Source organism: Petromyzon marinus, chromosome 33 (assembly GCF_048934315.1).
Source record: "Petromyzon marinus isolate PM22_M1 ecotype Great Lakes invasive population chromosome 33, UKy_Petmar_22M1.pri1.0, whole genome shotgun sequence".
Lineage (NCBI taxonomy): Eukaryota > Metazoa > Chordata > Hyperoartia > Petromyzontiformes > Petromyzontidae > Petromyzon > Petromyzon marinus.
This window is the reverse complement of record NC_133699.1, coordinates 13,075,055-13,147,143: the sequence shown is the minus strand read 5'-3', so window position 1 is coordinate 13,147,143 and position 72,089 is coordinate 13,075,055. Positions and strand designations below refer to the sequence as shown.

General features: G+C 46.4%; 1 protein-coding gene across 1 annotated transcript; it reads right to left on the bottom strand.

Annotated features, from left to right (window-relative positions):
• Positions 1 to 31,095: 31,095 nt before the first annotated feature.
• On the bottom strand, positions 31,096 to 67,420 carry LOC116948497 (equilibrative nucleoside transporter 1-like). Its single transcript, XM_076071398.1, has 12 exons — positions 66,882 to 67,420; positions 64,885 to 64,966; positions 62,789 to 62,994; positions 61,101 to 61,243; positions 59,110 to 59,244; positions 58,575 to 58,957; positions 56,243 to 56,296; positions 54,222 to 54,437; positions 52,354 to 52,459; positions 51,357 to 51,442; positions 41,622 to 41,821; positions 31,096 to 32,967 (listed from the first exon to the last, which is right to left on the bottom strand). The coding sequence occupies exons 1-12, from the start codon at positions 66,968 to 66,970 to the stop codon at positions 32,856 to 32,858; spliced, it is 1,812 nt and encodes a 603-aa protein (XP_075927513.1). The 5' UTR covers positions 66,971 to 67,420; the 3' UTR covers positions 31,096 to 32,855.
• Positions 67,421 to 72,089: the final 4,669 nt, after the last annotated feature.

The following is a 72,089-nucleotide window of genomic DNA, read 5'->3' as shown; positions in this document are numbered from 1 at the left end:
GGATCCAGGCACGAAAGCTTCAAATCTAAATTTCAATGGTACAGTATATTTATTCTAGTAGTGGTATTCCAAACTCCCAGGGTGGTGTATTATCATCTTGTGCTAATTCCAAGCTTTGCCAGTGGTGCGTTTCATGCTCATTTCCTTTGTCAGGGCGTTTGCTGTTTGCCCCCTCACAGCTTAAATGGAGGCGACCAGCGCTTGGCTTTCTTCACTCCAACGCTGTCCGCTGGACAGGTTGGTCCCTTCACCTGATGAAGGCCGCTTGTGTTGTGGCCGAAACGTCGTGATTTTTGTTTTAATTTTTTACCTACGTGACTTTACCGAATAGAACCAAAGAGTAAAGAATACGTATTTAAATCTGTGTATATTACCAGCCGTGACATATGGATCAGTAAATGAGGACATTAACAGAGAAAACTTGAACTCAAGCTTAGAGTTGCACAAAGGAGCAAGGAAAGGGGATGCTTGTGATTATTACACTGAGAGATAGTAAGAGGAACAAATGGATAAGAGAGCATGCGTAAGTTAGAGACAATGAATTGGGTGTTAATAAAAGTGAGTTGGCATGACCAGGATACCTCCCTAGAAGGGATGCTGGCCACTGGTCGAGAGTAACATCATAAGTGGCAGCCAAAGGAGGTACATTACGTCCACTGCGGAGATGGATCGAGAAATCATCTCGTGTGCTGCAGAAGATACGGTGGCGAGATGTTGACTACCTCGCCTGGTATGCAGGAGGTCGTTGGTTTGATTCCGACCCTGACGCCTGCTGTACATTTGGAGTTTGCGTGTTCTCCCCGTGGTCGTGTGGATTTTTCTTCAGGTCCTCCGGTTTTTTCCCTCCACATTAAGAAACACACTTTTAGACTATTTGGCTGCTATACGTTTCCATAGCTCAAAGAAGCCACTTCTGTACAGAAGCCCCTTCTCTGAGCTGTCATTTCTGGCCAGATCGCTTCTGCAAAAGAGCTGCATAGCTCAGAGGGGCCTTATCTGGTAAAATAAAAATGGTTTAGTTTTAAATAAGCAGTTTAGTTTAGCTCGGTGGGGAGCATGAGGGATGTCAATCGCTTGGGGATACCTCCATTCAGCAGTTGATATATCTTAGCTGACGATTATGCCGATGAAATATGCGTTTAAATGTAAGTAGGGTATGTCTCTGCATGTCAGCCACAACACCAGCCGGCATCACGAGTTCTTTTTTTTGTCCGTGAATACATCTGCGACCACATGTTTTTCTTACTAATAAAGTCATAGTCATGCTGTCCGGGGTGAGAGCGGGGAAGTGTGGAAATGAAAGAAGGATTTGCGTTTCCACAATCATAATATTAATATTAGTTGTAATAAAAAACGTGCATTCATAAATACAGCTGTGACTCTAATGTTTTTAAAGTCACGTCGGCCACTATGTCCGATTTCAATGGAGAAAAAAGCTGTTTGGTTTTATCTAAATATTTCTTTGCTAGGGTTTGGGCTAAATGAGGCGTGTGATTGGTGCCAGCAAAGCCCTGCCTAACGTCGAGATGTCACGCTCCATAAACAACGCAGCGTGGGGGGGGGGCTGTTACGGCGCGGGGTCGATGGAAATCCACACACACAGTGGGGGTGCACACACTCCGCCAATGGCCAGAGGCAAGAACAGCACGGCATGGAATGGCACGAGCCACTGTTATATATATATATGATTATGATGGTGATAATAACCCATTCTCCAGGAAAAGTTCATTGAGTTTTCGAGGTTCCTTTTACGGAAGGCCCGTGCCGACGATTAGATCTGCATGCTGGAGGAAACCAGAGGGTCCAGATAAATCCCCCAAAAGGCAAGGACATGAAACTAAAAATCCGTACTTTTTGTACTAACATCAGCTTGGGAATCTCAAGCATATCACATCACCTGTTTAGTCCACTATCCCCACCTCGGAAATGTCGGGCAGCATGCAGGAAAAATTAACACGCTATACCTGTACTAAACCTGTACTGTACATCTACTATACCTGTGCTATATTTGTACTGTATGTTTTTTTTTACCTGTGCTGTAACTTTGCAATACCTATGCTATACATGTGATATACATATGCTGTACCTGTACTGTACACGTTCTATTCCTGTGCTAGACCTATGCAATACCCGTGCTGTAGGCCATCCTACCATCAACCTGACCGTGTAACAGCAGACACGTGGTTTGTTATTCTTTCAATTTACCTGCGACCAATTCACCAGGAATTCGCCCGATCTCATCAACAATCTCGGAAGCTAAGCAGGTTTTGAGCCTGAACAGGGCTTTGATGAGTGATAACCATGCACAAGTAGCTGTTAGAGGCTGCAGGGCTGCGCGGTGGACACTGTGGGCACTTCAGCAAGTTCCATTGTTGTGCTGCCCTTCTATGCCCTCCACCTTCACCATCCCACACGAACTGGCGTACGTTCAAATATAACCCTTGTAACCCGAATGGACGTAGGGAAGGCCTTCATCCAGCAGCGCACTGGCAAGAGGGCTGTGCAAGTCCACGTTGACCCATTAGCAATATTTCAATGGCACGGGGATGTTAACAAATGGTCTTACTGTGACCAAGAGTAGCCCGGTGGCTAATGCGAGCTCTCACCTCTGAGCCGGTTTGCGTGGGGGTTTGATGGCTTGAACCTGGCGCAGTCGCGCCGCGGGGCGTTATCAAAGTGGCACGAGTTGAAGAAAATTGTGCCGACATGACAGATTCGCCCTCGAGGGCTTGACGCCATCAAACGAGTACAGCTGGTGCCTCATTACAGCCGTTGCTTTGGACTTGGGAGCTTAAATTATTGAGGGGGCTGATACTCCCCCATTAAACATTGGGGGCCTGGCACCCTCTTGGTCTCTATTATTCTTTCCTTGGTGGCGCGAGAACAAAAATATGTTACAGTTCAAGGAAAACATGAAATCAGATTTATTTATTTTTGCAACTTGATTGGAGACTTCTCTCACTTGCCCCACACACGCGTCTTGGATTCTCATCCCTCTCCGTCTTCTGTCTGCGCTCCTTTCTCTGCTTTGACAGCCACTTTAAATCGTCAATCGTGCTCATTAATGGCATGTCCTTCCCAAGTCTACTACTACTCTTATTATGCTGTAAAAATAATTCCGGAAAATTTTTAATGCGGGATGTGTGAACACACAGATGAAGTTTCCAGCAGCTCCCGGTGATGGGGGTAGGATGGAGGGGGGTGGAGTTGGGGCGGGGGGCACATGTGCTCAACGCTTTAAATACACGTCTGGGATTGGGGGGGGGTAACGAACATTAGTAAAATAAAGAATATGTGCATTGGAAAGAGTGGTGGGGAGCACACTCAATGGACTGGTTTGGAACAGCCTGTTTGTTTATTGTTTCTTTTGGCGGAGCGTGGCAAATTCATAATTGTGAGGTGTACTCACGCTTGCAAAAAGTCAGAGCGCATACGGGCGTGCAGTGCAGCACATGAGCGAGATAACTAAGGAACACTCGAAAATTTTAAAAAACAAAATGTACCATATAGTGCAATCGTAGGTTTGCATGTCTCTATCTATAACCAAAGAAGTGCGCCTATATTGGCACAAACACTGTGATCATGTCACCGATACTTAGTGGCGAATGAGGGTTATTGCTGTTTATCCCCTTCACAGAAAGGCGGTTTAGCAGCGAGTGGAGACCATTGGGAAAAGTTCTGCCAGTGAAGTATCTTATACGGCTGACGCGAGGAGTACTGAGGCCAGCATAACACCCAGCCACCTTTGTTTCCCTAGCGCTAATGTTGCCTACATCACACCAGATACTCTATTAATGCTGAGAAAATCTAGTTGTTGCCCAGGATAGCTTCAAAACGACTTTTCAACTTTTTTAAAGCTATAAAACTATTTTTTTTTATTTTACCAGGTAAAGTCAACTGAACTATACAGCTCTTTAGCAGAACCAAACAGACCACAAATGATAGCTGAACGAAATGGCTGATCATGAGGAAATGTATAGCAGCTAAATCACTATACACATGTTGATAATTATACATGTGTAGTGACATAGAATCGGTCACATTGCAGCATAGCGCTTGCTGCTGGCAGGGAAGGGGATCTGTAGCTTACAGCAGCCCTGACTGACAGCAGGCCACGTGGTAGACCAGAGAGGGATCTAGGGGAAGGGTCACGGAAGGGACACACCGAGAACCCGCTAGTAGGTTCCACAAGGGGGCGTGGCCAGGGTGGAGCAAGGCCACGCTGACAGTATAAGAGGGGCCCCGGGGGGGGACCTCGAGGCTGTCGTTTGGAGTGAGATCTCCGTCGTGCTGCTGCTGGAGTCTTCACCGTCGTCTCCGTCTTCACCATCTCGGCGTCGCCAGTCAGGCAGTCTACCGACTGTCCTGACTGGGAACTGTGGTTACTAAGTGTTACTGTCAGGCCGTGTTCATAAACAGAGTGCCTCCTATTCCTAGTGTCTCTGAGTCAGACATCAGCAGTGTTAAATAAATTTAGTTGTCATGTCCAAGTTGGCCAAGAGGAAGATTCCGCCGATTGTGTCCTCGGGTGACGAGGATGATGGGGACGTGATCCCCCCGACAGCCCTGGAATCGAGGACTCCAGAGATAAGTCCTGAAGCGGCGATCCCTGAGGAGCAGCAGGGAGGGACGTCGACGCCTCGCTGCCGGCGGTCGGAGAGGGGTGGCGCGAGCTCTACGCATGTCTCGCGGGCTTGCTCTCCAGCTCAGGTCTGCAACACCTGCCGAGGATTTTGCAGCACGGGCAGGCAGCTTGACCGTCGCCGCCGTGCAAGCACGGGAAACGGCAAAGCTCCAGTCTTTGCTGCCGAGGCCATGTTGTCTCAATCCGGTGAATAATGCGTGTGTTGCCGCAAATGGCGAGAGTTTGGGTATTATAGGCCAGATATTGGCGAAAGTACGTATTTGGGACATTGGATTGACGGGGCCAGTGTTAGTTTCTAAGACAGTAGTTGTGCCCTGTCTCTTGGGCACCGATATCCTCGGAAGGATGCCCCTTAAAATCCTCATGGATCAAGGGTGTATTGAACTGCCGTCGGGGCGGCGGTTGGCATTTTTGAAGTTCCCGACTCGATTGAAGAGGCCCGACACCACGGTTCAGGCCCTAGTGAAGGAGATCGTCACGGTTCCTCCAGGTGCTCAGATGTTGGTGCCCTTGCGGCTGCAGAAGCAGCTTGATCGCGCAAACACCGTTGGAGGGGTCCTTTTAACCCCTTCAAACTGGGTGATTCGGGGTCTCGCGTTGGTGGGGGCCCAAACGATATTAAGGGGGGACCAGGAGCCCTTTCTGCAAGTATTGAACATCGGGCTGGGCGCCGCAGTGGTCCAGGCGGGCACGGTATTGGCCCACGCGACGGCCGCGTGTTGTGGGGAGGCCAGCAAAATGGCCACAGAGGTCGTTGCCACGGTGGAGTCAGATGGACGCGCTGTATAAAAAAAATTCTAAGTTGCCCGGTGAGCAGCGGGGCGAGTTGCGTGCATTGCTCCGGGAATTTGCTGATATTTTTAGTCAGGGGAAATATGATATTGGCTGCACGTCACTATTGCAGCACGGGTAATGCCGCTCCTATACGTCAAAATTCGTATAGGCTCAGTCGCAAAGAAAAGGACCACATTCACCAGGTGGTCGACAAAATATTGGCTGCCGACATGGTTAAAAAGCGGGATAAGAGTTTCAATTTTTGCGTGGATTTTCGTCAATTAAATAAAGTCTCCGTGGTGGACACATACCCGCTCCCACGGATGAACGATTCCTTGGACACCCTGTCAGGTGCGTGATTTCTCTCCACCTTCGACTTGCTGTCAGGGTTTTATCAATTGCCCTTGGATGAAGGATCCAAACCTAAACCGCGATACGAATACCCCAGGGGTTGTTCCAATTTAACTGTCTTCCGATGGGTCTTCACTCTGCTCCAGCCACATTTCAGCGGCTTATGGAGCTAGTCTTAGCAGGTCTTCAATGGAATTCGTGCCTCATTAATTTGGATGACGTAATTGTGTTCGGGCGCACTTTCCATTAGCACCTGCAGTGGCAGCCGTCGGTGTTTGTCAGGGTGTGGGCGGTCAATAATAAATTCAAGCCACAGAAGTGTCATCTTTTGCAGACGTCGGTTCGCTATTTGGGCCACATTGTCAGCGAGTCTGGGATAGCCACGAATCCCAACAAAACTGCATGTGTGCGTACATGGCCGACCACCACATCGGTGGGTGATGTCCGCAGTTTTGTCGGGTTCGTGTCATACCCAAATTTGCGACGATTGCTAAATCAGTCCACGCGCTCACCACAAAGGGCCAGAGATGTTGATGGGGGGAGGAGGAGGAGGCCGCGTTTGCCATGCTGCGCGATGGCCTCGCCATTGCGTCTCCCCACGGGTACCCCGATTTCTCTCTGCCCTTTGTGTTGGATACAGACGCCAGTGATATCGGAATCGGCGTTGTACTGTCTCAGGTTGTGAATGGTGTGGAGAGGGTTGTGGCTTATGGCAGGCGTGTGCTGTCCCCCGCAGAGTAGCGTTATTGTGTGACACACCGAGAGTTGTTGGCCATAGTGCACTTTGTACAGCAGTACAGGCCGTACCTTTACGGAAGACAATTTGTTATGCACATGGACCACGCGGCCCTTCAATATGCTTTGCGTGTTGACCAGCCGTCCAGCCAACTTTCCCGCTAGTTAGAAATTTTGCAGGACTACTCCCTCATGGTCACCTATAGGAAGGGTGCACGTCATTGCAATGGGGCCACCTCCAAGTAGAGAATGCCTCCTTGTTAAAATTACGGCGTCATGTTGGAACTAGAGGTAGCAAAAAGGTACCAGTGGGAATGTCTCTCATAGCCATAATGAGGTGGGTTGAGGAATTGCAACATTACTGCATCGTTCTGCCAACTGCTCTGCAGTTTGAAGTTACACGGGCTGTCCATGTAAAGTTAATGCACCTTGTGGTGCAGAAAACTTTGTTGACCTTGAAGCGTGACTTCCTTTGGCCCGGGATGTTGGAGGGTGTGTACCACATGGTCAAGAGTTGTGGTGAGTGTGCTCGCCGAAAGCCCCACTGAGGCAGGCCTGGCCACCGTTGCAATCCATCGTGGTGTCTCGTATTAATGAGCTCGTTTCTCTTGACATCCTCAGCCTGTATCCCGCCACTCAAAGGGGAAACAAATTCCTTCTTGTCAGGGTGGAGTACCTGTCCCGGTGGCCGGTGGCATGGCCTCTGCCGGATAAGTTGGCCACGTCCATCACGGACGTATTTCTACATGAGTACGTTTTGGAGAAAGGGGCCCCAGAACATCTCCTTACAGACCAGGGTCGAAATTTTTCATCAAAATCGTCACAGGAGGTGTGCGACTCCCCGGACACTAAAAAGATCCGGACATCGCCCTAACATCCCCAGACTGACGGGATGGTAGAGACCTTGCACAGGACTCTTACATCCATGCTGTGCCAACAAGTTAACGAGGCACATTGCGACTTGGTGTTCTGTCCGCGTATAGGATGGCCCATCACGCCTCAACAGGGTTCTCCCCCTTTTTTCTCATGTATGGGAGTGAATGTGACCCCCCCCCGCCCCATGGAGGCTCAGTTATGCATGGACCTGGGCAAAAAGAAGGACGCTCTGCCCATGCCCATGCAGCTTATGATCAGATGGCTGACGGAAGTGCTGGAGGCGTCTCAGGGAAATTCGGCCAAAAGGCGAGACGCCAATGAAAAGCTTGTGGGGCTCCGTGAATCCGGAAACCCATGGACCCTTGGGGACAAGGCGTGGTTACATTGCCCCCAGGTGCCCCTGGGGAAAAGGCGTGGTTACATTGCCCCCAGGTGCCCCTGGGGACAAGGCGTGGTTACATTGCCCCCAGGTGCCCCTGGGGACAAGGCGTGGTTACATTGCCCCCAGGTGCCCCTGGGGACAAGGCGTGGCTGCATTGCCCCCAGGTGCCCCTGGGGACAAGGCGTGGCTGCATTGCCCCAGGTGCCCCTGGGGACAAGGCGTGGTTACATTGCCCCCAGGTGCCCCTGGGCACGTCCCCTAAAATGCACCGGCCATGGCAGGGCCCGGTTGAGGTGATTGAGGTCAGGAGGCCGTAGTGCGTCCGTATCCAGGTCGGTTGCAGGCGCTGGTTTGGGCAGCCGTCATGGTTGAAACACTATTTTCCACCTTGTGATGCCAGTTCATCTCCACCACCTGTGTGCCGGGTGTCTGATGTGTCCAGCGAGCCAGGGCAAGCGGGCACGGAGGTTGTGCCTCAGCAGGATTACATTGTTTCGCCTGTAGGATCCCAGCGCCTGACACCTGCAGACCCACCAACGGCGCCTTCTACAGACGGACCGGGGGCGACGGAACGGCCGCCATCTTCTTTTTCTCCCTCATCTTCTTCTCGGGAGAAGCCGTGCCCTTTAGGCCATTTACGCATCATCCCGGGGGTCCCCAGGAAGTCTATTCTCATCCCACCTGGGGGCCCAGCGACGTGGACCCGCTCCAAAAGTGTTATATTTCGATAACCCACCCCTCTTTTTAATCCCTGGGGTATAGGTTAATTACTGTGGGTTCTCGCCGGAAATTGTTAATTCTTCCTGTTGGTTTTATATTGTTTTTGAAGCTTCCCGCTACGAGGGTGAGTGATGTCAGCCGGGATGGTTAAAAAAAAAAAATTACGGGGGGGGGGGGGGGGGGCGTGATGTAGCCAGAATAGCGCTGGCTGCTGACAGGAAAGGGGATCTTCATTTTACAGCAGCCCTGACTGACAGCAGGCCAGGTGACAGACCAGAGAGGGATCTAGGGAAAGGGTCATGGAAGGGGCACACCAAGAACCCGCTAGTAGGTTCCAGAAGGAGGCGTGGCCGGGGGCGGAGCCAGGCCACGCTGACAGTATAAGAGGGGCCCCAGGAGGGGACCTCGAGGCTGTCGTTTGGAGCGAGATCTCCGTCGTGCTGCTGCTGGAGTCTTCACCGTCGTCTCCGTCTTCACCATCTCGGCGTCGCCAGTCAGGCAGCCTACCAACTGTCCTGACTGGGAACTGTGGTTACTAAGTGTTACTGTCAGGCCGTGTTCATAAACAGAGTGCCACTACACATGTGAAGGGGAAAACCGCAGAACGCGGAGAAAAATCGACGCGACCGCAGGAAGAGAGACACACAAACTCCAAATATACAGGCGTCAGGGTTGGCATCGAACCCACGACCTCTTGTGTTGCAAGCGAGGGAGTTAACATCTCACCACCGGGGCGCTTCCTGATGTGCATCACAGCCAAGAAATGAGCCCATGTCACTGGGATCACAGGGCAGTGTGCAAAGCACTTCATCACCACTGCCCGCACACGGTACAGCCTCGGCATGCCTCACGTGGGATAAATGAGCAAGAGCTGCTTGTGTGACGCAACGCCACAGCGCAAGTCGGGTTTTCGTTTGAATAGACCCTCGGATGAGCAGTTCGAGAGAATCGTGCAAACGTTGCTGCGATGAACCCGCAAGATGTGAAAAATGGCCTCATTATGTGTAACTGCTGCCTGCTGTCTGAATATTGGACAATTCCACACAAAGACAAACGCTAATAAAGACAAGGATCCCCCATATATAATTAACATACTGTTGGGCCAAGTGCTGTTAGCGAGCACCTATGAAGGCCGGCACGGTACACGAGGGGGTGGGTGGCCAGCTCCACGCCGGGCCGCCTTCGTCTCCCCAGTGGCGCTGTTTACACACCGCGCCAGGTACTCATTTGAGGCTGAGTCCACCTATGGGAGGCCCAGGACCAGTTCAGATAACCGTCACTGGTCTTGGCCGTGAGCGGGAATTGAACTCGGGTCCCCGGTTCATAGCGCAGCGTGCTCGCCCTTACACTACCGCTGCCCACATACACACATACACACACACATTCGCGTACAGGACGCCAGGTAACTAATTGCCCTGGCAACACTGGTGTCGACTGCGATGAAGGCAACGTTGCATTTGCCACGAATTTGAATCCAGAAATCAACCACCAACCGTGCCGTGTGTTCCAAATGGACGTTTTTTATATGATTGATCATGGGTGACACGACCATTTATTGCAGGCTTTACACCATCAACACCAATTACTGGTTATTTGATTCAGATGTTGGTAATTCCCACGTGAATGTGGCTTACGTGCGCACATTTTGACGTGCAAAATATAAAGCCACTAATTTAAGATCGTCTTTACGTTACGGGGCACACTTGTGAGCCCAATGCTATGGAGGTGGCATTGGTAGATCTTATCGAGCCATGTGACTTCAAAGCTGGCCGGTCTGTGAGCTGACGCAGAGATGGCAGTACAGCAAGTGGACGTGTGCGATCCTTGCCACGCACGAAGGCACGTCAGTTCTCTCCAGGCCCTCTGGGTTCCCTCCCACAATTACAATGTCGGTTAAAAGATTCGGACGAATATCGCGAGAATACCAAAGTGCAGTGCTCAATGTGCCAGTTGGCAGCAGCTGTTCGTCTTTTTAGAGTGAAAATAAACAAAAGGTCGCAAGCAATGGAAAATGAGTGTGTGGGAGTTCCTTATCAACAAAATCGGCCACGATCTATCCACTGCCGGAATCTGGGATGGTTGCCGATTTTCCACTAAATTGAAGCAATGGATTATATTTCCTAGAGGCGTAAATTATAGAATAACGGTCATGGTCACCGGATAGTGCATTTACAATGGGGATGTAATGTTAGATTGCAAATAGAGAGAGAGACAACATATCTGAAACCACAATAAAGTTACGGTGAGGAAAAGGGATATAAAGGGATATGCAGATGCCAAACATAATTCTGTAAAATGATAATGAAGAGAATGGGGAATCAGAGAGCACAACAACAACAAACACTGATTGAAGGTGTCACAGAACGCAATGGGGACATGAGAGTGGAGGCTTTACTTTTCGCAAATGGCGACCAGAGCACATCAATAGAGATACAATCGTAACATTAGCTCGAAAGGAATGCAATGCGGATATCTATAACAATATATCTATATATATTCTTAGTTTTTTTCGGTAAAGTCACGTAGAAGGGAAACAATAAAATAATAAAAATATAAAACAACAATATATCTATCATAGGAATCAAACTATTGTTCGGGTAAAAAAACGATTCAACACAATCATCAGACAAAGACATTCCAGATGTGATACTTGAAGAAGGGAACAGTGTCCTCACTAAACTATGAAACTAAACTATTTTATATTTCACCACGGAAGGCCCACTGAGCTATACAGCTCTTTTTCAGAAGCAACCTGGCCACAATTCATAGATCAAAGAAGTGGATAATCGCGTGGACATTTATAGCAGCCAAATACTCTAAACTCTTGTTTCTAAATATGAGAGGGAAAACCCGGAAGGACCCGGAGAAAAATCTACGCGACCGCAGGGAGAACATGCAAACTCCAAATATAAAGGCGCCAGGGTCGGGATCGAACCCACGACCAGCTGTATACCAGGCAAGGGGGTTAACATCTCGTTGTCGTGGCGCAGTGTGACAAGGGGCAAAGCTGCTGGACACGACGGTTTAACTGTGGACATCATCACAGAAACAGGACCAGTTGTTGGAACAAAATCATCAGACATATTTCCTTAAACGGTCACGCATTATTAAAATACATTGACAATGGAGTGATGCAATGATCAGTCTTCTCATCAAAAAGGGCCGTTCTAACTGGTTTTTAAATAACATATATGGCCTCTCATCCATATCGCAATTCTGTAAGGGACAAATTGACACGAACGACAAATGAAGGCAGCTCTTGTCACGAATAAAGGTTAACCCTTGACGCTTTACATATCTGTCAAATGAAAGCAAATCTTTTCTACCTCTGCCGCTAAAATATAACCATCTTCGTGGCACGCTGGACGCAATTGCGTACGAGTAAAAGGTAAGTTTGCAGGCTGCGGGCTTAAATGACGTCTAATCAAGATTCACACCGATAGCGACGGATATTCACGCCAATAATTAAATTTTGGATGCCACAAATAACCAACGTTTAATTTAAGCGTATGTCGGTAAATCAGTAATTGAATTGTTTATCTTCGTAAATTAATTTTCATTCTTGGGGAAATCATTTTAACCTAAAAAAAACCTAGGACCACCTCTGTGAGTTTATGTAAAAATGTCTTTGCATTGGAAATGAAATTATTGACATCAACAAAATTGCCGTGTCAGTAATCTCATTACCGAGTTTATTCATTCGCGCATGAATGTCGAGTCCACTTAGGTGAAGATGGAATAGAAAATATATATATAAGCCACACTCTATGTTGTTCAATCCTGACACAACACTCGCCTACCTCCGCCAGCTATTTCACCTGGTGGTGTTTCTTGTAAAGGACGTTGAGGGTTCAAATCTCAGTCAATGTTCAACTCAGCTCATCCTCCCTTAGCGGTCTGTAGAATGAGTAACCACTTGTTGAAGTTAATATCGGTCCTTTTATGCAAATACTTGACCGCTTTATATAGTATATTCGAGTACAGAAGTGACTCTGCTGTCATGCCACCACCATAGTGCGTCTAAGGAATGTTAACGTTAGTGGGGGGGGGGTTTCTCATTAACAAAGCTGCACATTCATGTCACGCACTGTGAAGTGTGCAGCGGTTACCAGGTGTTAGCACACACTGACCTAAGTGGTGTTTATGATTATTTATCAGTCTTTAATGTCCACTTTCTAGACAAAGCGCACACTGTGGTATTTCCGTTCAGAAAATGCCTTGCATCTGCAGGAACTGAAGTGTTAACCTGGCTCGATATTGAGCACTTTTCACCAGAAGACAGGTCACACATCCAGTACAGCTGTTGTACCGTCCATGTTTCAGAGGGGACACGGTGCAGCCTGCAATGAATGTTATCTGTCATTCGTAAAAAATAAAAAAATAAACATCCCAGCATCATGCTCTTGTGATTGTCAGAAACACTCATAAACGGGGGGGGGGGGGGGGGGCGGATATTCTAGGGGATCTTTATTTATTCACGGTTAGAATAGACGAGGCTACACTCGGGGCCCAAGGAGAGTCCGGATGCTCACCCGAGTAATAAAACGAAGGGCACCCACAATGGGTCAACATACATCCTCTCAACATGCACATTTCAGCCGCTATATTTTTTTTAAACGAGAGTTATGTGAGCTGCCACGATGGGAGGCATGTTTTTGGCCGTATTAACATAAAACCAAAATGCGAGCGGTGAGTTATTGCACTGTGAATAACTTTGAAGTTTATTGACGCATTAAAATTCGGGGGCAGCTTTTTTGTTCGCGAAGTAACAAAAAAAGTAAAACGTGGAATGCAATATATGTCAAGTGTTGATGAAGGAGGTATTTTTTTTGGCTTTTTCTGAAACATAAGCGTCCGTATATCTTTTCGCACGCTGTGTGTCATTTATAATTCTCCAGCGCTCGTGGCAGATGAGTGACTGCCAGTGCCCCGAGCGCATTGACGGGACGGAACAACTGCACTTTCTCAATGAAGGAAAATAATCATTGTGATTGGTCACTAAAAGTAAATTCCATTTCGAGAGCTCATGCTGTTTGACATTTTATGTTACACCAAACAATACAATCAGTCAATTCCTCTTCCTGTAACCAGATGACTGCCTTTTTGTGACCACCAAATTTGAAAGTCTAAATGCCAGATTTCACATCTTGACATTGAGAATGAAAGACATTGCCCTTGTAATTGTCTCAACTGTTGGAAATTTAGATACTGTATTGTGACATTATCACGCAAAAACATTGACGAAAGGGACATTCACCAACAACGTACATCTGGCCGATGTGTCTCTCACCGCTGCAGTGAATATTAGGAGCCATCTTTGTTAGCAGCCCTTAGTTGGTGATTAAAGTTCCACAATCCTATGGTGGGGTTTGCGCAATAAATAAAAAGTGTTGTTTACTTTCCACGAAGTGGAACCTATTTTATCGATCCCAGAAGCATGATGGGCTGGATAATCAGCATGTATAATGCTCATTGGTTAAGATGAAGAAGAGGTCACGTGACCTTGCCACCACACATAACTGTCAACTCCTTCCTCTATAATCATTCAAATGCATTACAATATTTATTACAATTATGTTTCAATATGTGTGTATTATAGTATAGCCTCAAGACGTTTTAGTTTGGTTGTTTTAGATGTTTGCAAGTGGCTTTGTGTTTAAGAGTGCCTTATTTGGGTTCACGTGTGTTCTGAACCAAAATAAAATTATGATATCTTAATGATCTCTCTCACCTGATTTTAATTAAAATAATTAATGAAGGGTTTTTTTTAGGTAACCTGATCTGAGATTCTGGATTTATGATTGCTGCAATGAAAGTATTGTACCATAGGAATAGCAGCATGCATGGTGGCAAGGCGTCATTTCGCTCCCACCCCTGATGCCTGTATATTTGGAGTTTGCGTGTCTCTCACCGTTGTCGCGTGCATTTTTCTCCAGGTCCTCCGGTTTTCCCCTCCACATTTATAATCAACATGCGTTTAGAATATTTGGCTGCCCTACATTTCCACATGGTAACAAACCTCGTTGAGCTATCATCTGTGGCCAGGTAATTTCTGATAAAAACCTGGAAAGCTCACTGGGCCTTACATGGTAAAATAAAGAATAGTTCATTTTAGTAAGTATTCATTCATCCGGTTTGGTTGGGGGTAATTTTGCACGAGGATATCGAAGCATCGCAATGTGGCGTCGATATCTGGTTGGATGGTATTATTACACTCTGGTGACTCCTCACAATAGAAAAGGTCGAGCGATCGAATGCGTTAAAATCCGAGTCAGGAGTCAACTCAGCCCATCCTTCATCCGAGGGTGATGCAAAATTAGCATGGTTATGTGGCAAAAACAATCGTGGTTGTCCTCTGCGTAAACGGGTCCTTGCAAATGTCCGCGATGTTGGAATTTCAACTACTGCCTCAAGCGTCGGCGGACGTGGACGTGCTGCCCCTACGACAGTTAAAGCAGATACTCTTTCACTAGCGTACAGCGGTCAACCGTTGCTCGTGGGGTCAGAGGATCGTTTATGACTGCAACAGAAGGAGGCAGATCGTGCCGATTTCTCCTACAAATTCAATTAAGTTTAAAAAAAAAAACGACTGCAGAAATCCAGGCGGGGACAGGGGACTGGACCGCATCGCCTGCATTCAAAAGCGGGCCCCCGTCGGTGAGCACACCGACCAGCCACGTCGTCGATAGGACGCACGCCGCAGGGAGCCGTGGCGCGCTGTAGCACGCGGTACGGGTTGCAAGGGATCTCACCGGGCTCGGCAAAGGGGTCGATTAATACAACAAGCCCACAGCCGAGTGTAGCACAGCAGTTCCCGGTGTAGTATGCAAATACAGCATACAACCAGCCTGCAGGCCGGGACTCCCATCGTATTCTGACTCTGCTTGCTCTGTTACCCACCACCTCCCCATGCACTGCGATTATTTAAATTAATTTGCGGCTCTAAATTTCCACGTGATAAGCCACTTTGTTGAGCTATCATTTGTGGCCAGCTCGCTTCTAAAAAATAAGTCAATACCTCAGTGGGCTTTACCTGGTAAGATAAAAAAAATATTTTTATTTTTAGTCATTTGCTTACCTTTCCTATATTTTGCACTCTTATCGTTGTTTTGTGTTATTGTTGTTCTAACGTGTCCCCCTACTGGACATCTGTGGGGGAGAAAAAAGAGCTTTACAGCTCATCGAATTCCTCCTCCAGTTATAAATAAATATTCTGATTCTGTGCGTCGCCCCTTCCCAAGCGTTTAATCTCCCACGACGTGGCCGTCCATAACGTGCGGTGGTGTGGGGAGGGCCGAACGCGTAATTAGTGCCGAGAGCCGGTTAGGGAGCTGCCCCTTCCACTCTGGTTAGCGAGCCGTCTGATCAGGGCACCGCGCAGGTAGCGATGCCCTCTTTTGATCCCGGCCACCAGGCACTTAATTAGGTTGCTTCGCCTCCCCCCCCCCACCGCAGGCTCACCTCCTTTTATCCCCGGAAATGGCTGCGAGGGATTGAGGCGCTCGGTTCAGAAGCGGAGTTTTTTTTATTTTATGTTTAACCCTTTTCCTCCGCCAACTGGATGTGCAGTGCGAGCTCTATCCCGCTCTATCTCGCTCGCTCGCCCCCACGTCCTCCGTTTCTCGCTGCTGTGCAGCGCCGTTGAAGAGTGGCCGTCTTTCTGCTAAGTTCATACTCGGCATGCAGACACCCACGGCGTGTAGACACGTGCGCTTGGATTATTCGGCTCCTCTAAATTCCCACACGATAAGCCACCTTCGTTGAGCTACAATTTTATGGCCAGGTCGCTTCTGAAAAATAACTATGTAGCTCAGTGGGTCTTATCTGGTAAGATAGCCAAAAAGTTTGGTTTATTTTAATTATTTATTTTTAGTGTTTTGCTTACCTTTCCGAAACTTTGTACTCCTATCGGTTTTTTGTACTCTGAGTTGTTATAACTCTCTGACCCGTCGCAAATGGACACCTGTAAAAAGAGCTTCATAGCTCATCGGATTTCTCCGGGATAAATAAAGGTGGAGGTCGAGTGCCGCTTGCGGCCGTGTAGTCCACCTCCCGGCCGTGAACTCAACTCGAGACGACTGTGACTCGAAATGACAATGGTATATTCCGTAAAGCTGATAATGCAAATGTAATATTTGCATTGTCAGCTTTATTTGCGAGCAATGATTTATTCTGTACTGTGCAGTGGTTGAAATGTGCGTGTATAAGTGCTGGTATGCAACGTACTTATCCTGCAGCAGCTCATGTTCACTGCCATCTCCCCTTCAAGAATACGATGCTTGTTTTAAGTTAAAATCGTCTGAGGGGTAGTGCCGGATTGAGGTGTTCTGAGATGAGCCGGTACAGGGTACCGTTTCATGCAGGCACATTTCCACAACTGCGTTTATAGCATATTTATATGTGTAATGAGAGACTTCCGTGACACGTCATGTAGAGGGTACTTCTTTAATTTCTCACGCTGGGCACAGCACAGGCCAAAAATTATTCTGACTCCGAGTACAACACTTTGATATTAACGTCTCTACTGGCTACACACAGCCGGTCACTCGGCGTGGTCCCACCGCCCTCACTCGGCTACGCCGCTGGCTGGCGGCGATGGAAACCGCGCAGGAGATCTTCCACGTGGCCGGTCGATGGAGAGAATGTCGGCGAGCAGCAACACAGCCAGGCCCCAAGAATCCACACGCAAACCCCGAGCCCTGGGTCCGCTCCCCCTTATATCCCCCCAGGAGTGTGGCTAGGCCCCGCCTCTGGTCACGCCCTCTCGTGGAACCTTCGAGTAGGTTCCCGGAGAATCTCGGCTAACCGCACCTGTCACCTTTGCCCCAGATACTTCTCCTTCTCTGATTGGTTGTTACTTTAACTGTGCCCGTACCCGTGCTTCCTTTTCCCGGCCAGCAGGTGTCACCATGTCATTACAGATGTGTACTGAGCGACTTCAGAGACACGACGTGTAGAGGGCTCCTTATTTAGTTCTCGACATATATACAGTATATACGGGGCTATGCATAGCTGACCCATCCACACAGCCCCATTGTCGGCGTCTAGCTGTATAGCTGGTTGACTAATATAGCGATGACGACGATGGGAGCCGTACAGCGGATCGGCCATGCGGCCGGACGTTGGAGAGATGACGGTGAAGACAGCGACGGCAGGCAGGACCCGTACCCCACGACAGCCCCGAACCTTCGGTTACGTCCCCCCTATATACTCCTTGGCGTGGCTAGGCCCCGCCTCCGGCTACGCCCCCTTCTAGAAGCTTCGAGCAGGTTCCTGGAGCTTCCCGACTGACCTTCCTTTAACCTTTAGCTCAGTTAAGCCCCCCTTATAGTTGGTTATTATATAAACGCACCCATACCCGTGATTATCCTTCCTGGTCAACAGATGGCACCCTATGATAATTGGCTTTTTACCCTTTTATCTGGCAACAAAACTGACACCTTTTTTTACAAGGAGCCATGTTTACATTGACCACAATACCTGCGGTCGGAACGCAAACAAAAAACAACTCTGATAATGTATGTGGCACTGTCCTTGAAATTGATCGGGTGTGGACCAATCAATTTCAAGGACAGTGCCACATACATTATCAGTTTTGTTGCCAGATAAAAGGGTAAAAAGCCAATTATCATATTTTGTTACTGGCAAATGAGGTTTCCAAAGATGGCACCCTGTAATTACATATGTATTGCACGCAATTCAATTACCACAATGATGTTTATCCAGAAAAAATCAGAGCTTTACTGTCATTCACTCTTTGTGGACATGACATTTGTTCGTCTGTGAACTTTACATGGACGTGAGGGAAAGCAACGGACTCATAACTGGAACCTGAGGTGAACTCTGCTCACAGGGTGCTACAATTTGTACCGTTACCCCTATTGCGGGAAGAAGAATAACAGTGATTGTCCGATGCCAAAACTGTTACCCACAATGGGAATGTGGAATTTCCATCAGTCGCTCAAGACATTATTAATCAGTCTGCCTGCGTGTTGTAGATCGCTGGGGGCAATTGCGCTGCACTCCATGCTGGCGGCCCAGGTTTTAATGGCAAAACAATGGACATCATTAGTTGCTGGGGTATAAACATTGCCCCGGTGTTCGCCCCCATAGTTTAATTCATCCTTTCGCGGGCACCTCGCGTGGCGTACAAAACTGAGCGACGCGAAATGCAGTGGTGGCCGGGGCGTGCTCGCAAGCAACACTTTCGCTGAATGTATCCGAAAGCTAAATGTGGAATATTGTTGTTGTGGTTGTTGCTGCCACAGTGTCTGTGGGCGATGCATTTTTTTTCCACCCCACCACCCAAGAATCCTTTACGCGTTCGCCTCAAACTTGTTGCCCGTCCTCGTTAAGGGGTGTGTTGTTATTATAATTGACGCTGGCAGCGAGAGGCCAGATCTGAAGCGAGATAAAAGTCCCTCCGTTGGCGCCCATGAGAGCCTTCAACAGTGCATCGCGTGGCAACGGCGTGAGCGGAAACACGCTCCGCACTCTCAGCGCTAATGGGACCCTCTCGGACCGCACCACTCGGGAGTGTGCGGGTGGGGGTGCGGGGAGAGATGTGCCGCATGTTGGCAAGCGAGGGGGGGGGGAAGCAAGATCTGGAAAATCCCCCCCCTCCCCCCCACTTCTTTGTTGTGGTAGACCCCAACAGGTGCCGCGCGAGTGACTTCAAGGACGAGAGCGAGCGAAGATCGTGGATCCAAAAGAGAGAGAGAAATTATTAAAATATTCCGCCGTTCGAATGAAAGCTGATGGCACGCAATGGGTAGCTGTCTGGGCCAGTTACTCCGTTACATGAAAACTGCGGTGGAATTGTGTAAATGTGTTCCCCGTTGCAATGTAGCCCTTTAAAGGAAATCAACTCGAGGTGAAATTTCTGAAAGTGACAAAGCAAACGGTGCGATTCCGTCAGCAAGGGCTACATGAGGTTTAGTCAGCCGTGTTTTGTTGTTAAAGCCGCCTTATGACAGCTTTAACAACAAAAGTGTTCTATTTTTTTATATATTTCTTTACAGCCAAGTAATAGCTCGTGAGATTGTAATTCCTGATCTTAGCGCATTAATATGAACATGCACATCATCATGAAATGAGGATCAACTTGGTAATCTGAAACACTACTGTGTTATGCAAATTCAGCCGTGGTTATTTCTAGATTTGAAGTTTTCGTGACTGCAAGGATCCATACTCTTTGTTTCTTTCGGTAAAGTCACGTAGGTAAAAAATAAAATAGTGATTTTATTTTCATTTTATTTTTTACCTACGTGACTTTACCGAAAGAACCAAAGAGTATAAATTCATCCGTGTTTTTAATTACGGTGAGACCGGCTCCCAGCTATTAAAGGAAGGAGACATTTCCACCGATGGCCCAAGAATAACGATGGACGTGAACATCGGCCTAATGCTCAATTACTGTGGACCGTGCCTTTTTTGTGCAAAGGATTGCATCAAATAGCTAACCTCAACAGCTACAGAAGCAGCATGCCTATACCCTCAAGCGTAAAACGAGTTTTGGAAGACAATGCATTTTCACATTTTAGTTTAATTAACTCGTTAAGGGGTGGAACTTTTGCCGAGGGCACTCAGAAGATGACGAGTCCAACCCCCGGTCTGGGAGACGACTCGGAACCACCATCCGTCGAGGTTCAACACAAATCTGTCCAACTTCTTGGGATTGTCACCGTTGGCGTTGCCCTCTCGGGCATGGAATTCGTAACCATTGGCTCACGATCGTCAGTGCAGGACATCACTGCCTCGCAAATTGCTGGCTGACGCCCCTACTGATGGAAGGGCCTCCACTCGAGGAAGCTCGAGAGAGCTCCTCTGGGGGAGGGGGGGGTGGTAATTGGCCTACTCTTTCCACGCTGGGGAGACACATTCGGAAGATGTGGGCAGCAATACCCCGCACGCTACCCCACCGCGCGTGACCCGCCTGCCGATTAGGCGCACTTCGACCTTAAGATGTAATTCTTAGAATGAGGTGTCGGGACTGTCGCCATTGGGACATCAACGTGCTCAACAAAGGGAGGAGGGGGCAGGGGAATGGGGGGCGCGGGGGGTAACGAACACATTGGATTTCATTTTTTTAGCGGCGCGTTTGGCTCGTTGCCACGAGCGACGCCGTGGCCGTAAAGCGAGATGAGCGTCGTGCATTAGCGGAGCAGCGGACGAAGCGCGCCACTTTGGTGCCGTTAGAATATCAAAGTTGAGAGCGGAGCCCGGTTGGGGGATGGGGAGGGGTGGGCCGTGGGGGGCCCCGGCGAGGAGGTCCCGGCTAGGGCCTAGGGCGCGAGGCCGCGGCTCGGCGCTAACTAAATAAATAAATAAAGACGACCGGCGACGTCTTCGCGCCAGGGACTCGGCAAAGGGGAGCGGGACTGGTGAACAGCCGTGGCCGCATTTCCACTACAAACAGCACGTGCGCGCGCGCGCGCACGCAAGCACCTCCAAACGCGCACACCTGTTCCATTATTGAGGTCATTTCTGCATAATAATCTAAATCAAAAAGCATATTAATACAATACAAAAAATATACCCCCCCACCTTCCCCGTTCCACTCAACGAACCCGATGCTGGCTCCCACGACGCCCTCTGCTTTGGCCATCGCCACGTTCGCTCGAGCCACGATGTCCCTCCGCTTTCTCGCACGTGGCACCAGCTGCTGCAGCTTACCACTTCCCCCCCCCCACCCCTCCCGTCGCTGCTCCTCACCAAATTCAGCGACACTCGCTTCCATCGCAAGATACGGCTTTTCCCGCTCGTCTGTACAGATCGTCATTGAATGTCGAATTTATTCACAACCGCCGGCCTCTAAATTGCGTCGGCTCAAAGGTCAGATCGCTTGAGCCGGCACAGCTCAGATCCCGGAGTTCCGTTTCCACGCAGCCACCCGTAATTAAACACCATTATCCAAGTGTAGGGAGTCCCCCACTGACTTACGTAGAGACCCAATGACACAGATGGAAACGCGAATACTCACACTTAACTGAGATTAAACAACGCTCTCCAAGTGCAGGGAGTCCCCCACTGACTTACATAGAGACCAGTTGACTCTCAGAGAGACCCATTGACACAGATGGAGACTCGTATGTCATTGTCACACTCGTGTGCATAGCAGAGTGCATAGGGTGGCAGGGACTGAGCCAGAGCCGAGCCCTGACGCGAATTACGGTCCCTAGTGTCCAAGTCTACACATTTGTGATGTGTGAATCTCTTTTTTTACATGCCACTTGTACAAGGCGGTCCAGATGTCTTGTGACCCCCAATTACCGTATTTTCCCGCATATAACCCGCGGGGTATACCACTTTTTACAAACAAAACAAGACCCTGCGGGGTATATGGAGGTGCGGGCTATCTGAAATTTGTTTTACACAAAACGCTATTTTTGTGGGGTATATACATCTGCGAGTTATATGCGTATGCGGGCTATATGTGGGAAAATACGGTATATCCTTTGGATATTGATTCCTGTTTTAAATACACCTTCCTTTAAAAATATTAAGTTTGACATAGTTAAATTGGAGGGAGGGGGTCACAATACATCTCGACCACCCTGTACAATATGCAAGCATGTGAACAGCATCAGCTAACGTAAATTAATACAGTTTGATAGATTAGTGCTGCCCCATTGCTTGATGGAGATGGTAGTTATATTTATTTAGAATATTTGTTTTTGTTCCATGCGCATGGCATCGTGCATAGCAAATTATTAAAATGTCTATAGCAGGAACTCCAATAATCCGCGGTCATATGTTGGGTGTGGGGGTTCATATGGCGGTTCCGGAAAGGTTTGTCTTCTATTGCGCGAATAAATCCGCAAAGAAAATGCAGATTACTTGATCACTTCTGGGAGCGGCTTTGTTCCTCACGTAATCCGCGGCACACCGCGTGACCCATTACAGGAGAGGCCTCTCCAACGCGGTGCACCGTGGATTACGTTGTAGATTTCTGGATCGATGGACAGTGTCGCGGATCACGAGAGGAGTCGCAGACCGCCAATAATCCGTGAATGACCGGAGTTGGAATCGCTGCTGCTGTGCTTCCGTTAAAATTGCGAAGTGTGCAGCAGTGCAAAGTGTGCGTTGCAGTTTGGCAAGGGCTTCCGCAGTCGCATTGCAGGCTTCCTTTAGTTTTCCACTTCTGAAGAGCAATACTGAAGGCAGTTCATCAAGGCTGAAAATGGGAAGAGGTTACTGGGAGAACTCATAAAGCCCCCCCCCCCCACCAGACCTTTAACAAACACAATTGTGTGTATGCTTTCCTCCCATGTATGGTGAACTTCTTTCACATCGTACGTAGCCAACCGTGATAATCGAAGGTTCAAGGGAAGCACAATAAACGAAACATAAACAGCGGTTCTAAAGAAATGAGTTTTCAATATAGATTATTTAAAGGTGCGTAGCTCCAGTGGAATCCTAATATCGGAAAGAAGAGCGTTCCAGACGGCCACAGAAGCGCATCTGAAAGCGCGCGATGCGGTGACCGTTTTTGTTCGATGGCTAGCCCAAAGCCACTGCGAGGATGACCGGATTTCACGTGATCATGGTTTACGCTTGCGGATTCTACACCCAGCAGTTCTATATACAGTATATACCCACCGCTCCACTTGTGCCTATCTGTGGGACCTTTTTTCCAGTATCAAAATGGTGAAAAATCAGAATTGGTTTTACCCTTTATGGCGATAAAACAAGAGGTGTTAAGATGTTAAAACACCAAAATGTATACCTTTTGCAAGGCATTAAGTTTGCATGAACCACGCGTACTTGTGGTAAACATGCAAAGAAACATGATCTGATAATATATTAATTGTCCTTGAAACTGATTGGTCTACACCAGAGACAGCAGCCTTCTTTATGACCTTGTATCACCAGTATTAGACCAGAGAACGCCAAAAGACGAACAGTACAAAGACATACTCTTTGGTTCTATTGGGTAAAGTCACGTAGGTAAAAAATAAAATAACAAAAATCACGACGTTTCGGCCACAACACAAGCGGCCTTCATCAGGTGAAGGGACGAGACTGTCTGGAGGACAGCGCTGGAGTGAAAAAATCCACGCTCAGATCACGACCTTTAAGCTGTGTGAGAAGAAACAAAGCGCCTTGACAAAGGAATTAGCATATAATTTAGCATTGAAATGGCTGAGTGATTAGCTTGTGACTGGTCACAGAAATGGCTATGTTAAAGTTAAAGCATACACATCCGTAAAGGCACCCCTTGACAAATGAATTAACATAGAATTTAGCATTGAAATAGCTAAGTTAAAGTATACACATCCGCAGAGGCACCCCTTGACAAAGGAATTAGCATAGAATTTAGCATTGAAATAGCTGAGTGATCAGCTTGTAACTGGTCACAGAAATAGCTATGTTAAAGTCAGAGCATATACATTCACCGAGGCACCTAGTACAAATCAAACAGGAGAATTTAGCGAAACACAACCACGCTCAGACCGCGGACCTTTAAGCTGTGTGCGAGCAAACAAGGTGTCCTGACAAAGAAATTAGCATAAAAAATTAGCATTTGATTGGCCGATTTTAGAAAAGAGGTGGTGTACGTGCCGGTGGACTTGCCGTTTGGCGCGGGGGGGGGGGCAGTTTACTTATTGATGGTGTGAAAAGGGAATTTATAAGAGCTGCGAAAGTTTGGGGTACCACTACTTGAAAAATATACTGTACCATTGAAATTAGTTTAATGTTTAGTTCGATTTAGAACATCTTTCCAATGGTTGCTTAATTTTAAACCATCTTCTCGGTTGAAATTGTGTCTGTGTTTGTAGATCTGAATTGCCTCGTGAACAAATCTCTGATAAAAACCCGTGGGTTTGCAAAGAACCTTGGTATCGGAGAAAATTATATCGTGATCATCCACAGCGTTGTAACAGTGATCAGCCACGGCAGAAGAATTCGTTTTGCCGTGTTTCAAATCTGATTTGTGCTCGCGAATTCGGTCAGAGACATGTCGCTTTGTCTCCCCGATATAGCAATCACCGCAGATACAACTCAATTTGTAAACCCCGGGGTACTGTAAGTCAGGAATGACATCCTTCACGGATGGGATCAGATCACGAATTTTGTGTACTGTATTGAACCGGACCTGGATCTTGTGTTTGTTTAGAATTTTGGAAATCTTTTAAGTAACGCCTGCTATATATGGTAGTGTGATGGTTTTGACCGGAGTATCAAGTGGTTGTTTCTGTATGGAGGGAGAAACAGCTTCGCGGATGGTACGGTCAGAGTAACCATTCCTTTTGAGGGCCAGGTGTATATATTTTAATTCACTGGCCAGGTGGTGTTGGTCCGAAATGCAATGAGCCCTATGGTATAAAGTTTTGATGAGAGAATTCTTTTGGGCTGGGTGGTGGTGGGAATCAGGTTTCAAGTAGGAATCTGTGTGGGTGGGTTTCCTGTAGACAGAATGCCCCAATGAGCCATCAGGTCTCCTCTCAAACAGAACATCTAAGAATGGTAGCTTGCCATCTTTCTCCACTTCCATGGTGAATTTGATGGCGGGATGTCTGGAATTGATGTGGTGTAGGAAAAGATTCAGAGCTGGGAGGCCATGTGGCCAAATGACAAAAGTGTCATCCACATATCTCTTCCACAGGGAAGGTCTGAGGGTGGAAGTCTGGATGGCGTCTGATTCAAATTTCTCCATGAAAATATTGGCTATCACTGGTGACAAGGGGGATCCCATGGGAGTACCCTCATTTTGTTTGTAGAAGGAGCCATTCCAAGTAAAATAGGTATTTTGAGGCAGTGCCTAACCAGTGCAGGTGTGTCGGGGTCTAGTCCATGTTGGACCAAATTTTTAATTATTTCAATGGTATCAGGTACTGGGACCTTGGTGAACAAAGAGACCACATCGAAGCTGACAAGGATATCGTCAGGGGACAGTACAACGTCTTTGACCATAGAGACCAATTGGGCTGAGTTAAGTACTGCTGAGGCGGTCTTGCCAGTGAAAGGCAGCAAGGTATCTGACAGAAAACGGACTAGTCTATAGGTAGGGGAGTTGATCGTAGATACAATGGGTCGTAGTGGGGTGCCTTCTTTATGAATCTTGGGAAGACGATAGAATCTAGGGGGTCTTGCAGCAGAAGGTTTTAGGGAGGGACGTTTAGTTGGGTCGATAAGGGAGGTCGAACTTGTGATGATCTTGTTGGTTTTTATAGCTAGGCTATTGGTATGGTCATTTTTTATTTTTGAGTAACTTCCATCGTTGAGCAGATTCTGGATTTTGTTGTTGTATGAATCTCTATCCATAATAACAGTAGCGTTGCATTTCAATTCTATGCTAATTCCTTTGTCAAGGGGTGCCTCTGCAGATGTGTATACTTTAACTTAGCTATTTCAATGCTAAATTCTATGCTAATTCCTTTATCAAGGGGTGCCTCTGCGGATGTGTATGCTTTAACTTTTAACATAGCCATTTCTGTGACCAGTCACAAGCTAATCACTCAGCCATTTCAATGCTAAATTATATGCTAATTCCTTTGTCAAGGCGCTTTGTTTCTTCTCACACAGCTTAAAGGTCGTGATTTGAGCGTGGCTTTTTTCACTCCAGCGCTGTCCTCCAGACAGTCTCGTCCCTTCACCTGATAAAGGCCGCTTGTGTTGTGGCCGAAACGTCATGATTTTTGTTATTTTACTTTTTTTACCTACGTGACTTTACCCAATAGAACCAAAGAGTATGGATCCTTGCAGTCACGAAAGCTTTAAATCTAGAAGTACAACGACAATGCAAGCATCATAACACTTACTGCTCGAGTCGAGTAGTGATATCTTGATGCCTTGCAAAAGGTATCTAATTTGGTGTTTGAACATCTTAACACCTGTTTTATTGCCAGAGAAAGGGCAAATAAAGCCTATTCTTATTTTTCATCACGCTTGTTCCTGGTTCCTTCTAGAAGAACGCCATCGGGTTCAATATTTCTACTCCCACGATGGCGTTCCGGGTCCTTCTGCCCCCATTTCCACCCCTGCCTGTTATTAACCAACGTAACGACAAGCTCTGGGGCTGCTCCTAGCTAATTTTATTTTGACGAACAACTCGTTTAAATGAACATATAAGAAACTATATATATGTGTTTATATTCTCAACTATGTGAAGGCAGTAAATTATTGATTTAAAGCTTTCGTGACTGCAGGAATTCATATTATTGTTTTTTTCGCTAATGTTTCCCTTCTTCGTGACTTTACCGAAAGAACCAAGAATATGTGAAGGCAATCATCATGTGAAATGTGAACCTCCAGACCCAAAATACACAAAGCCCCCCCCCCCCCGACCCTGCAAAACATGGCACGGTCCAATACAAATGTCTCATTAATGGTTCGCACCTGCACGCGCGAGGCACACGCAGGTGCGAGGTCTTACACACTGAACGTGGAATGTACCATCGTCTTATAGGTGTGTGGTTCGTTTTACTCCAGGAGGGTGAAACGCGGCAACCTTTTGGGGTCTGATCTTTTCACATTGGAGATTTTTTTTTCTCCCTCGCACTCTTAGGCATCAAACAACTGCATTGAAAAAGGTTTTAGCTATTTATATCCGTATATTATATTAGCCTTTTGCCCGTCCAAGGACGGGTGTTTTGCAGTAAATCTGAAACTTGCAAGCAAAAAGCAGACCGCGACGTGATATTCATTGCATTAATGCGTGTGTCGTGACATACGACGTCACTACTGTTTCGAGACTGTACGAGCGTAGGGACATATGACGTCACTACTGTGTATGGGTGCTGTAGGCGGATGCCACGGAGATCAAGTCAGGCCGTGACACTCTGCGTGAACCCAACAGGACACGTGACCAGACAAAGGGGGGCTAGGGGCCCCAGGGGGCAGATTGGGGGTCACGTGGTTGGGGGCCCGGACCTTCCCGAAGGATCGAGAAGGGGGGCGTGGCTTGGGGCGGAGCCACGGGAGTTATAAGCGGGGTGTGAACAGAGAGCTGGGCTGTTCAACCTCGGGATGAAGACGCCATCAACGGTCCTCGAGTCTCCGATCGTCGTTCGTGACCAGGCAGCCCGTCACCTGCCTTGGTCACGCTGTGCAGCATTCCCCGAGTGTTAGTGAGGTTAGGAACGGTGGTCACCACCTTATGTATAGTGTTCACATTGGTTGTTATGTGTTAATAAATAGTCTTGCCTCCAAGTTGAGTTTGCGCCTCAATTGAACCCACTACACGTGTGCGATTTGTAAGGGCGTGGTGAAACAGACCTATTTCATTTTGAGGTTATAATCCCTTGTTCATCACGACGTCCTTTTTGCTTTGATGTCTCAACAGCGTTACGGAGATCACGTGACGTGAAGGTTCTGCCTTTGTAGTGAGGGTTGTATGTTGACGCCGAGGAGGGGGGAGGAGGCGCCTAATTCATATTAATGGTGGGGTGTCCATTTGGAGGACGTCATCTGTTAATGCTTATTAATGAGGGGGGGCTGTTCGATGTGGAGTGACGTCACCTGCTCATGATTATTAATGAAGGGGGGGGGTCCGAGGGGGGGGGGGTCCATGTGGAGGACATAACCTATTCTTTTGGTCTTTCGGTAAAGTCACGTAGATAGGTTGAAAGAAATAACAAAAAAACTACGACGACGTTTCGATCACAGCACAAGCGGTCGTCATCAGGAGGAAAAAAGAGGGGGAAAGCTGCAGCGGCAGACTGTTTTAAAGGTTTATAATGGGTGTAGCCCAAGGCTCATAAACAAAGTGGGCGGGGCTAGTTATGTTAATGTGAGAGATTAGCATGGAAAGGTAAGATCGGAGGACGACGTCCAGGACGTAACCTGTTCATGATTATTAATGAGGGGGGGTTGGTCGACATGGAGTGACGTCACGAGTGTTGCACACAGACATTATTGGCTCATTATAGTAGCTAATAATAATGGGGGGGGGGGGGGGTGTCCATTAGGAGGACATCACCTGCTCATGGTTATTAATTAGGGGGGCTGTTCGATGTAGAGTGACGTCACTTGTGCATGATTATTAGTGAGGGGGGGGGGGGGGAGAGTACTCCATATTGAGTGATTTCACCCGCTCATGATTATTAATGAGGAGGTGCGGGGGGGGGTGTGCCCATTTGGAGTGACGTCACTTGCTCATGATTATTAATTAGGGGAGGGGTGCGGCATGTGGAGTGCACGACCTTTTTCTGCATTAGTGTAAAAGGGGGGGGGGGGGGGTGGGATGAAGTCATGTGTATGCTGCAAAGGGCATATGTGGGGAAAATAACTAAACTATTTTTCTTCTTTGGTTCTTTCGGTAAAGTCACGTAGAATGAGAATAAAATAATAAAATCAAACAATAAAATTATCACGACGTTTCGGCTACAACACAAGTAGCCGTTAAGACGGCCGTTAGGACGGCTACTTGTGTTGTGGCCGAAACGTCGTGAGAATGTTATTGTTTTATTTTATTATTTTATTCTCATTCTACGTGACTTTACCGAAAGAACCAAAGAAGATGAATCCTTGCAGTGACGAAAGCTTTAAATCGAAATTTAAATCGAAGATTAAACTATTTTTTTTATTATACCAGGTAAGGCCCCACTGAGCTGTATAGCTCTATTTCAGAAGCGCCCTGGCCATCACAAATAATAGCTCGACCAAGTGGCTTGTCATCGTGTGGACATTTATTGCAGCCAAATACTCTAAACGCGTGACGTTGATTCTAAATGTGGAGGGAAAAACCGGAGGACCCGGAGACAATTCTACGCGACCACGGGGAGAGAGATAGAGAGACACCGCAACCTCCAAATGTATTTTATTTATTTATTCATTTATTTTATTTTGTATAGCCCTGTGAGCCATTCGGCTCTTGAATCGGGTGCAACCACAACAAACAAACAAAAACAAAAACACGAACAAGAAAAACATCTTAAAGTGACTTTGTGTTGACTGTGCAAACAGAAAATCCATGAAATATACAGGAAGCAAGTGGAAGGTAGGTGCCTTGTCCATCCATCATTTGCACTCCTTTGTTTAGGGAATTGTGGGTTAGGAGAGTTAATGTAAGTAGCGGGAAAGGCGGGTCTTTGATTCAATTTTTAAAATACCTACCGGGATAACTTCAAACAAGAGACAGCAGCCGTGAGCCTTTATACTGCTCTTGCTCAGACCACCAACACACCATCATTAACTTGTTCTATATCCACCTGGGTAGAAGATTGCAAAAATATGTTTCTGCATATTTGTGTGTATGTATTATGTACATACATTATATGTAAACATACAGTATAATATTAATGATATTAACTCTACATGATGGCCACAATAATCCTAATGGAAGTCGCCAATAGCTTCACATGTGGTTAAAGTGGAGAGACCCCAATTTAAAGGTCCACGGTAATACGCATCGTATATGACCATTAACATATGTTCAATCCCTTTTTTAAAATAGAAAATTAAAGGGAGTTGTCAGAACAAACTTCTTCTGTACCGGCTCAGTGGCTATACCTTAGGTACACAAGACCATTGCCAAGCAGCTTGGTGAGAAGGTGACAACAGTTGGTGCGATTATTCGCAAATGGAAGAAACACAAAAAAACTGTCAATCTCCCACGGCCTGGGGCTCCATGCAAGATCTCACCTCGTGGAGTTGCAATGATCATGAGAACGGTGGGGAATCAGCCCAGAACTACACGGGAGGATCTTGTCAATGATCTCAAGGCAGCTGGGACCATAGTCACCAAGAAAACAATTGGTAACACACTACGCCGTGAAGGACTGAAATCCTGCAGCGCCCGCAAGGTCCCCCTGCTCAAGAAAGCACATATACATGCCCGTCTGAAGTTTGCCAATGAACAACTGAATGATTCAGAGGACAACTGGGTGAAAGTGTTGTGGTCAGATGAGACCAAAATGGAGCTCTTTGGCATCAACTCAACTCGCCGTGTTTGGAGGAGGAGGAATGTTGCCTATGACCCCAAGAACACCATCCCCACGGTCAAACATGGAGGTGGACACATTATGCTTTGGGGTGTTTTTCTGCTAAGTGGACAGGACAACTGCACCGCATCAAAGGGACGATGGACGGGGCCATGTACCGTCAAATCTTTGGTGAGAACCTCCTTCCCTCAGCCAGGGCATTGAAAATGGGTCGTGGATGGGTATTCCAGCATGACAATGACCCAAAACACACGGCCAAGGCAACAAAGGAGTGGCTCAAGAAGAAGCACATTAAGGTCCTGGAGTGGCCTAGCCAGTCTCCAGACCTTAATCCCATAGAAAATCTGTGGAGGGAGCTGAAGGTTCGAGTTGCCAAACGTCAGCCTCGAAACCTTAATGACTTGGAGAAGATCTGCAAAGAGGAGTGGGACAAAATCCCTCCTGAGATGTGTGCAAACCTGGTGGCCAATAACAAGAAACGTCTGACCTCTGTGATTGCCAACAAGGGTTTTGCCACCAAGTACTAAGTCATGTTTTGCAGAGGGGTCAAATACTTATTTCCCTCATTAAAATGCAAATCAATTTATAACATTTTTGACATGCGTTTTCTGGATTTTTTTATTGTTATTCTGCCTCTCACTGTTCAAATAAACCTACCATTAAAATTATAGAATGATCATTTCTTTGTCAGTGGGCAAACGTACAAAATCAGCAGGGGATAAAATGTTTTTTTTTCCCTCTGTAGGTCATGAGAGCAAGGGGATTCACGTGTGAATAAGAGGAAAGTGCAGCTGCTCATGTTTGCTACATGTGGGTTCTTATTTTTACTGAACATCTGTGAAAACTACCGGACATCTGTGAAAGAGAGCTTTATAGCTCATCGGATTCCTCCAGTATAAATTCATGTTCTGATTCCGATTAACGTGAGACACCAACGAGGGGAAAATCGGAGGCAGCACAACAAGTAGGTGCTTGTCCTCCTCTTTATACACGTGGGGTTTTTTTTCCAGGAACTCTGGTTTCTAAATGTGGACAACCAGGAAAGTGGCTAAAACATCTCCAGCGAAACTCTCCTGCTGGTGAGGCCTTACTATATTTCAATAGTTTCGTCTGAACTAAACAATGTTTTATTTGCCCAGGTAAAGCCCCACTGAGCTATATAGCTTGTTTTCAGAAGCGACTTGGCTATCACAAATGATAAGTTAACGAAGTGGCTCATCGCGCGACAATTTTTAATAGCAGCCAAATACTCTAAACGTGTGATGTTTATTTTAAATGTGGAGGGCAAAACCGGAGGACCCGGAGAAAAAATCCACGCGACCATGGGGAGAAAGACACGCAAACTCCAAATATACAGGTGTCAGGAGTCAGGATCGAACCCACGACCTCCTTCATATCAGGCGAGGTAGTTAACATCTCGCTACCACGGCTCCCCTAAAAACCCTTCTCATAATAAAATTACATAATTTATAATTCCTTGTCAATTCACTGGTGGATGAGGACCCCCCCCGGACAATCGGTCATGGGGGTTATTTAACCATACTTCACCACCCTGGTCATTGCGGGTTGAGGAATGGAATTTAGATTACCAGGTTCACCACTCCAATTTTAAGAACCGCACTCATTGTGTGAAATACACCGTGGAGAAGGCTTTTGAAATTCGCGTTTATTCAGACAATTAAATGCAGTTAAAATCAGTATTATACAAAGCACCGTGTGCTTTGAACGGTATCTTAATGGCCTTTTAATGTAAAAGCACATTTCATATTTCACGACTTTAAAGTCTCTGTCGCCACCTACTGTTTGAATTGTGAATTGCATAATGCGACTTGGAACAGCTAACTTTGCAGGAGACAAGACCAGGGGATAAGCAATGATAGTCACGTGGCTTAAAATGATGGGGACAGCCAAAGGTACATGGGCCTATTCTTAAAAATATCACAACGTACATTTTCTCTCCAAATTTCACGGTAAGATTTTTACATAAAGGTGAGGATTGTAGCCTTATCTGGAACAACCGTTACATTGGGATTGCAATAGATTTGATCAATACTGTGCAATGTGTGTTGTTTTATTTTACCGCATGTGGTGTATGCAAGTGCGAACGTAAAGTACATGGACAATTCACACGCCATAAGTAATTGCACAAAGTAATAAACTGTAATGCAACATTCCCGCCTGTACGTGATAATGCATCCACCCACAATCTGGAAGCATTGAGGCACGCTCCGTATTACATTGTATTTCCATGTTACGTGAAATGTCTTTTTATCTATACAGTACTTATCGCATACGCGGAAATACAATATTTGATGTAAAACAAAACCACTGATGTTGCGAACAGCACTTGCAGTACAAAGTAGTTTCCTTGGACCCCAACTAACCGTGCTGGGGTCCTTAATTAAACAATCCAATGGGTTGAGTTGTGCACCATTCTGGTAAAATCTCTCAAAAATAAATGCGATGCAGGCCACTTGGACTGAGGTCACAAATACAAAGTGATGACGAAAGAAGAGACACCTCCCAACGCCAAGCCCAGTGCAATGAATGTCATCATGATCACGCCAGCTGTCTCCGCTTGATGGGCACTGACGTTTCTACGCACGCACGCACAATACACACAACAAACCCCTTTGTTAGTCTGGGTATACTGTCAGGGTAATTGTTAACAGAGCCCTTAATATGACTGGAACAGCACACAAGTGGGTGGTGGTAGAGTCATTCCTGTGCACGCAGCAGCTACTATTTGTCCAAGCATAGTTCGTTATCCTATAACGCCGAGTATTGTTTGCACAACGCGAATTGAGCAAAACGAGATGGATGCATTAGGGAACACATTTTCTTTTGTAACGCGGATGCGAATTGGATGGAACGCCATCGAGTGGACGGAGCTACGTCGTGCGAGTAAGAACAAGCGGTGGTCATACGGCTGCCTCAGCGTAGCATCGTCGCACAAGGCGGGATGCTGCTGGATGTTTTCGAGATGCTACCCACGCGTCTCAGTCTTTGTTCGACCTGCGTATGCATCTCACGTGTTATCGCGGTCTGTGCGTTTCCCCTATACTACATATTATTTATTGAAACGCATTATTTCCATAACACGACGTTCTTCAGGAACGCAACGACTACCGCATTATAGTAGAACAATCTATACTGAGAATGGCTCGTTCCGGGCACAAATGCTAAATGTTGCATGTGCACAAGCAGCAATTGGAAGGCATAATTCCTTGGTCTGTGGTGCAGTGAAGCATTAACCATTAAACCAACAACAATAGCAGCCGCCATTCGCCACCAAGTGGCAGTGATGTCACGGGGACACATATGTCAGGCCAGGTGCACTCCAAGGCCACGCGAAGTATCGAAGGCTCACCGACAGGTCACAGGACAGACCCAGGTACCACAGGTTGTGCTAAGAATACACAGTTTATGGTAAGCCGCAAATATGTAAACATGTTTCTTCATCTCTAACCCAAAGAGCCCAATTTATGTAGTTCGTTTTGGCAGCATTACGTGTAACCGTTATTTGTAGAAAGTCACTCCAAGATTTCGCAATGAAAGTACGGCCAACGCCACCCTCACAATCGCGCCTATTCTCCCAATTCCCGTGACACAACTGAGGAGTGGCCCAGTTATTATTATTATTTAAAGCTGGAGAACCCGTTGCTCTGCATTTAGTGTTAACTCCCTCACATAGTATACAGGTCGTGGGTTCGATCCCGACCCTGACGATGCCTGTCTGTTTGAAGTTTGCATTTTTTCCGTCGGGTCACGTGGATTTTTCTCCGAGTCCTCCGATTTTTCCCTCCACATTTAGAATCAAGCGTTTCGAGAATTTGGCTTCTGTAAAGTTTCTACATAAGCCACTTGATTGGGTTACCATTTGTGATAGCCAGGTCGCTTATGAAAAAGAGGTATAGAGCTTAGCGGGCCTTACCTGGTAAAATAAAATAAAAGTGTATAGTTTAAAAGACTGCTATTATTTTCATACTCATCTCACAATCCTCTTATACTCGGAACACTAAAAGTAATCAGATTTTTTTTTACGTAATAAAATGCCAATGTATGTATTGTGAGTTTTTTAAAATATTTTTTCTAAGATTGAAAACACTCTGATCAAAAAAATTACATTCATAGGAGCACAAATGGAACAGTTTGAGCAATTTTTTTAATGAACCGTGGTCAGCCTTCTGTATTCATTACTCCCACCTCTTCGGTGTCACCATATATTATTATTATTGTTGTTCTTAAATGTCTTCTAAACTTCTTCCACCGTTTTAAACCAAGTACATTTTTATTCGCAACATGGAAAATCCCCAATAAACTTTTTTTTGTTTGTAAGATCGCGTAAATATAAATGTTTCGTTAAACCCGACACAGCCAATTAGGAAGGTTTGCCACGTAAACAAAACTTGCCCATTAGTTACTAGTTCAAACACACCGGTGCGTTGGAGGGGAATCTCAATTGAGTAATTTGCAGGAAACTTCTCGGCACTGTGATGCTTGGCCAATATCTGTTATATGGTGCGGTGGGTTTTTGTTTCAGCTCTCTGTAATGTTTCACCAGCAATGGGGAAAACATTTCCGCAAACATGCCGTATGTTCGGCCATCGTGCGGAATGGCTGTAAATCACACTCTGGGGGCGCGTGGGGATCTATAGCCCACAACTTCACTGCAAAGAAAAAGATCCCCCGTTGAGCCTACGTAGACTGATGCGGCAAGCGTTGTTAGCTATTAGTTATTGAAGGCAGCACCGGTCACACTCGGCGGCGGTATGATCACCACCACGTGCATTCAAGGTTACCTTCATAGAGGGTGAAACCATTGATATGCACATTTGCATATTTTGTGTGTGTGCACAGAATTATCTGAACCGGTCCTGGGCCTCCCCTAAGTCGACTCAGCATCAAATGAGTACCTGGTGCAGTTTGTAAACATCACCACCAGGGAGACAAAGGCGACTGGGCGTGGTGCTGGCCACTCACCCTCATGTGCCGTGCCGGCCTTCATAGGTGCTCACAAACAGCACTTGCCCCAACACTCTGTTAAGGCTATACGAGGAATATTTGTCTTTGTGTGTACATGTGTAGATAAGGGATGTACACAGTGAGCATAGTTGAGAGGGTGCATTTGGGGACAAACAGGTGTGAGCATTGGGGCACGGAGTAGGCGCCGCAGAGGCGAGAGCTGGAGACGATAATTAGGGATTAGCGAGTGTGAGAGGCGTGAGGACTCGGAATGAGAATGAGAATCAGAATCAGAAAGGGGTTTTATTCGCCATGAAAGTTCGCACAGACAAGGAATTTACTTTGGCAGGAAGGTGCATACATTCAACATATAGTAAACTTAAATCTAAAATAAGTGGTATACAAGTCTAAACTATACTAAAGGTACAAAGTCTAACTAACACTAAGGGGCTAAAGTATGTAAAATTTTGAATAAATATTGAATATAAATTAGCTATAAGATACAATCTAAAAATACAAATAGGGTAACATAGTGTAAATATGGCAAGGTGTCATTTTGTACTGTAGGTAAAATGTTAAAGTAAGTGTAAGCCCTTGGCCTTGTTGAAGAGGCTAGCAGCGGATGGGAAGAAACTGTTTTTGTGGCGTGAGGTTTTGGTCCTAATGGACCGCAGCCTTCTGCCGGAGGGGAGTAGCTGGAACAGAGAGTGTCCAGGGTGGGAGGATCGGCCACAATCTTCCTCGCTCGCCTCATGGTCCTCGAGGTGTTGCAGGTCCTCGAGGGTTGGTAGATTGCAGGTAATCACCTTCTCAGCAGTGTGGTGATACGCTGCAGTCTGCTCTTGTCCTTGGCAGTGGCAGCAGTGCACCAGACGGTTATGGAGGAGGTGAGGATGGATTCAATGATTGATGTATAGAAGTGCACCATCATTTTGATTTAAAGCTTTCGTGACTACAGTAATTTATATTCTTAGCTCTTTCGGTAAAGTCACGTTGAAGGAAAACAATAAAATAACAAAATATATATAAAACGTCGTGAGAATTTTTATTGTTTTATATATATTTTGTTATTTTATTGTTTCCCTTCAACGTGACTTTACCGAAAGAGCTAAGAATATGCACCATCATTGTCTTTGGCAGGTTGAATTTCTTCAGCTGCCGTAGGAAGTACATCCTCTGTTGAGCTCTCTTGGTGAGGGAGTTGATGTTCAGTTCCCACTTGAGGTGCCGGGAGAGAATAGTGCCCAGGAAGCGGAAGGACACTACAGTTTTGACTGGGGAGTCACACAGGGTGATGGGGGTGAGTGGGGCTGTATTCTTCCTTAAGTCCACAACGATCTCAACTGTCTTTAGAGCATTTAGCTCTAAGTTGCTCTGGCTACACCAGGTCACCAGGTTGTCAGCTTCCCACCTATAGTCAGACTCGTCCCCACCAGAGATCAGCCCAATGAGGGTGGTGTCATCCACAAACTTCAAGAGTTTGACGGACAGATTATTGGAGATGCAGCTGTTGGTGTACAGGGAGAAGAGCAGTGGGGAAAGGACGCAGCCCTGAGGAGTTCCGGTGCTGATGGACCTGGAGTCAGAGACTTGTGTTCCCAGCTTAACGCACTGCTTCCTGTCAGACAGGAAGTCTGTGATCCACTTGCAGGTGGAGTCGGATACGTTCAGCTGGAAGAGCTTGTCCTGAAGCAGGGCAGGGATGATGGTGTTGAAGGCAGAACTGAAGTCCACAAACAGGATCCTGGCGCAGGATGCTGGGGAGTCCAGATGCTGTAGGGTGAAGTGGAGGGCCATGTTAACTGCGTCGTCCACAGACCTGTTGGCTCTGTAGGCAAACTGAAGGGGGTCCAGGAGAGGGTCTGTGATGGCTTTGAGGTGTGCCAGGACCAGGCGCTCAAACGACTTCATTACCACAGAGGTAAGGGCGACCGGTCTATAATCATTTAGTCCTGTTGGCCTTAGCTTTTTGGGCACAGGGATGATGGTGGAGGACTTGAGACAGGCTGGTACATGGCATGTCTCCAGGGAGGTGTTAAAGATGTTGGTGAACACCAGAGACAGCTGGTCAGCGCAGTGCCTGAGGGTGACTGGAGAGAACTCGTTCAGGTCGTTGGCCAGGCAGGAGTCGTTAGTGGTGTGGGGGGCTCTGGGCTTGTAGTTGGTGATCTGCCTGAGCCCTCTCCAGACAGAAGCAGAGTCGTTAGCAGAGAACTGGTGTTTTAGTCTCTCTGAGTATAGTCGTTTAGCCTCTCTCACCGCCTTGCTAAACCTGTTCTTCGATTCCTTGAATCTGTCTCTATCCCCACTCCTAAACGCTTCCTCCTTCTCCAACCTCAACCTTCTGAGCTTTGCTGAGAACCAGGGCTTGTTGTTGTTGAAGTTCACCCTGGTACGTGTTAGAATATAGCAGTCCTCACAGAAGCTGATGTACGACGTCACAGCCTCTGTGAGTTCATCCAGACTATTGGTAGCAGTCGTGAACATATCCCAGTCAGTACAGTCCAAGCACGCCCGCAAATCCTCCACAGCCTCACTGGTCCACTGTTTAGATGTCCTCACCGCAGGTTTACAGAGCTTTAGTTTCTGCCTGTATGCAGGAATCAGGTGGACCATGGCATGGTCTGAGTGTCCCAGTGCTGCTCGGGGGACGGCGTGGTAGGCTCTACTGACTGTAGTGTAGCAGTGATCCAGAGTGTTCCCTTCTCTGGTAGGGCATTTAATGAATTGTATGTATTTGGGGAGTTCGTGGCTGAGATTAAATTTGTTAAAGTCACCAAGTACAATAACCAGCGAATCTGGAATTGCTCGCTCCACACTCAGAATCTGGTCGGCTAGCATGCGTTGGGCCTCTTTAACCTGAGGACTCGGTGGCAAGTAAACTCCGACCAAAATCAGCGACGCGAACTCGCGAGGCGAGTAGAATGGTTTACAGTTTATAAAAAATGATTCAAGGAGCGGAGAACAATGTTGCAGAATCACTGTGACATCTACACGCCAGCCACTGTTAATGTCTTGCCGGAGAGTGCTATGTCACGATCCGATCTTACAAGATGGAATCCTGCCAGTTGTAGCGCAGTGTCCGGAATCAAATCACACAGCCATGTCTCCGTGAAGCACAAAACAGAAGATGAAAGAAAGTCTCTGTTTTTCACCATCAGAAGCTGAAGTTCGTCCATTTTGTTGCACAGTGAATGTACGTTGGAGAGGAAAAAGCTCAGAAGCACTGTTCGGATCCCGCGTCTGCGTAGCCGTACGAGAGCCCCCGACCATTTACCCCTTGGGCGGCGTTTCACTGCTGGAGCAAAGCCTAGCGTGGTTTTGACTAGAATGCCCACTAATTCTGCCGCTGGAAGCAGAAAAGTGGTAAATAAATCCACAGGCGTTGTTTCCCTGATGTCTAAAAGTTCGTCTCTTGTTAGGGAACTCCGAAAATCTTGGCAAAACACTGAATTAACAGACAAAATAAGACACAACAGGGTGCACCGACCGGCTGAGGCTACCATCATCGGCGCCATCTTCTCACCAGCATGGGTGTGCTGAACAGCAGGCCTCTCTCACCAGCACGGGTGTGCTGAACAGCAGGCCTCTCTCACCAGCACAGGTGTGCTGAACAGCAGGCCTCTCTTACCAGCACGGGTGTGCTGAACAGCAGGCCTCTCTCGCTAACACCGGTGTGCTGAACAGCAGGCCTCTCTCACCAGCACAAGTGTGCTGAACAGCAGGCTTCTCTCACCAGCACGGGTGTGCTGAACAGCAGGCCTCTCTCACCAGCACGAGTGTGCTGAACAGCAGGCCTCTCTCACCAGCATGGGTGTGCTGAACAGCAGGCCTCTCTCACCAGCACGGGTGTGCTGAACAGCAGGCCCCTCTCACCAGCATGAGTGTGCTGAACAGCAGGCCTCTCTCACCAGCACTGGTGTGCTGAACAGCAGGCCCCTCTCACCAGCACAGGTGTGCTGAACAGCAGGCCTCTCTCACCAACACGGGTATGCTGAACAGCAGGCCCCTCTCACCAGCACGGGTGTGCTGAACAGCAGGCCCCTCTCACCAGCACGGGTGTGCTGAACAGCAGGCCCCTCTCACCAGCACAGGTGTGCTGAACAGCAAGCCTCTCTCACCAGCACTGGTGTGCTGACAGCAGGCCCCTCTCACCAGCACGGGTGTGCTGAACAGCAGGCCCCTCTCACCAGCACAGGTGTGCTGAACAGCAGGCCCCTCTCACCAGCACGGGTGTGCTGAACAGCAGGCCCCTCTCACCAGCACAGGTGTGCTGAACAGCAGGCCTCTCTCACCAGCACGGGTGTGCTGAACAGCAGGCCTCTCTTACCAGCACAGGTGTGCTGAACAGCAGGCCCCTCTCACCAGCACGGGTGTGCTGAACAGCAGGCCTCTCACCAGCACGGGTGTGCTGAACAGCAGGCCTCTCTCACCAGCACGGGTGTGCTGAACAGCAGGCCTCTCTCACCAGCACAGGTGATCAAGCAAAACAAGACAAAACCGGACAAAACAGGGCGCACCAACCGGCCCAGGCTGCCATCATCGGCGGAGTGTTCGTGAGTAGAGGGAGGTGTTGTTCGGGGACCAAGAGAAGAGATGTCTCGCCACTGCCGCTCGGTCCGTCAACGGGACCTTGCCCCTCACCTCGTCGCCGGGCGGGTGTTGGCTGAACCCCCCGCCCAGGACAGACGGGTGAGTGGGTTCGAGGCAGCGTAGGTGAGAGCAGGGAGCATTGGCGAGATAGAGACGAGTAGGTGCGGGGCGGAGTAGATAAGAGCAGGTAGGAGGAGGAAGCGGCATTGTGTGATCACAGTGAGAGGCAATCATAGGTGTGCCTACAACTGGTGCGAGAGTAGGATTAATAAAATGTAAGCAGGTGATCTGTTACTCCGTGTCAGTGTGAGTAGTTTGAAACACTACACAAGTGTGCGAGATGAATCGGTGAGCTCCTCCAGCAGGCAAGATTGCACTGGGCTAGGCCCAGCAACCGCATGCCCGAACACTTTCTGTTTGGCCAGATGGAGGGGGCTAAACGGGCACGGCATGGGCTAGAGAAGAGATGAACTGATGCGGTACGGGAGGATGTGAAGCCGAGTGGACTTGCCGACAACTGGTACCAGCGGTGTTAAGATCGGCCTTTGTGGAGGAGGCTTGTGAAGGACGCTACTGGGCAGTTGGAGGCAGTCGCCCTCCAACAACAATGGAGGGCAGAGGAGCGATGCTCACAAACATTCGCCTCGGAGCGCCGGGTGGCAAAAATGCAGCAAGTTGGCACAGTAGCGGGCACAGTTGGTGCATCTGCCAGTCATCTCAGTCAACCCATGCGACCTGGGTCTGTCCCCTGACCTCCTGCCGGCGAGCCTTCGATGCTTCACATGGCCTCAAAATGCGCCTCGCCAGGCACAAGTCATGTGGTGATGTCACTACCACTAAGTGGTGAACGGCGGCTGCTGTTGTTGTTATGAGTCACAGCTGTGTATATACTGGAACTATTGTTACGTTGCATGGACAACAGCGGTACAAACCCACTTGCCCTTCCCCCTGGTGAACAGTGGCTGCCTCAGTCCCGGTGTCAAGAAACAAACGCTACATGATCCATAATAAAGGTTTTTGGGTTAGATCGCGTAAATATAAATGTGTCGTTAAAACCGCCACCACCCGACAGTAAAAGTTTTGGGTTTACTCTCCAACACGTACCGGTGTGCTGTACCAGTAATGAATTGGCATGTTTTGTTTATGTGACAAACCTTACTAATTGGCTGTGTTGGGTGGTGGCAGGTTTAACGAAATATTTATATTCACGCGATGTAAACCAAAAACCTCTTTAATGGATAATATTGGTCGCGAAAGCCTACTACTACATGTTAAACTCTACATTAATCAGGCCAAATATTGTTATCACATCCAATAGCACAATTACCAGTGCAAGTGCGCAGGAGTCGTATTGCAGTGCAGTACTCTAAACATTTTATTTATATTACCAGGTAAGGCCCACAAAGCGCTATATTTAGCTCGTTTTCAGAAGCGACCTGGCCACATATGATAGCTCAACGTAGTGGCTTATCATCATGTGGAAATATATAGCAGCTAAATACGCCAAACGCACATTTATAAATATGGAAGGGAAATCCGGAGGACCCGGAGAAAAAAATCCACGCGACCACGGGGAGAGAGAGAGACACGCAAACTCCAAATATACAGCAGGCGTCAGGGTTGGGATCAAACCCACGGCCTCCTGCGTACCAGGCGAGGGAGTTAACATCTCACCGGCAAGGCGTTCACTTACTGGGGCCCATAGCTCATGGACAGCGTGGCAAGGTAACCGTTGCTTGTGCCCATCAGCAGCATGATGATCACAAAGGCGGCGTCGTGTCTGAAGGGGGTTATGCCCAGGGGCCTGGAGGCGACGTTACAGAGGAGGAACAACGGAACGAACACCAGGCGCAGCACCACCAGCACTGGGAGCCACCAGCTTCCCGCCTTGGGCTGGGCACACACGCACAAGAGACACAACACAGACAAAGATCCCCCCGTATAGTCTTAGCAGACTGCTGGGGCAAGTGCTGTTAGCGAGTGGCACCTATGAAGGCCGACACGGTACACGAGAGGTGGGTGGCCAACACCACGCTCGATCGCCTTTGTCTCCACAGTGGCGATGTTTACACACCACACTCGGTACTCATTTGAGGCTGAGTCAACCTAGAAGATGCCCAGGACCAGTTTAGATAATCATTACTGGTGTTGTTGCCGCGAGCGGGAATCAAACTCGGGTTGCCGGGTTTGTAGCGTGGCGCGCTAACCGCTACGCACACACAATGCCCACACGCGCACGAGCAGGAGACACGCACGTGCACACACACTGGTGTAGAGCAGGGGCAGCGTCCTTCTCCCGTACCTCCGATTCGCACGGTTGGCTACGTATGGTGTGAAAGAAGCGCAACATATTAAAAAAACAACTGCTGGGATGTATCAGTTGATGGAGCGAATTGTATACAAATCAGATACAAGTCTCGTTTAATGTTATTGCTAAAATAATTAGATAAATAGGATATAGGTTCAACAGCCTATGGGCCTTCCGAACCAATGATTTCCGGCAGCATTTGTTTCAGAAGGTAAACTCTGGATTGGTTATGAGCGTGAACGTTCCGACAGGAGGGTGCCCCCAAGGTTTTGCCTTTTGAAATTAATACCGCTGTAAAATATTGCTCAAGGTTTTAAATATATATACAGTTGAATTACTTCAATGCTATTATATTAATTTGTGATAGAAAATATAGATTTCCTGGAACGTGGGTTCACACTCACGACCTCCAGTTCTGCCCTGATCGAGCGAGAGCCACCCACTGGGCCACAAAGTCACTGCACAGGGACGATTGTTAACAAATATAGGGACTTTTCTACTTACGAACATTCGACTTACGAACGTTCAGAGATACGAACACACCTAGCCGTATGTCAAGTTGCCCGTTTGGACCGAGAGCCATAAGTTCAACCGCTGTGCAATAGATGGCAGTGGTGGCATCTACATCTGCAGCACATGAAGAACCAGTGGTATCTACATCTACTGAACATGAAGGGCCAGTGACATCTAAATCTGCAGAATATAAAGGACCAGTGGCATCTACATCTACAGAACATGAACAACCAGTGGCATCTATAAGAGATGATACAACTTTTAAAGCCATTCCCCGTATTTAGTGTGCATTCCGTACAACACGTTTGGGATCGACAGGAGTAAAGTTTGACTTAGGAACAAATCAACTTACAAACAGACCTCTCTGCCATCACCCACACCTGTTGTTTCCACCTTGTCAGCATTCACTAAATACGTCCTCTCATCACTCAGTCCACCACCAAACTTCTAATGCACTCACTCATCTTCCCTCAGCTAGACTACTGTAATGCTCTCCTACTCAATCTCCCAGCATATGCGTTCATTCCACTACAACAGATCCAAAATGCATCTACACGTTTCATTTACAACCTACCACACTGCTCCCGCACCTTCTTATAGAAATGCACTGGCTCCTCATCTGCTACAGGTGTCTATTCAAACTTCTTACGCTGGTATTTAAATCTCTTCATGGCCTTGCCCCACCTTACCTCGCTTCCCTCGTCTCGTTTTATGTCGCCTCCCGCCCGCTCCACTCTCAATCTCTCCGACTCCTCACCGTCCCCCCCTCTCTTTATGCACAATCACCGTTTCTGCTCCTTTTCCCGACTCACCCCCCTTGCACTAGAACAAACTTCCCCTCCACATTAAGCGAGAAGCACCATCCCTGTCTAGTTTCCGCTCCTCCCTCAAGACCCCCACGTCTTCTCCCTGGCCCATCCTTCCCTCCATCCCTAGGCACCCCCGTAATTTCGGTACGCACTAACCGCACTCTCTTTACCCCAACCCTATTCACCATATCACTTTTAGTTACCCTAATTGTACCAACCAAGTGGGTTTCCTTAAAACCCTCTGCTGCTAGACCAAACAGATTGTATGGTTTACCAAAAATCCATAAAGAGGGTACACCCCTTTGTCCTGTCGCCTCCACCATTGACTCACCCACCTACAAACTGGCCCGATTTCTGTCTGAGAACTTGCAACCTTCCACTGGTAAGACCACCTCTGCTGTACTTAACTCAGCTCACTTGGTATCATTAATTAAGAACATCTCACTATCTCCAGGTGATTCGCTCGTTAGTTTCGATGTAGTCTCTTTGTTTACCAAAGTTCCTGTGCCTGACATCATTGCAATCATTGAAAATTTGGTCCAACAAGGACTGAATGCTGATGTACCGGCCCTGGCGAGACACTGCCTCACCAACATTTACTTCACCTGGAATGGAACTTTCTACAAACAAGTTGAAGGTACAGATGCCATCCAGGCATCCACTCTACGTCCGTGCTTGTGGAAGAGGTACGGAGATAACACGTTTGTCATCTGGCCACATGGCTGACCAACTCAACCAATTCCTCAACCACATCAATTCCATACACCCAGCCATCAAATTCACCATGGAGGTGGAAAAGGATAGCAAGCTACCATTCTTGGATGTTTTAATCGAAAGGAGACCAGATGGCTTAATGGGACACTCTGTCTACAGAAAATCCACCCATATGGATGCATATGTAGTGACAGTGAATGTCACTGTGTGGTGCTGGGCTTGCGAGGCCACGGCGGACAATATTGTCATGTGCAGCCTGGTTACTGGGCGTAGTACCAGCCCTAGTGGGGCTTGGCTGAGCACTGGTTAGCGCGGAGGCACCACGTACAGTGTGCGGTGCGGGCTCCCGGTGAGGGTGCGAGAGAGAGTGTCAGCCTACCAGGGTTACATTGGGGCATGATATGCCGGTTGACCTGCCGACACGTGACCGGATGATATTAGAGGGGGGCCACCGGTGAACGGGGGCCGCTGGGTGTTCATGTGATATAGAAGAGCTCTCGGGAGCCTTCAGGAAAGGGCCAGAGAGATCGAGAAGGTGGGCGGGGTGAGAGGCGGAGCCAGCCCCAGCCCGGGCCGATATAACGGGGGCCCCGTATGGGGCTCAGGGTTCTTGAGTGTTGGTGAGTGAAGATTCACGTCGGGTTGAAGAAGCCTCTAGCCTCGCGGTCCGGGACCCAGCTCGTGATCTGGGCCGGGATAGCGGGACCGTGTCTAGTTCTGCCGTAGCGTGGTTAGATGGGCGTTCAACACCCGAGTGTAGGTTACGTTGCGTTGTGTTGATTTGATGTAATAAATAGTTTTTGATTTAAAGCTTTCGTGACGGCAGTAATTCATATTCTTAGCTCTTTCGGTAAAGTCACGTTGAAGGGAAACAATAAAATAATAAAATATATATAAAACAATAAAAATTCTCACGACGTTTCGACCATAACACAAACGGTCGTCATCAGGTGTGCCGGTTTTCATTAATTAATTTATTTATTTTTACTATTTATTTATTTAATAAATAAACGTTAGCGCCACGCGCAGCGATTTGCCAGTTTATTTAGAAGGACTAGTCCATCTATGTTCTGAAAAGAGGAGGGGGGAGACGAAAAATTAATGTATGCTGTCTGAAAGCCACTGTAAGCGTGAACAATCAATTAAGACCTGAAATGGTTTATCAAATCTTTCCAATGATTGCTAAGCCAGAATCCATCTTCTCGGTTGAAATTGTCTCTGTGCTTGTATATGTGGATAGCCTCATGAACGAATCTCTCATGGTAGCCAGATGGCTTACAAAGAACCTCTGTCTTGGAAAAGTCAATGTCATGTGAGCCTACTGAATTATAACAATGATCTGCCATGGCCGAGGTGTTGGTCCTACCGTGTTTAAGGTCTGCTTTGTGTTCACGAATGCGGTCCAAGACATGGCGTTTGGTTTCTCCAATGTAACTACTACCACAGAGGCAACTTAGTTTGTAGACACCAGGGTACTGTATGTCCGGAATCACATCTTTTACAGATGGAACCAGATCACGGATTTTATGTAATGTGTTGAAACGGACCTGGATCTTGTGTTTATTCAAGATTTTGGAGATCTTTTTTGTGATCCCCGCAATGTATGGTAAAGTGATGATTTTGAAAGGCTCCTCAAGAGGGTCCTTCTTCATGGTTTGAGTGATAGCTTTGCGGATTGTATAGTCAGAGTAACCATTAGCCTTAAGAGCTTGGTGTACGTGCTTGAGTTCACTGCCTATGTGTTCCTGGTCGGATATGCATTGGGCTCTATGATACAGAGTCTTGATGAGAGAATTCTTCTGTGATGGATGGTGGTGGGAATCCGGTTTCAGATAAGCATCCGTATGGGTAGCTTTCCTATAGACAGAGTGGCTCATTGAACCATCAGGTCTCTTTTTAATTAGGACATCCAAAAAAGGTAGCTTGCCATCTTTTTCGACTTCCATGGTAAATCTGATGGCTGGGTGTATGGAATTGATCTGGTCGAAGAATTGGTCTAGAGCAGGCCGGCCATGTGGCCAGATGACAAAAGTGTCATCCACGTACCTCTTCCATAAGGTTGGGTGCAGAGTGGCAGTCTGGATGGCGTCAGTCTCAAATTTCTCTATGAAAATGTTAGCTATAACCGGAGATAGGGGGCAGCCCATTGGGGTGCCCTCAGTTTGTTTGTAGAAAGTTCCATTCCAAGTGAAGTATGTATTGGTTAAACAGTGTCTCACCAGGGGGGGTACCTCAGTGTTTAGTCCTTGATGAACCAATTCTTCAATAATTGCTATGGTGTCAGGTACAGGAACCTTGGTGAATAAGGAAACTACATCAAAACTGACAAGCAGGTCGTCTGGGGACAGGGAAATACCCTTGATTGTCAATACCAGGTGAGTAGAATTTTGTACCGCAGAGGTGGTTTTTCCAGTGAAAGGACGCAGGATTTCAGACAAAAAACAAGCCAGTTTGTGTTATGGTCGAAACGTCGTGAGAATTTTTATTGTTTTATATATATTTTATTATTTTATTGTTTCCCTTCAACGTGACTTTACCGAAAGAGCTAAGATTATGAATTACTGCAGTCACGAAAGCTTTAAATCAAAATTTAACCGCCTCTACGGGGAGGGTTTTCACATAACTTTAAGATCCTTCAACAAACTCCGGGATAAGAAGGCTCAGCTGATCGAGTCTCTCACCTTTCTGAAGAGATGCCGCGACTCTGGGGTAATACCAATCGCATTTACACTGACCTCTGCTGCTGTAACTTCTTCTAATGTGAAACGAATTCTTTTCAAAACTAGCTTAGCTCTTATCTCAGAAAAAATCAGACTTATACGCACCGAACTAGATCAGTTAGACAAGACACTCTACAAATCACACTTATCATTGATGGCAACAATGTCCACATCGGATTGGGAACATGTAGACAATATAACTGCCTCTTCAGCTGCTACTATGTCGACCAAATGTAAGGACAACCTGATTTCCAAATTTAACCTCCTCTTCAACAAAAGACCGGACCCACACACCAAAAAGTAGACGTTAACAAAGTCGTAATTAATCGCAGTAACAGTTCTATTTCCGATGGTCTGAAATCCGTTTTAGCTAAAGGTCTAAACTTTGCTGTCACACCTAAACACATACCAGTTAATGATATAATTGCCCAAGTAGACGTTGCTCTCAGGGGCCTGGGTCACATTGCTGCAGACGTAGCAAGATCTGAAATCGCTGCAACCCTCAAAAACGCTAAGATGCCAGCTAGCAACCTCAGCAAAGATGAGCGATTTTAATTATAGAAATTAAAAAAATGAGGGATGAATTTGTAGTCTTCTCAGCTGACAAGGGCAATGCTACTGTCATCATGGATAAAATAGAATACAACAACAAAATTAAAGAATTACTCGACGATGGTAGTTATACAAAAATAAAAACAGATCCCACCAACAGCCTCGTCACACAAACCAACAAAATAATTTCTGATTCAACCGCATTAATTGATCAATCTAAACAGTTTTCGTTGAAACCTTCTGCTGCCAGGCCACCAAGATTATACGGCTTACCAAAAATACATAAAGTAAATACACCCCTTCGTCCCATCGTCTCTACTATCAACTCTCCCACCTACAAACTGGCTCGTTTTTTGTCTGAAACCCTGCGTCCTTTCACTGGAAAAACCACCTCTACGGTACAAAATTCTACTCACCTGGTATCGACAATCAAGGGTATTTCCCTGTCCCCAGACGACCTGCTTGTCAGTTTTGATGTAGTTTCCTTATTCACCAAGGTTCCTGTACCTGACACCATAGCCTTCATGAAGGCCGCTTGTGTTGTGGCCGAAACGTCGTGATTTTTTGTTATTTTATTTTCACCTATGTGACTTTACCCAAAAGAACCAAAGAGTATGGATCCTAGCAATCACGAAAGCTTTAAATCTAAATCTAGAACCATAGCAATCATTGAAGAATTGGTTCATCAAGGACTAAACACTGAGGTACCCCCCCTGGTGAGACACTGTTTAACCAATACATACTTCACTTGGAATGGAACTTTCTACAAACAAACTGAGGGCACCCCAATGGGCTCCCCCCTATCTCCAGTTACAGCTAACATTTTCATGGAGAAATTTGAGACTGACGCCATCCAGACTGCCACTCTGCGCCCAACCTTCTGGAAGAGGTACGTGGATGACACTTTTGTCATCTGGCCACATGGCCGGCCTGCTCTAGACCAATTCTTCGACCACATCAATTCCATACACCCAGCCATCAGATTTACCATGGAAGTCGAAAAAGATGGCAAGCTACCTTTTTTGAATGTCCTAATTAAAAAGAGACCTGATGGTTCAATGAGCCACTCTGTCTACAGGAAAGCTACCCATACGGATGCTTATCTGAAACCGGATTCCCACCACCATCCATCACAGAAGAATTCTCTCATCAAGACTCTGTATCATAGAGCCCAATGCATATCCGACCAGGAACACATAGGCAGTGAACTCAAGCATGTACACCAAGCTCTTAAGGCTAATGGTTACTCCGACTATACAATCCGCAAAGCAAACACTCAAACCATGAAGAAGGACCCTGTTGAGGAGCCTTTCAAAACCATCACTTTACCATACATTGCGGGGATCACAAAAAAGATCTCCAAAATCTTGAATAAACACAAGATCTAGGTCCGTTTCAACACATTACATAAAATCCGTGATCTGGTTCCGTCTGTAAAAGATGTGATTCCGGACATACAGTACCCTGGTGTCTACAAACTAAGTTGCCTCTGTGGTAGTAGTTACATTGGAGAAACCAATCGCCATGTCTCGGACCGCATTCGTGAACACAAAGCAGACCTTAAACACGATAGGACCAACACCTCGGCCATGGCAGATCATTGTTATAATTCAGTAGGCTCACGTGACATTGACTTTTCCAAGACAGAGGTTCTTTGTAAGCCATCTGGCTACCATGAGAGATTCGTTCATGAGGCTATCCACATATACAAGCACAGAGACAATTTCAACCGAGAAGATGGATTCTGGCTTAGCAATCATTGGAAAGATTTGATAAACCATTTCAGGTCTTAATTGATTGTTCACGCTTACAGTGGCTTTCAGACAGCATACATTAATTTTTCGTCTCCCCCCTCCTCTTTTCAGAACATAGATGGACTAGTCCTTCTAAATAAACTGCCAAATCGCTGCGCGTGGCGCTGACGTGTTTTATAAATAAATAAATAAATAAATCTTTCATTGATTGATTAATGCAGACCGACACACCTGATGACGACCGTTTGTGTTATGGTCGAAACGTCGTGAGAATTTTTATTGTTTTATATATATTTTATTATTTTATTGTTTCCCTTCAACGTGACTTTACCGAAAGAGCTAAGAATACGTAGTAAATAGTGTTGCTCCCAAGACAACGTCTGCGACTCAGTTGGACTCACTACACATATCTAAAACCTGACTCCCACCACCATCCTTCCCAGAAGAATTCTCCTATCAAAACTCTACACCATAGAGCTTCATGTATTTCCGACCATCATCAACTAGCCAGTGAACTGAAACACGTACACCACGCTCTCAAGATGAATATATATTCAGACTACACAATCCGTAAAGCTATCACCCCAACCGTTGGGAAAGAACCAATCAAAACCATCACCTTGCCATACATATCAGGGGACACCAAAAGATCTCCAAAATCATGAGCAAACACAAGATCCAGATTCGATTTGTGATCTGATCCCATCTGTGAAGAATGTGATCCCTGAAATGCAATACTCCGGCGTCTACAAACTAAGCTGTGTCTGCGGCAGTAGTTACATTGGGGAAACTAAGCGACATGTCTCAGACCGTGTTCGTGAACATAAGGCTAATCTGAAACATGGTAGTACCAACACCTCGGCCGTGGCTGATAATTGTTTTAATGCGGTGGGCTCACACTTTGCAAACCCACTGGCTATCAGCAAAGATTTGTTCATGAAGCCATCCACATATACAGACACAGACACAACTTCAATCTAGAAGATGGGTATAAACTGAGCAATCGTTGTAAGGACGTTATTAACCAGTTTAAGTCATAACTGGCTGTGATGTTTCAATCCTACCACCTTCCGATGTTATTTGTTATTTTCGACTCTCTGATTTTACATTAACAGGTAAAATTTCTCATACTAACACAGCCACCTCGCTCACCGAGCTCGATGTTGCTGCTCTGCGATCTTACATTAACATGCTAATCTCTCACATTAACATGCTCATCTCTCACATTAACATGTTAATCTAACACATTAACATGCTAATCTCTCACATTAACATGCTCATCTCTCACATTAACATGCTAATCTCTCGCATTAACCTGCTAGTCTCTCACATTAACATTATAATCTCACATTCACATAGCCACCTCCGTGCCCTGCATCGTGGAGACCGCTCTCCGATCTAACATTAACATGCTAATTTCTCACATTAACATAACTAGCTCCGCCCACTTCGTTTATGACCCTTGGGCTACACCCATTTTAAACCTTTAAAACAATCTGCCTCAGCAGCTTTCCCCCTCTTTTTTCCTCCTGATGACGATCACTTGTGTTGTGATCGAAACGTCGTAGTTTATTGTTATTTGTCATTTTCTTTGAACCTATCTACATGACTTTACCGAAAGACCCAAAGAATATTAATTCCTGCAGGTATGAAAGCTTTAAGTCAAGATTTAAAAGCGTTAGAGTTTCGCATTGGACTAGGACCCGTAAAACATCTGGCAGCTCAACAGGATTGGTTCAAGCAAGCGTTACTCTGCTTGGAGAGACATCAAATGTCCAAAGTTTCCTTGTCTATTTTGATGTTTGAGTATTAATGTGGTAATGGCACTTTGGGGTTGCCAGATTTGGGCCAGAAAGGCGCTACATGTCGAACGAATAATAAAATTGACCTGACTTTTGTTGAACCGAATGCTGCTGAAATGATACACTCCCAAAATGCCGTGTGGCCGATGGTATGTGTCTAAAAAATATAATTTTTTTAAGCGGAGAAAGAGAGATGTGAAGGAGGCGGGGTTAAAGAGGTGCAAGAGTGGCACGGTGTAAAGGGGCTGACACTCACCCACATGTAGAGGCCCGGGAGGCTGCGCCCCACGAAGTCACTGAAGCCAAATGCGAGGAAGCCGCACACTGGCTGGAAGAATGTCTCTGTGTGCGTGATGGGGCAGGGGGAAGGGAGGACAAGCGTGAGCATGAGAGGCCAATGCACGGCATCTCTGTTGAGCGTCGCTCTGATGCTGAACTTAGTTTTGTCTTGGATCGTGGACCAGGATTTGACAATCCCCATATTAGCAAGTTTGTCTGTGCTCGGGTAAATTCATGAAAATTAATTTGGAGTTTGCACATTCCCTCTCTGTCCCTGTGGTCGCGCTAGTTTTTCTCCAGGTCCTCCGGGTTTTCCTTCCACATTTAGAATCAACATCATGCGTTTCGAGTATTTGTCTCCGATACATTTCCCTGTGATAAGCCACTTCACTGAGCTGTCATTTGTGGCCAGGTCGCTTCTGAAAAATAACTATATAGCTCAGTGGGCGTTACCTGGCAACAACAAAACAAATTAAAGGCTCTGAGAGCCACGTGAATATGTCACTTTAAACAAGGATAGGGAAAGGGCTCAGGCTTATAGAATGACAGTGCTGATATTGACACGTGCTCAGCTGCTTCTGCGACTAAATGATGCAACAACATTGTTTATGGCGGAATTAATATAGAGCTCCGTAGCACTGATGCAGTGTTCAGGTGTGGTGTCGCGGGTGTGCGTGCGTGTGTCTAGTTAGGTGGACAAACAACAACGTAAGGGTCGAGCAGCGTTTATGAGAGATGAATTAACAGTAGGACATTGCACAGTTAAGGGAAGCGGGTGAATGAAATGTGGTGGGCACGTGCCATCTTGGCCTTGCCTAGGGAAACTTAGACACCGCACCTCCGATAAGCATGGTTGGCTTCGCACAGTGCGAGAGAAGTTCAACATACACGCAAACATATCGAGTTATTTGCCAATATTTCTTTGGGATCTGATTTTGGATTGAGGAGTAAAAATCTGCGAGTGATCAACTGACTCCATTTGCCATCGTCAGTGAAGGTGTCGACGCGAACGGTGATGGCTGGGAAGATGGTGAAGGTGAGCCAGAACACGCAGCACACTGAGAAGGCCGGCATCCAGATCTGCAGACACGCAGGGACACGCACAGGGACACGCATTTAACATGAACAGTCGTGTTCTCCTATAACGCGGTAGTTGCATTTTTGAAGAACACCGCGTTATGGAAAAAATAGCATTCTAATAAATCACAATATAGGGGTAAGGCCCAGTCCGCGATAATATGTGTGATGCGTACACAGCCGAACAAAGCAGCATCCCGCCTTGTGTGATGATGCTACGCCGAGGCAGCTGCACGACCGCTTATTACTACTCGCGCGACGCAGTCGCATTCGCTCGATCGCGTCGTATCTAATTCGCATTGCATTATAAAAATATAAAATGTGTTCCCGAAAACATCCATCACGTTATATCCAATTCGCGTTATGGAAATGACATGCGGCGTTATAGGAGAACAGACCGCATTGACAATCAAGGCCACATGAGGAAAACTCTCTCGTGGAAAGGGAGTCAAACACGATCACGGTTTCACCTTCTCTTTAGCAACGGAGCAGTGCGCATCCCTGGACCGGGGCCAGAAATGGAAATTCCACATTCCTACGCAAGGCAAGTGGTACTCAATTGTTGACCATGGGATGTTTTAGCTCAAATGACTTTACACAAGATAGCAGTACGATAAGGCCGCTCCACCAGTTTTTAAGTTATATACTAGGGAGCAAAAACATTGTCAGTATAAAAAATATATTGCAGGAAGAACCAGATGACAGGCCAGTCTTTTAAGGGATCCGTTTTGTTTGGAGATTCCTAGGCTAGGCTATATCCTTATATTTTATATGACTTCTGATTACAGGGTGCTGCAAGTACATCACCAAATGACGAATTGATTCTTGTATAGAATTGTGACTGCAAATATTTAGTGGGTGGGCAGTGCCACAAAATACATGGTTGTGCCGTGCTTCTATTCTCTGCTCCACCACCTTCACCACTCCACACTGACAGTGAGGTGACACCCTCATCCAGCAGGGCTAAGACAAAGGAGCTGTAATTGTCCAATACACGGAGTGAATCTTACACGCTGAGTATAAAGACAAAGCTCCCCCGTATAGCCTTTTTTAACAGAATGGCAAGTGCTGTTAGCGATCACCTATGAAGGCCAGCACGCTACATGACGAGGTGGGTGGCCAACACCATTCCTTGCCACCTTTGTCTCCCCAGTGGCGATGTTTACACATCGCACAAGGTACTCGTTGAGGCGAAGTACGCGCATACGTATAAAGCTTCGGTCATCCTCTCAGCGGCTTCTGGCTGGCCATCGAACAAAAACGGTCACCCCATCGCACGCTTTCAGGTGCGCTTCTGCAGCCGCCGCCTGTAACGATCTTCCTTCCGATATTAGGAAACCACTGGGAGCTCTGCGCTCTTAAATATAGCTTGAAAACTCCTTTCTTTATAACTACTTTTAGTGTGTTTGGTTTTTTTGTCCTGCCCCCGCACCTCCGATTAGCCGCGGTTGCCTATGTACGGCGCGAAAGAAGTTCAACAAACGTGCATAGAGTACTTAGATCATATTACACGAGGAATACAATGATTGGTCCCAATACAATGTCATACTCTACCTCCTTTTGACCACAGAAGTGGCATTTTATGGTCAACACACACTGTCGTGCCAGTCAATTGCGTAATGTCTGCAACAGTACACCAAAAAATATTTATGTCTGTCTTGCAATTACCAGCCCAGAGGGTATTCTCTTGAAATAGCATTGCATGTACGTAGACATGGGATGGTATATCTTAGAACCCTTGTCTAAATCACAGAGTACAACAGACCTGTTTTATGATGGCACATGTTCTGATAACGCTTTGGCGAACTTTAAAGATTTGTTTGTTGTTCGGGAGTATGGTGCCATCCTGACAGTCTCCATTGCCCTCACCTGCAAAGACAAAGATCCAACAGAAAGGCTTAACATACTGTTGGGGCAAGTAATGTTTGGTGAAGCACCTGTTATACTGAATTATACTTGTTTTAATTATCCCGGGGTCATGCTGAGTATTTGCAGTAGGGCGGGGTGGGGGGGGGGGGCTATGATTGATACGTAGATTCCAACTGAGTAAATTTGGGGGCACTTTTTTATAAATAGATGCAGGCAAATTTGGACCAACGACACCTAATCTTGAGAATGACGTCACGAGACATTTAACTTCCACTGCGAAACGGACGGGCCACGTGTTTTTTGTTTATGGTTAGCACGCACACCACGGTACGGAGCGGAAACGTTACAGCCACTCGCTATGTTTTGTTGTTGTTATAGTCACCACACACACACCGCCCCCATCCACAAGGGTTGGCCATCATGGATTCAGGAAGGTCTGCGTGGGACCAAATGGCCAAGCAGTATGTAACAAAGATGTGGATGAGGGTTTCAGAAGTTAGTTCATTCGTTTAGCACAGAGGCCGGCAACCAAAGTAACAATAAGAGACATTTTTTTAGATTCGGTAAAAAAAAATCAACATTTCAAGAGCCACAATGCACTGTGTGGTGAAAACGAGACGTCACGAAGCATGTGGCTCTGGAGCAGCAAGTTGCTGACTCCTGCCCATCGTAAACTGGACTTCCATCGTAAACTGAACTTCCATCGTAAACTGGACTTCCATCGTAAACTGGACTTCCATCGTAAACTGAACTCCTGTGGTCAGGGATCGGCAACCAAAATAACAAGAAAAGCCATATTTTTCGAATTCGGAAGAAAAAAAACCTCAATATTTAAAGAGCCGCAATGCAGCGTTTAAAGAGCCGCATGCAGCTATGGAGACGCAGTTTGCCAACCCTGGTTTAGCAGATGCCGTATGGAGATTCGTGGCTTCTACAATGAGCACCTCCCCTGCTTCTGCTATTGTGCCAATCCTACTGCTGCTGCATTTATTTCCACCTTCCCTCTTATGCTGGCTTCCCACCTTGTTCATTGCCTTCCCCAATGAGTTTTTCCATTACAACTATTCTTATATAATTGTATTGTATAGGCTACCGCTGCCTCTCCTCTTGAATTCGTCCAAAGTAGGGCAGAACACAAAATAATTGTTGAACATCGTGGTGGTGAATAAGTGGACATGATGCCTCGTTCCCGTATGTGTCTCTCTGTGTACTAAATAAGACAAATAATTGCGTGACTTTATGTGAAATGAAGAATGGTCATTGACCAAACATAAGTCTATTGTATATTTTTCTTTTAAGGCAACACACAGCTCATTATTCACATCCGATTATATGTATATCATCATGCACATCCCATCATCACATCCCATCATGCACATAGAATATTTAACAGCCCGTCATTCACACCCCTACAAGCACATATAATCATTCACATCCGATCATGCACATTCCATCACCCACATCCGATCATTCACATTCCATCATTCACATCCCATAATTCACATCACATCATACAAATCCCATCATTCACATCCCATCATTCACATTCCATCATTCACATCACATCATGCACGTCCCAAAATTCATATCCTATCATGCACATAGCACCAAGCACATCCCATGCAACCTGCGGCTGATGGAATGTGTTCAAAGTAGCTCCGCTTTCTTCGTTGTACTCATTTCAGCAATCTCTCTTCTAAAGAACGCACAGAATGCGTCTGTTTGTAACATCGTGGCTTGAACGGGAGAGTTTGAAAATATCTTCTTTGGTTCTTTCGGTAAAGTCACGTGGGTATAAAATAAAGTTTGAGTTTGAAAATGTTACACGCCAGAGATATTGAGCAGATTGAGAGAGGAAAAAAAGAGGTTCTCCAAACAGAGAACAGCCGAATTGACACTACCTTCGGTGCTCCTGACGTTTTCCTCCATTTGGACGTTGGTGCATTCCGTCAAGTAGTAAATGGAGAAGCTCTGCAAAAGAGCAGTGGGACATTGGACGATCAACGCAAGTAGTGAAACATAGAGAGAAGGTAGCCGCCATTCACGCGTCTTAACGCTGCCATTGTGTGTTCAACCGTTTCAAGGGCAGTAGCAATTGGTGTTGTAGTACGGAGTTAGACTGATGGCCTTAATCTAAGTTTTTGTGGTTGTTGTTTGACTTGCATCCCACTGGGATTTTTTGCACACAGCGTTGGTGTACGGTGCTTTTTTCAGGAATATTTTGCTGTTTTTTTCATGGATTTTCTGTTTGCACAGTCACATAGTCACTTTAAGATGTTTTTCTTGTTCGTGTTGTTTTTGTTTGTTGTGGTTGCACCCGATTCAAGAGCCGAATGGCTCACAGGGCTATACCAAAATAAACTGAACTGAACTGATGTACAAAAGAGTTGTTGGTCGGTAAGCATCTACATTTGGTAGCCCTGAGTGGTAGGAGGCAAGTGTTTATGTGCAACAACCGCCTATTGCTTCCCACGAGTAGCACTGATTTAATTGAACCTAGAAGAACGGCGGTCTAAGATGATGTCCATTGACTGGGGAAAAAAAGATGGTAATTGAATTGATACCACAAATGTAACACAGGAGCAGAGGCAGACCGCTCACACTAGATGCAGCTTCGAGTTCATGAATCGACGCGGCAATGACAGGAATGCGGCGGTATCAAAAAATATATTATTTTTTTGCGATAATTATTTCATTTCGATTTAAAGCTTTCGTGACCGCAAGGATTCATCTTCTTTGGTTCTTTCGGTGAAGTCAAGTAGAATGAGAATAAAATAATAAAATAAAATTAGACAATAAAATTCTCATGACGTTTCGGCCACAACACAAATAGCCTTCTTCAGGTGAAGGAACAGAACTGTCGGGACGACAGAGCTTCAATGAACGCTGCTAAGATTCGTAGCGTATTTTAAGCTGGGTGAGAGAAGTGAGGCACCTTGACAAAGGAGTTTACATATCAAACAGGATAATTTAGCATTGAAATAGCTGAGGGATTAGCTTGTGACTGGTCACAGAAATAGCTATGTTAAAGTCAAAGTTTACACATCAACAGAGGCACCTAGTACATGGACGCCAAAGGGGTTGCAACTACCCAACAATCATACAGTAAACCGATGTGAAAAAACTAAGTCTAAATTACATCAATATAATAAATGTACTCAATATATTCTTCAATAAGCTGAGCTATTAACAGCAACTGGGTATACACTACACTATATAATGAATACCATATAGTAAACCAATAAAAACTAAAATATAAACTACCTCAATGTTATCAATAAACTCTATATACTCTCCAATAAGCTGAGCTACCAACAATAAGTCGTTATATATCACAATGCTATAAGGCGAAAAAATAGGTGGATTCTTCCCCTCAACGCTAGCACCACGGACAGCTACGAGCCCCGTTCAAACGGACGAGTCCATCCATGCCCGGAACGGAGGAGGTGGGAGAGAAACAGCTATTCACAAACTCGGTCAGAAAATCTTGCGGGTGGTGTGGACAAAACCAGTTATGGTGATGTCGAAGCAGTCGGAAGACGAATGTCTACACGAGCGGCTGAACACGAAGCTGCACGGTCTGTTGCCATATATGGCAGCACCCAGCCTGATGACGATTGGCTTGCTCCGTGTTGCAAAGGCAAGATTTGACACCTCGTGCCCTAGACTTGGTCGGACGGTTCCTGGATTCAACAGGCCCAAATCAACGGTCAATACTGACCTTTTTGAGAAGGTCTCAATAGACTGAATAAACCTTCGATTTCCATCAAGCTTGGCGACAGATTTTCTGATTCAAACTTAGATTATTTTTTTTACTCTTTCATAAGGACTGGTGTGTTATGCTGCACCGGTGTGCTGTCAATACGTCCAAATACAGGCTGATGATTGATGACAATGTCATCTTATTTTAATTTACACAGCTCTAAAAATGCCTTAGCAACTCAAAAGTGCTTCATGTAACATCTCAAACCATTGAAAGGGCACCCCCGATGGCAGCTGTCCCTGTGCCAGCACAAGGGGACAGCACCTGGACTGCGAGCGGCGTTCATCTACCAGTAGGCGGACGACTACTGCTGCCGTATAATCCCAATCGAAAATATGATCGACATCGCCACCACCACCGCCACCACCGGTTAAGAGACAAAAGAGGCAAGCATGCACGGATCCTCATATTCCACCTCCCACGTGCCACGCTAGCCGTGGTGGGTCCTCGCTGACTAGCGGTCATCTGTACGGCTGCGTGGAGGACCGATGTGGCGCGCGGTTGCTTGTCGTGTGCCGGCGGTGCCACGTGCGGCGGTGCCACGTGCGGCGGTGCCACGTGCGGCGGCGGTGCCACGTGCGGCGGTGCCACGTGCGGCGGCGCCACGTGCGGCGGTGCCACGTGCGGCGGTGCCACGTGCGGCGGTGCCACGTGCGGCGGTGCCACGTGCGGCGGCGGTGCCACGTGCGGCGGTGCCACGTGCGGCGGCGCCACGTGCGGCGGTGCCACGTGCGGCGGTGCCACGTGCGGCGGCGCTGCTGCCGAGGGGCCCACCAGGCGGGAGAGCGACAAATAGCACAAGATGGTGATCGTGGTCATGACGCAGGCCGTCACGAAATACCAGAACGCCACCGAGTTGTCGCTGCTGCCTGCAGGATAGAGAGGGAGCAGCGGGTTTCACAGTTGACGTTGAATCCTCCATCCACACCCTCCACCCACCGTCCCCGGGCCAACGCATCCCACTTTTGGCTTGGACCCCTTCCCAATGCCACTGTGATGTCGTGCCTCCGACATTTGTTACCGAGGAGAGCGAAGATCATGGCCAGGGCCGTCAACATTCCGGATATGCCCATGCCGCTCATCTGGGCCGTCGTGTAGCTGGTGGGGAACTGACTCACCAGGCCGAAGAGGCTGGTCTCAAATATCGCACCAAACACTGTGCACACGTACACGCACGAAACACATAGGGTCCGCTATTATCTGTGGAGACATTTGGAGACGTGTGAGCAGCTGTCGTGGCCTGTGTACGATTTGTGTACATTGAGCTTCTTTCGCACCGTACGTAGCCAACCGTGCTACTCAGACGTGTGGGGCACATGAAAGGGCAGCATCACAAAACGGACGCCGAGGTATTCCCAGTGTCGATGTCGGTACACGACACACACCACCAGGTATTCAATCAAGGCTGAGTCCATCTAGACGGGGCCCAGGACAAGCTCAGCGACCATTCATCACGAATGTTGCCTATGGCAAGGAATTGTATCAAGGTCACTGTTCAGCGCAGTGCACAAACCACTGCATCATTGCTGCACACAAACGTATGCATGTGCTGTACGTTGAACTTATTTAGCAAAAATCCCCTGGCAAAACCGTGTGCATTTATCTTGGAGTTTACCAGCGAGATATGTCTCGAATGTAGATTAATACGGATCAAAAAATTCATAGACACATACTTTAATTATTTGCTGCACGCCTCTGTTTTAGCACCTCCGATAAGCACGATTGACTACGTATACACATGAGTACCACTAGGTTTGCCTCAAGGAGAAAACCATATACATTATGTTAGGAATTAAAAAAAATCTCCCTCTCTCCTACTGTTGCCTACCGGGGATATACTTGCTGATAAAATAGAAACCATTAATTCTCACGCACCTCCGATCCCTCCCTCCGCACCTCCGATTAGCACGGTTGGCTTTATACGGTGTGGAAGAAGTTCAACATACGTACACACATACGTTGTTGTGGCAGCTCTGCGACAGGTTTGCCAATCGTAAAGTTTGAAAACGTCAACGCAACATTTTTCTTGCACCTTGCCGCTTCCCGTTCCGCTCCTCAAAATATTATTGCACCTGACTCGATTGTAGTTTCCACTTCAGCCAATCGCTCTTTTTTAGCTTTTAGAGTCTTGAGAACGCCGCGTTGTTGTATTGTTTGTAGCTGCCGATTTCGAAGGCTGTAAAATTTAGCTCGCGCAAGTCCGCAAAAAAATTCCTTCCAGAGCGTCGCCTATCGACCGAATTCTCCGTAAAAAAAAAAAGCAATTTCGAGATTGTTTCTGTTTTACCGCGCAGATATTTTGAGCATCACGCAGGAGAGGCTGGCTTTCGGTTTTAAGTAGTCAGTTGGACTTTTTGGGAAGATTCCCGGATTATTGCCGTGGTTAAGATGAAAGTGCTTCGCTGTAGCCTGGGAACGGGTGGCAGACCATCTGCCCAATTATATTACTGCTGTTTGGATCGGATTTTTTCCTCAGCAACCTGCCAGCGACCGATCGATCAATATAAATGTAAAAGAGACTGAACAAAATCTTAAAGCGTTGGCCTCCGAGCAGAAGTGCACGCTGGTAACCCCAGATACATTTGCGAAATTATCTGTGCACAGAAACCCACTCCACTAAATTGATGTATCTCCAGGGTTCATGCTTGTAGACCATTCCGCCTTCCAGGCGTGTAACATTGTCATTACGCTGACCTCTGCAACTAAGTATACTGTCCCATTGTTCACGTGTAAAACTATAAGAATGGAATGAAAAGGGATTCTGTGGCATGACTCGCTCCAGTATAAGCAGCAATGGCATAAAACGCTTGTGGATGTTGCCATCCCGCGATACTTAGCGAGCAATGAACATGAGCCGATTAACTTGGGATATGTCTGGAGGGCAATCTACAATAATTCAAAAATAGCTTTGCAAAAAAACTGAGTAACGAAAATCAACGACTATTACAGCTGCCTATTTGTGCACACATGTTCACGTGAGCATGCGGGCGTGCGCTCCCCGATGGGACCTACCATTGATGATGAACACGCTTATTATGGTGATGATGAAAAAATCTTCCGGGGACAGCATCTTGACCCACACCAGCACTGCTGTCAGCACAAACATGGCCAGGTTTCCGGTCAGGCCAATCAAAATGCGTACCCTGGCAGACACTCTGCAAAGGGAAACAGCAGAAGGAAGGAGTGTATGTGGGAAACGCCATTCAGTATAATACCATAAAAAAAACCAAGGTAAATCATTATTGAAATCGGCGAGTCTAAAAATGCCTTCACAACATTTGTTGGGGCGCCACAGTCGGCGAGATGTTATCTCCCTCGCCTGTTATGCAGGAGATCGTGGGTTCGATCCCGACCCTAAAGCCTTCTGTGTATTTGAAGTTTGCGTGTCGCTCTCTCTCTCATCATCATCACGGTGGCTGGAATATGTTAACTACCTCACCTGGTATACAGGAGGTCGTGGGTTCGATCCCGACCCTAAAGCCTTCTGTATATTTGAAGTTTGCGTGTCTCTCTCACCTCGTGGTCGCTGGCATTTTTCTCCGGGTCCTGCGATTTTTCCCTCCACATTTAGAAACATGCGTCCAGAGTATTTGACTGCTATAAATGTCCACATGATAAACCATTTGGTTGAGCTATCATTTGTGGCCAGGTCGCTTTTGAAAAAGAGCTATATAGCTCAGTGAGCCTTACCTGGTAAAACGAATAAAAAACAGTCATAGTAAGTGTTGCCTGTCGCAGCTTTAAGTATGGATGTATGTCGAACTTCTTTCGCACATTACCTAGCCAACCGCGCTAATCGGAAAAAGCAGCTCTAAAGAGATGCGTTTTCAAGTTAGTATCTTGGTCTAGTGTCTAAATAGTGTAGTGTATCGTAATGTAGTGTATAGCGTAGTGTGTGTACTGTATAGTATAGTGTATAGTAGGGTATAGTCTATTGTGTACGTATGCTGAACTAACTAACCACGCTAATCAAAGATTGTGCGTGGGGCAAGGACAACAAACTTAAACACAATAAGTAATATTTAAAAATGCTTTTTTTTAACACGCTTTAATGAAATGTACCGTACTAGTAATGGCAGAACTCCACGACTCCAGTAAGTGGCCCGAAGCTTGCCACAACGTAATTGGGCGTGGTGATTTACAGCCAACGTGAGTTGAGCGTGGACAATTAGACCCAAGCCGAAACATAAGATGTAAAAAATAATGTTTAAAAATATTTGTTTTATAGAATATAGTATTGTCATCAGTATGACATAAGTATACCAAGTTTGCAGTCGATACCACATTGGGAAGTGGGTTAAAATAGAGTTACAAGATTTGAGGATACAACGACAACAACAACAGAGTGAGTTAATCGAAAACGTATAAAAAGTTTATTGGGGATTTTCCATGTTACGAATAAAAATTTACTTGCTTTAAAACGGTGGAAGAAGTTTAGAAGGCATTTAAGAACAACAATAATAATATATGGTGACACCGAAGAGGTGGGAGTAATGAATACAGAAGGCTGACCACGGTTTATTAAAAAAAATGCTCAAACTGTAACAGACAGAGTGAGTTAAATAAAAGCGTGTAAAAAAAAAGGCCGTGTCCACGGCTGCCACGCTAGAGCTACTGGGCGGGCACGTGGCCGCAGGTGGACACGTGGCCGCAAGCGCGCACAAACGTGCGCGGGGCCCGCGCGGTGCCAATCAGCTCACGTCGATTGCACCAGGGTGGTGAGGACGGAGGAGATGAAGATGGCCACCATGGACACGAGCGTCATGGCTCCATCGTAGTGTTTCGCGAGGACGCCGTGCGTCTCCTTCGCTTGCTGGGTGCCGTTTGCGGCGAGGCTCCAGTTGCTGGCGAGGCTGCCGTTGATGCTGCTCTCGATCTGCACGCTTTTCAGCCGATCCCCGAAGTACTGGGACAGAAAGGGAGGGAGGGAGGGAGCAGAGGAGGAGGAGGAGGAACAAATGCCATGGCCCGTGTGTCGTTCATCATGCCCCTGACATCCGCTCAAGACTCCAGGCCGTGCTTGTAGCAAGACGCAAACCACGAAACAAACAAAAGAATTTGTCGAAATTTTGCCCAGGGCATTAACCGGTGTTTCTTGAACTGTCACAAAAAAACATTGCTGCTACCTGCTGCTATGATATATGGTTCTGAAAGATGTTTTTTGCTGACAAAACACGGTTGTTGTTTTTTTTACAAAAAAATTAAAGCATGCAGATTAATGCTGGAAATGCAGAGATGGCGGTGGCTTCAGGACTTCATCCAGCAGCAGATTTTTCATGGCTGATGATTATAACATTGTGATTTGAATAAGCTCCGTTATTCCTCCTACGTGTGATTGTGAATCCAGTGAGTGCGCATGAACATGTACAAACCGCTGGTGAATGAGGGGTTTGTAGGTGTTTTGTAACACCTACTGAAACTGATTGCCCTACACCAGAGACAGCCTCGATATGTTACCAGAGCGTGTTTTTGTTTGCACGTTCACCACAAGTACTGTGTGTGGTTAATGAAGACATTGTTCCTTACAAAAGGTTTCTGTCTGGTGTTTGAACATCTTAACAACTGTTTTATTGCCACGAAGGGTAAAGCCTATTCTTATACTTTGACACTGGCAAGAATGGTCCCATCTTGTAGTATACTACACCACGCTGGTCAAGGCGGGCTGTTGTATGTGTAGAGCATACAAGCACAGTACAACAGTGCATTTTGTTACACCACCCAGATCCATTCACCACGGCCCCTGTCCCGAGCCTATAACACCTGTTATATGCATTGCGGTCTCATATCCATTCGCTCTCCAGGCCTCAACCCCTGCGTAGTTTCTGACATCTGACGAGTTTCGCTATGTTCTGGGTGATTAGGCCATATACACGATGAGCAGGGAATAATAATTTTGCAATGAATACCTGAACCGTGCCGTCGTTAAGCGATTCGCGCTCACATTTGTATTGATTTATCCTCGGTGGCTAAGCGACACTGATTTACAGCCCCTTGTCAATATCCGCTATCGGGCGAAGGCATCCCCAATGCCGGTCATTGCATTCATTGACGAGCGACGTGGCGTCCGGAGGAGCTGGTACGGCACCGCGGTGCTCAGTCTGGCGCACCACAACCAGTGTGAGCCGCGGTCCACTCAAGTCCCAGGGTGTGTCACGGTATTTTTAGAATCACATGGAAGGAAGGGAACCTCGCCGTTCACGACCTAGAACCGACGAACTCTCGCCACCGTTCAGTGGCCGAGCACAGCCGCCATCTCCCGCCACCTCCCCTCTGCATTTTGGCCGCAGGGCAGTGTGGCAGGCAGCTGTCAGCCACCACCTTCGGCCCTCTGAACTCCCCCGGTCGGGCGTGTGCAGTTGGGGGGCCCATCCAGGCTCCACGGTGAATTGTTGGTTCGGTGTGATGTGAAGACGGAGCAAGCTCTGAAGTGTGCGGTGGAATGAAAGAGGTTGAGAAGCACTGTGGTTGACTTCCTTGTGGGCAAGCCGCACATTAACATTTAAGAGTAGTTTGTTTCAGACTTAAAACTTTCGTGACTGCAGGAATTCATATTCTTGGTAGATTGAAAACAAAAATCTAAATGAAAAGCAAAAAAACCCCACGACGTTTCGATCACAACGCAAGCTTTCTTCACCTACCTACGTGACTTTACCTTCTTCAGGTGAAGAACGCTCGTGTTGCGATCGAAACGTAGTGGCTTTTTTGCTTTTAATTTTGATTTTTGGTTTCAATCTACGCGAGTTTACCGAAACAACCAAGACTAGTGTGGGCGCGGGTGCCAGTGCTGGGGCCTCACCGCTGAGGCTGTAACGAAAAAATTCCACGGCAGCAGAGTTCCCAAGCCCAAAATGAAGAAGATGATCCAGACGAGATGGAATCTGCGGGCACACGTTGTAGGACGACGTTTGCGAACTCACAGAGATGCTGGCGACGTTGCGTACAACTGGGGGACGCACCAGAACGACTGGGCGGTGACGCGGCGGTGGTCATCATGAACATAAACCACCGCGTTGTAGGACAGACTCTGTATCGCAGTGCCAGGGGCCGCAAAGCCCCTATACTCCGTAAGGTAAACGGAGCTGTTGCCCAGTGTGGTGATGGACAACGGACTTGCAATTACAACATGTGATGTCAAAAGAAGAAGCAGCAGCTGCTTTACTTGCCAGTGTGAAACGATCATTTCGACTTTAAAACATTTTAAGATCCATTTTTTCGTGGCAAGGTCACTCCAAAAATGCCCGTACACTGAATATACACGCCAACACCCAATAACAACTTTAAGTTTCTGTGTTGCTGTAGTTTTTTTTTATTTAATGTGTTAGAGCATTTTACATATTTCAACGTGTCTGAATATTTTTCTGAAGTCCGAAATATTTTATTATCTAGACTGCACACGTAACCCTAGTTTATCTTGCAAAGGATATTTGTCGTCTCAACGGACTCCCAAGTGGCTTAAGGGATATTTGCACTTCTATTCTAAAAATATTCAATTGCCCTCATATTCACTGTGTGGGATTTGATGTAAATCGCTTCGCTCTGAAAGGCGCGATCGTTAAGGGACGCTTTGTCAAAGAATAACCATTATCATGGGCATATTTGTTTTTCAAAATACAATATCTTATCTGCTTAAAAGCTGAACGTATTGGGTTATTGGGCCAAAAGGTACTCAAAACAAGCCCCGGCATGCGACTGTTGTGATAAACGTGTCTTAGAGCATCACAGAACGTAACCAAGAACCTATTTAAAAGACTAAACCCCCTATCCCCGTCAGCACCACCAGTCACTGGCAAAGTGCACTGTACGTGTGTGTATTTTTTTACCAGACTGCCAATGCAGTCACTGCATGCCCCCTTGTATTGCCACATTCTCAATTTATTGAATTGTCACCATATACGTGGTATATATAATAAAAGCAATGTCTTATCGCCTGAAAAACAGATAAATATTGCGTTTTTGGCGAAAAGGCCACCAGTGCAACCCAAATGCTTAGACTAGTGTTCTTAGCATTCATCTCTGAGCCATACTCATCTGCACAGGTATCACAGTCTCCCATTTTATATATCTGCTATATAGGCCGGAGGTCAGAGCGCTGAGCCAGCACGACCGGAATAAATTGAAAACAAAAGCCGCTCAAAATTCTTTAGATACGAGCAAAGGCGGAGCCAGGATTTTGACTTTGGGGGTGCTGACTTCAATATTCTGAGATATCCAGTGTAATGTTTTCCAATGGGCACCACAAATGTATAAAACAAATTTTATTGGATTTGAACGCGGAGTTTATAAATAGGTCGGAGCCGCTGATGTGGCGAATAAGTTCGATAAGTTCTAAAGGCTGCCGCTCAAGCAGCCTGCAGGGCAGCACACAAGGTGGCAGCCTGCAGCATTTTGCAGCAGCCGGATATCCGGTTATACCGATTACCAACTTTCCCAAAATTTCAGGGGGGGCTAAGTCCCCCCCCCCAGCCCCCCCTGTGGCTCCACCCCTGCATACGAGTAAATATATATACAACAGCTGCATTGATTTAATAGAATTGTCATTTCAATGCCGACTTTAGCGACACTGCCTTATTTTAACACGTAGGCTTTCGCGACCAGTGTCATCCATCATAGATGTTTTTGGGGTTAGATCGCTTAAATATAAATGCGTCGTTAAACCCGCCACCATGCGACACAGCCAATTTGTAAGGTTTGTCACGTAAACAGAACTTGAACAATTCGTTACTAGTACAGCACACCAGTGTGTTAGAGAGCAAATCCACAACATCCAAAACATTTACAATCTTCTTTTGTTACCGATCTTGGGGGGCTTGGACGTTGGGCATGGCGTCGATCATCAGTGGCCAAGTGTCGTAGTCCTGGTGTTGCTGCATATACACAAACATATACACTTAAACATATCCCGCGTATCGCCTGAACAACCTGTAGGGGCAAGTGGTGTTAGCGGGCACCTATGAAGGCCGGCACGGCATGGCACTGCCTTTGTCTCCCGAGTGGCGATGATTTTACACACTGCACCAGATACTCATTTGATGCTGGGTCCACCTAGGGGAGACCCAGGACCGGTTTAGATAATTGTCACTGGTGTTGGCCGCAAGGGGGAATCGAACTTGGGTTTGCCGGGTTCATAGCGCAGCGTGCTAACCGCTCCACTACTGCTCCCCATTGCTGCATATACACAAACAAACGGGATATAATTATAGAAAATGTATTCAGATACAAAATTAAAATGTGGACGATGGGTGAAGCAAGCAATTGGAAATCAGAAATCCATCATACTTCTGCGGTCGATAAAATTTGTACAACTTTGATATAAGTAAAAAGGTAGTTATCATAAAGTCCACTGGCATGTGAATGTAGATTTCTATATTCTTGGTTCTTTCGGTAAAGTCACGTAGAAGGGAAATAATAAAATAATAAAAATACAACATTATAAAATTCTCACGACGTTTCGGCCACAACGCAAGCAGCTGTCCTCAGGTGAAGAAACAGAACTGTCAGAAAGACAGCGTCCTAATGAACACTGCTAAGCTTGGCAGCGTTTTTTAAGCTGGTTGGGAGGAGGAGAGCGCCTTGACAAAGGAGTTTACATATCAACAGAGGAATTTAGCATATTGATGACAAATGCAGATATGGGGTTAGTCACTCCTTGTGGAATATGTAGGCGGTGGAGGGGTCTCAAAGTCATGTTATGCTCGTGTATTACGTAGGATTATCAGTAATAAAGGGAGAGATTTTTTAAGAATAAAGGACTGCAGTAGGCAAACCACCGCGTATCAAGCTAGTGCATTATGTGGGAAACAAAAAATTAGTTTTCCTTTACAGGCTTAGGTTTGCCTCGAGGAGAAAACCATACTGTGTCTATCATTTTAGGAATAAACAAAGACATCTCTCTCTCTCTCTTGCTGTTGTGTCCAGAGAATTGAATTGCTAATCAAACAGAAACCATGAATTCCTCCGCACCGTTGATTTCTTCACCCGCACCTCCGAATAGCACGGTTGGCTACGTACGGTGCAATAGAAGTCCAACATACATACATACAACATATATGGTGATGCGACAACTGTCTTAGTATTCCAATGGATGGCGTGTTGCTGTCACGATTTGTGTCGTCTTTATGTAACGATTGATTTAAATTGCAAGACATCAGCTGTCATTAGTCAATACCGTGGCCGTTATTAATAATTGACAATTGTCCCACATATTTAGAAATGCGCAATAAATTAACATTTACGAACGCATTCTGCCACGATGCAGAACGAGGGTTTTATTTTGGATGAGATTCATCCAAAATAAATATCATGAAAAAGGTGGAAATGTTACGAAATTAACATTACCGAAAACGTGTGGATAAACTTGCTGAAACGCGAGATTAAGTAGTTAAACGTGTTAGTTTTCATTACAATTTAATGCTCAATCATAAAATAACTTATTTCAGTAATTATCATAAATGCTTAATGGTAAATGCAGTGCATTGTGGGAGCCACGTAAATTCAAGTACCATTATATCGACTTGTTTTAATGTCTCATTAGAGCAATGCAAATGTTGCGATGTTCGTACGCTGCGATAGACCCCATCAAAATCTGGCACCCTAGCTACCAACAGAAACATCTGGCTTAGCGCGTTGACGCGCTTGGCTTGTTAAACAATACATTTGCTAATGTTTCGACACATTAACCTTTACAAAAAGGTGCAAAGTGTGTGCTCGTTGCTGGAGTGTAATACGTGTGCTCAAAATGCTTTAATTACAACAACGTGACGCCATTTCTCATGTCTTGCCAATTGTACCTTAACATTACTGCACTGGTGTTGGTCAAATCACCTCCTATTGAACCCCGACAAATTCGTAGCTCGTTTCCTCGGCACCAGGCAGCGGCTCACCATGGCGTTGTTCCATAAAAAAAAATATACCTACAGTACTCATCGCCGGTTCTCCAACGTCAGTCTCTCAATTCCCTTTGAAAATCCTCGGTATCGCCTTGGACTCTACATTCTCACTCAATAACCACGTGCTCAACACAATAAATACGTGTTGGCAAATCGCCACGTCGGGGCCACATAGCACACCCACCCAATGTTGAGCAGGGCCACAGCAAACGCTCAGCGTTGTAGCATTGTCGGCACTCGACTTGATTATTGCATCGCCCACCCTTAATCGGACATCAGAAGACGAAAAAAAACACCTCGACAAACTACAGCAGCTTCCACGTGGTGTACTCAGCATTAGTCACGGCCACGTGGCTTCCATGGCTACACTAAAATCCCTGCACTGACTTTACCATGAAAGCAATGATTCAGCACAAATTCAATATCCTGTGCCACAGAGGTATTTTTCAAGGTCTCCCCGCCTCAGACCTCCCAATGCCTCCGCACCCTTCTCACCCCAAAGACCATAGCTAACCTTCAGATCCTATGAAATACATCTGTACCCAGGACCAGGGCTGTCTTGGTTGAGTGGCATTTCTCCATAGCTGTACCAGCAGCCATCTGGAGCTCTCTCCCACTGAACCAGGTGAGGATCTCACCTGGTTCAGGCTCTCACGTGTTCAGGCTCTTACCTGTTCAGGATCTCACCTATTTAGACCATCGCCTGTTCAGGCCCTCAATTGTCCGAGGGACTTTGAGCTCTGGATCCACGCCTCCAATTTCTCGATTGAACATTATATTTAATTAGTGAAATATTTTCGCTTAATGAATTGTGTTCATTACACTGTGTAACAAAAAAACACATTTTCCTGGGTAGTAAGTGTCATTACCTAATGGCTTATGGCTCAAAAGTACAGAAAATGGCTATTATTATTCCCCACAAACTTTGCTTTTGTGACCAGGACACAAAAGCAAAGTTAATAATCCGCTCCATTAATAACACTGTGTAACAAAAATATTTTGTTTTGTTCCTGGGTAGTAAGTGTTATTTTCTAATTGCTTATGCCTCAAAAGTAAAGAAAATGGCTATTATTGCCCACAAACTTTTCTTTTGTGACCAGGACAGTGATATTTTTAAATTAACATATTTTCAATGAGAAAACGTGGTGTGCATTTGTGTCTTTCGTTCACATAAAGTCCTGGTCACAAAGCAAAGTTTGTGGGGAACAATAGGCATTTTCTGTACTTTTCAGGCATAAACAATTAAAAACTAACACTTAGTACCCAGGAAAAAATTGTGTTACATAGTGTTATTATTATTTGCACGAGTCACTAAACCATCTGACTACAACATTATCTTGCCTGCTACTCTGGCCGTATTGTCCACGTGTCTTACTCGTAAACATTTTTGCTGCAGCAACTGGTTTCCTTTCCGAACACCAAAACATTTACCCTAGGCGACGACACCATCACAACCTCACCCACTGTCAGAAATCTTGGCGTTGTCTTCCATTCATCCCTCACCTATCAGTCCCACGTTAACCACACAAGGGAAGTGTAATTCTTCCACCTCCGCGTCATCTCCGGCATCCGGCCATGTCTGTCCCTCTCCGATACCCAGAAGCTTCCATCACATCGCGTCTTGATTACAGAAACTCGTTACTTGCCGGTGCTCGAGCCAATCTCCTCTCACAGCGTCAACTGATTTGAAATTCCGCAGCCAAGGTCTTGACCCCGCACGAACAGCGAAGAACACATCACCCCTGTTTTACACAACCAACGCTGGCTCTCCGTAAATTCTAGGATTGACTTCAAGGTCCTCCTTCTCACTTACAACGCACTACACACGGCATTGATCCTCACTACATCCCCTAACTCCTTCACTCTTACATGCCGGTCCACGCCCTACGATCCTCTGACGCCCATAAACTCGTTGTGCCCCCCACCAAGATCCGCTCCATGGCTGATAGGTGGCCTCCTCCTCAGTTGCCCCTAGGCTATGGAACACACTGCCCACTGAGGTCAGATCTGCTGAGTCAATCTCCACCTTAAAATCCCAATTAGAAACGCATCTTTTCAAAGGGTCTTACAATCTGGCTTTAATTTCCTCCTCTACTCTCCCACCTTGTATATTCTGTCCTTTAAATGCTATGTATGGTGCTCTGATGCTTCATATATATATGCCATTGTTTTTAATTAATTAACACATCTACTTTTTAGCACTGTAGCTTTGCACTTTTACAATGTGTTGCATATTTTATATTATAGTTTTTTTTTAGTATGTATAATCTTGAACACTTTTTACTGTTCGATGCTTGGGAAAAGCGTTGTATTAATAGAATGTATTATTACGTTCTGCTCTGTTGGATGGCGTACCCTCTTTCCTGACTCCCCTACTGCTCTTTAGCAATTCAGATCCCCTCTTTACCTCTCCACACTCGAGTCAATACTCAAAAGCATGACCTCTTTCCCCCTGTGACTAATATATGGCTCCGCCTTTTCTCCCTCCCAAGACAAGCCACGGATATCTGTGATTCATAATATATGTTCCGGTAACACCACGAACTGATCTTACCAAATGTATGTTGTAAGGCCCTCCACTACCTGACATTTCCAAACAAATAAAACTCACGCGTTTAATGACGCGCCTTATTTTCTTGTAATAGGGTAAATCACCTTGTCTTCTTGCACCATGCATATATCAGATATGTATACTTTTATACATATATGATATAATTTCGGATTAATTAAACCTACATATATGCAACATGAGCCACGTCAAAGATGAAACTCCAGCTTAAAAAGTTGACAAAATTACCAAACTACATTCATTTCATATTCTTAGTTCTTTCGGTAAAGTCACGTTGAAGGGAAACAACAAAATAATAAAATATATATTATATTTTATATAATATATTATATATATTTTATTACTTATATATAATAAATTTTATTACTTTGTTGTTTCCCTTCAACGTGACTTTACCGAAAGAACTAAGAATATGAATTACTGCAGTCACGAAAGCTTTAAATCAAAATTTACATTCATTTCGTGATGGAGGCAACGGCATGTTTTTTTTGTATCAAAACGCAAGGTCTGAGACGAACATTCGATTTCTGTCCCAAAATGTCACGT

Bases quoted from the DNA above. Each gene is read 5' to 3' on its own strand.
- LOC116948497 (XM_076071398.1), bottom strand. From the start codon at position 66,970: ATGTTTGTGTATATGCAGCAACACCAGGACTACGACACTTGGCCACTG. The intron at 64,967-66,881 runs GTAACAAAAGAA...GTGTGCCCGCAG, and splicing joins GTCCAAGCCCCCCAAGATCG to ATTCCATCTCGTCTGGATCA. The intron at 58,958-59,109 runs GTAACAAATGTC...TCTATCCTGCAG, and splicing joins CATGATCTTCGCTCTCCTCG to GCAGCAGCGACAACTCGGTG.